A 63,703-nucleotide genomic window follows, 5' to 3' on the forward strand; every position below is an offset into this window, starting at 1 on the left:
TTAAATATGCCAAAATAGAATAAGAATATTGACTGATATCTTGTCATGCCAGATGTAAGTAAATACAATAAAAATAAGACTTCTTCATTAACACTCATAGCACACTTAAAATATTGAGCTGAGAACTTTGATCTTTTTCTTGGTCATGCTCAAGGTGGATGCTTAACTGACTGAGCCACCCAGGTGCCCTATGGGCTTATTCTAAAGTACCTCCATTTGGTACTCACAAAAGGGATGTGTGTGTTCCAGATATGTCCTAGTGGAAAAGCAAACTAGGTTTCAGAATTATCAGGGAGAGGGAGGCCAATGATGGTCCCTGGGTGTCTGGCCTGGGGAACTGGGTGGGCAGTGGGGGGCCATTCACCAAGAGGGAGGACAGTTAGAGGAACTTAATTATGGGACTAGGGATGGCTCAGTTTAGGCATTTAAGTAATTTTGAGTGGTAACTCAATTAAGTAATTTTGCAATTACTTTTGAGTGCAATTAATTTTGAGTGGTAACATAATGTCAAATTTTCCTTTCTGATTCTAGATTTTCTGTGTGCTGGAAACACTGCTAGGTGTACCTTCACATTTAAGTGTTCAGGATAACTCCATGGTGTACTACTATGAGCTACAAACTGAAGCTTCGTGGGGCTCGGCTATCCTCATCTAACTAGTGACAAGAGTCTCGAGCTGGATCTAAAGCTACCATTTTAAACGTGGAAGATAAGGTACAAGAAATCTTAGCTGACAGCCTGTTTCCTGCTTGAGAGATCAGGCAGACTATTTTTAAACTTTAAATATATCATTGCACAAGATGTGTTAGAAATATGGAAGGAAAAGAGGATTTTTAGAGCTATATGGAAGGGAAAGTGGCATTATAAATCTGGTTGTAGACATTACACCTGAGATGTCTGGGGGATTTCTAGGTGGAGTAATACAGCAAGCTGCTGCATCATTTAAAAAATATATATTTATTTATTTACTTTAGAGAGAGAGAGAATGAGTGAGAGAGAGAGAGAGAGAGAGAGAGAATGAGAGGAGGAAGGTCAGAGGGAGAAGCAGACTCCCTGCTCAGCAGGGAGCCCGATGCTGGACTAGATCCAGGGACTCCAGGACCATGACCTGAACTGAAGGCAGGCACTTAATGACTGAGCCACCCAAGTACCCACTACCTTTTTTTTTTTAAAGGAGTGAAAATCTTTTCTCAAATTGTGATATATTTTAGAGATTCATACTGAAATATTTATGGGTGAAATGATGTAGCTGTGTTTTATTTCAAAACTGACATGAGGGTAGGGAGTGGGTAGGAATACAGATAAAGCAAGACTGGCCATTAGCTGATGATTACTGAAGCTGGTGATGGGGGGGCACGAAGGGTATATAATAAGATTCTGTGTGAACAGAAAGTTTCAAAACTATGTATACATTTTGATCGAGCACTTCCACTTTTAGGAATTTATTTTAAAGAGATATCACACATATACAAAATAATTTATGTGCAAGGATATTTATTATAGGATTGTTTGAAAGCAAAGAATAATGAAAAAAACCCTAAATTGACAGGATAAATGATGGATACATACACTATGCAGCTGGTAAGGAAGAATAAGGCAACTATATATGTATCTATATGGTCCAATTTCAGGTGTATGGATAAGCAAAAATAGCAAGTATGGAAAGTTGCTACCATTTATGTAAAAATCTTATAAAAAGAGTGTTATGTGCATGTCTACACGGAGGCAAACATAAAAATCAGGAAGTATATACAAGAACTTGATATAGTGATAGGTTACGTAGAGAGAGTGGGAAGGGGCATCAGTGGTGTGGAGTCTGACTTATGTCTGTGTACCAAATCGTAACTTTAAAATATTTATCTTGTGCATGTTTTAACTCTGAAATCACTTACAAATGACACATAGAATACTACTTTCTAACCCTGTGTAGGCAGTGACGCATGTAGAAAATACAGGTGCCTTGTGAACACTCAGGATGACTGAGAAGATGGATGGCTTCAGGACACAACAGGCCCGCTGCCCCAGACACAGCCTGGGCCGAGGGCATGCTTCTGTAGATCCCCAGATTTGTTCACAAACTCTGATCCAGATATCACTGGGATTGGATCATGGCTATTTCCCCCATTATAGTCATCTGGAGTGATATAAAAATTGATGACATAATTAACCCAGAACAGGTGAAATTCTAGATATTCCATTTAGAATGGGCTGCTAACTTTGAAAAGACTGGATTCAATTCGCAGGGATTTTATTTGTATTTATTCTCACCAATGATAATCATCTACAGTTTGTTTCTTGGGAGCCATCCGTGTTGAATTTTCTTAAATCATAATTTTATTTAGCCTTGAAAATAAACTGGCAAGTTTCTCTCAGCTTTTCTTTGAAGGGGCACTTTTTATGTCCTTCTACAATCATTGATTTATTCAGGTAGTCTATATCTTCGTGAACTTGAATTTTAAAAAAAAAATCTACTCTCTTTAAATTATAGTAGCTATTTAAAAGGAATATTTATATTCCTTCCCTATTCATAATGATAATTTTTTTTCTAGATCAGGGTTATTAATTGTTGGTCTTCTATTGTTAGATAAATAACCTTCATATTAAGTCTACTGTTGTTTTCTATTTTATCATTTTTTGTTTTTAGTGATCATTCTTACTGTGATTTGGGTTTATGTGGTTATTTCCCTCTAATTTTTAGAGTTGACCATTGATTCAATGTGCTTAATATGTAACTGGCAACGAGTAGGTGCTAGAGATCCACGTTTGGAGAACAAAGCCCCTACCTTCAATCCTTGGGTTGACAGGAACACAGCTTTGGCTACACTGAACTGGTTTTGATTTGTAGAATTTTCTGATTGCTTTTGAAGTTATACTTGAAGGTGGCTTGAGATACCTAAGTGGGCAGATTTCTTTTGGCTACTCTTCTGTTAATTTCTAATCTTGTGACTTTCTAGCTTTAAATACCATGAAGACCTCATGATAATTATACTTGATTACAGTTTTCTAGAATGAATTATCATAACAAGCAGTTATGAAGGCTTTTTGATATTTGACACATTCATAAGGCCCTCCTCTCACAGGAACTCCTTAATGCTAATACCATTATTAATTAATAATGTAACTAATATTTATTGAACACAGGCTTTATATAAAATATCTGACAGTCCTCAGGAAATCTCTATGAGGGTTATAATAATCACTGCTTAAAAATAAGTAAAGTGAGGAACAGGAAGACTGCATTATTTGTCCAATGCTCTACAGTTGGTAACTGGTGGAGCTGAGATAATGTTAAGTAAGATGTATGTCATGGTAAAAGGCACATTCACAAAATATCTTAATAAGGTCATTTTCTATTAGGAATTCTCAGAAGTTTAACACATTTTGAGTGGTAATAGAAAGGTTTTCTATATTCATATTAATATTTTTTTCAGCAAAGTTTTCTGATACTTGGTAAGCAGTGAGTGTGAGGCAAAAAGAATTCCCACATTTATTGAATTTTCTTCTGCTATGAGTTATCCGATGTTCCGTAGTGGAAGTGACAAGTGAAGGTTTTCACATTAATTATATTACATACACATCATCTAATACTGAGTCAGGTGTGAACTCCACGTAAAGGCTCCTACACCCCTAACATTCAAGGCTTTCTAACCAGTGTGGATTCTGTAGTGTTCAATGAGCTGTGAGCCAAGAATAAAGGCCTGCCCACATTCTCTACATTCATAGGGTTTGATCCCAGGATGAATTCTCTGATGTTCCGTAAGTTGTGAACTACGAATAAAGGCCATTCCACACTCCCTACATTGGTAGGGTTTCTCACAAGTATGAATTCGCTGATGATGAGTCAGTTGTGAAACACGAATAAAGGCTTTCCCACATTCCTTACATTCATAGGGTTTGTCACCTGTATGAATTCTCTGATGCTGAATAAGGTATGAACTACGACTAAATGCCTTCCCACAGTCCTTACATTCATAAGGTCTGTCACCAGTATGAACTCTCTGATGTCGTGTAAGCTGTGCGTGTTGTCTAAAGGCCTTCCCACATTCCTTACATTCGTAGGGTTTCTCCCCAGAATGAATTCTTTGATGTCGAGTAACTTCTGAGCTATGAATAAAGCCCTTCCCACATTCCTTACACTCGTAGGGTTTCTCACCAGTGTGAATCCTCTGGTGGACAGTAAGCTGTGAATGCTGTCTAAATGCTTTCCCGCATTCTTTACACTGATAGGGTCTAGCACCTGTATGAATTCTCCGATGAACAGTAAGTTGTGAGCCACGAATAAAAGCCTTCCCACAGTCTTTACATACATAGGGCTTCTCACCTGTGTGAGTTCTTTGATGCAGAATAAGTTGTGAATGCTGTCTGAAGGTCTTTGCGCACTCTTTACATTCATAGGGTTTGACACCAGTATGAAGTCTTTGATGTAGAATGAGTTCTGAAGTACGGCCAAAGGCCTTCCCACAGTCCTTGCAGTTGTAAGGTTTCTCACCGGTATGAATTCTCTGATGTTGAACAAGGTGTGAGGCACGACTAAAGGCCTTCCCACATTCCTTGCATTCAAAGGGTTTTTCACCAGTATGCGTTTTCTGATGCTGAATAAGGTGTGAACCACGGCTAAATGCTTTCCCACATTCACTACATTCAATCAGTTTCTCACCAGTCTCACTGTTCTGATGTAAAAAAGTGAGGGAAGCACGATGCTCAAAAGTGGGCATGTTTTCATATGTGACTTTTACTTGCTTGAAACAGCATTCCTGAGTTACTTGGTGTCTTTCAAACCGGCCTTTGTATTTCCAGTCATCTCTCAAACTGGAGCCATCAAAATCATAGCATTTAAGGCTTTCCATTATCTCCCAATTGAATGACTCTACTTCGGAAACATCTTTTCGTGGAAATTTCTCACACCTGGACTCCAGCTCTGAAGAAGAAGAAAAAGAATACAAACAGTTTTATTCTTTTAAGAAAAAAAAATTCTATAGCAGATCAGAGAGACAAAATGAAAATCACCTTAAAAACTGAATGACTGGGGCACCTGGGTGGCTCAGTGGGTTAAGCCTCTGCCTTCAGCTCAGGTCATGATCTCAGGGTCCTGGGATCAAGCCCTACACCAGGCTCTCTGCTCGGCAGGGAGCCTGCTTCCCCCCTCTCTCTCTGCCTGCCTCTCTGCCCGCTTGTGATCTCTGTCAAATAAATAAATAAAATCTTAAAAAAAAAAACCCAACAACTGAATGACTTATGTAAGTCTCAAATATTGCTGTGCAATTTCTGAAGGGCACATGAAAGCACAAATCTGATGAGAGCTCCTATCGTGCCAGAAGGGATTAAGAAAAGGAATTAAGCTGGGGTTTCTTCATTTTTATAAAGATTAGAATCATCCAGTAAGGGGCCCCTGGGTGGCTCAGTCCCTAAGTGTCTGCCTTCAGCTCAGGTCATGATATCAGGGTCCTGGGATTGAAGCCTGCATCAGGATCCCTGCTTTGCAGGAAGCCTGCTTCTCCCTCTCCCACTCCCTCTGCTTCTGTTCCCTATCTCGTAGTCTCTTGCTCTGTCAAATAAGTAAATAAAATCTTTAAATAAAAAAAAAATCATCCAGTAAGCCTGTTAATATATAAATGTCTGAGACCACCCCAGACTGAATCAAAATTTACACGAATAGAGAAAAGGTATGTGTGTGCATATGCTTGCCTGTATGTACAAATCTATACATAAAAAGCACATGTAAATATTTAAAAGATATGGTATGAGGCTTCTTTCTTTCTTCCTTTTTTTTTTTTTTTAAGATTTTAATTCATGTATTTGTCACAGAGAGAGAAAGAAAACACAAGCAGGGGGAGTAGCAGGCAGAGGGAGAAGCAAGTTCCCGGCTGAGCCAGGAGCCCCATAAGGGATTCAATCCTGGGATCATGATCTGAGCTATAAGGCAGCCGCTTAACCAACTGAGCCACCCAGGCGTTTTTTTTTTTAAGATTTTTTTTATTTACTTGATAGAGAGATCACAAGTAGGCAGGCAGAGAGAGAGAGAGAGGGAAGCAGGCTTCCTGCTGAGCAGAGAGCCTGATGCGGGGCTCGATCCCAGGACCCTGAGATCATGACCTGAACCGAAGGCAGAGGCTTAACCCACTGAGCCACCCAGGCGCCCCCCCCATATATATTTAAATTGAGGTAAGATTCACAAAACATAAATCCCCCCCATTTTATTCATTTTTATTTATTATTATTTATTTCTTTTTTTTAAAGATTTATTTACTTATTTATTTGACAGCGAGAGAGAGATCACAAGTAGGCAGAGAGGCAGGCAAAGAGAGAGAGAGAGAGGGAAGCAGGCTCCCCGCTGAGCAGAGAGCCCGATGCGGGACTCGATCCCAGGACCCTGAGATCACTACCTGAGCCGAAGGCAGCGGCTTAACCCACTGAGCCACCCAGGGGCCTTTTATTATTTTTTTAAAGATTTTATTTATTTATTTGACAGACAGAGATCACAAGTAGGCAGAGAGGCAGGCAGAGAGAGAGGAGGAAGCAGGCTCCCCACTGAGCGAAGAGGACTCCTGCGGGGCTTGATCCCAGGACCCTGAGATCACGACATGAGCCAAAGGCAGAGGCTTTAACCCACTGAGCCACCCAGGCACCCCAATCCCCCCATTTTAGAGTATAATTCAATAGTTTGCCATACAATCCCAACATCATGCAACTATTGCCACTATCTTAGTTTCAGAACATTCTCATTAACCCAGACAGAAACCTTGTGCCCCTTAAGGAGTCATTCCCCATTTTCCATTCCCTCCAGCCCCTAGTAATCACTAATGGCACAGAACCATTAATTCTGTCTCTATGAATTTTCTAGTTTCTGGGCACTTCATATAAAAATAAAGCATCTGTGTAGTTTTTGTTTTGTTTTCTTGTTTTTGTTTTTTCAAGATTTATGTTAGAAAGAAAGAGAGAGAAAGTGGGGGAAGGGGCAGAGGGAAAGAATCTCAAAGTAGACTCCCCAATGAGTGAAGAGCCGGATGCGGGGCTGGATCTCATGACCCTGAGATCATGACCTGAGCCAAAACCAAGAGTTGGATTGAGCCACCCTTGCGCCCCAGCATCTATGTTTTTACCACATTCCACAACATGATGCTCATGCCATCAAAAGGAAAATCCCCGCTTAAATTTTTCTATAGCCTTCTCAGTGCATTTCCAAAGTCACTGGAAAAATTCCAATAAATTCCAAAATCATTACCATGGTTCACAGGCTCTTGGCAAAGCGAGTCCCTGCCCATCTTTGTTGTCATTCTCAAGGATAATACATCTTAATATTGAATACTGCATGCTTTCCCCTCTAGGTACCAAACCACAAGCTTTCTTAAATAAACGTAGGTCTTTTCCATCTTAGACCTCTCATCAGGTTCTTCCATCTATCAGGAATCCCGTCCTGGGCTCTTTGTATGACTGCTTTTCTCATCCTTCAAGTCTCAGATTAAAACTCACATTTTCTTTCTTTCTTTCTTTTTTTTTTTTAAGATTTTATTTATTTATTTGACAGACAGAGATCACAAGTAGGCAGAGAGGCAGGCAGAGAGAGGGGAGGAAGCAGGCTCCCTGCTGAGCAGAGAGCCCAATGCGGGGCTCGATCCCAGGACCCTGAGATCATGACCCAAGCTGAAGGCAGAGGCTTAACCCACTGAGCCACCCAGGCTCCCTCTTTTCTTTTTTTTAAGTAGGCTCCAGCACAGAGCCCAATGCAGAGCTCAAACTCACAATCATGAGATCAAGAGTTGGACACTCAACCAACTGAGCCATACCAGAATAAACTCTGAATGTTTTAATGTTAAAAGAAAACAGAAACCATACAAACGCTAGGAGGAAACATGGTGGATTACTTTATAAGATGGGGAAACCTAACAATGAAACGATGACTCAAAATCCAAAAGCAATCAAAGCAGACTGGTAAATTCCACTATGTAAAGGTGAAAAGCAAAAGAAAACAAAAAGCTTGCACATGAACAAAAAATAACAAAAGTAAAATCAAAAGACAAATGAGAGAGGAAAATACTTGAAATTTATATCACAGTTAATAATCCTCATGCTTTATGAAAAGCTCTTAAAAGGCTGAGAAATGCCCTCAAAAAATTAAATATACAATTACCATCTGATCCAGCAATATTGCTCCTATACCTAGGAGTAATACACTCCTAGGTATATACCCCAAAGAAGGGAAGACAGGCACTCAAATACTTGTACACCCTCAGTCACAGCAGCATTAATCACAATAGCCAAAAGGTGGAAAGAACCCAAGTGTCCAACAACAGGTGAATGTATAAATAGAATATGGTATATACATACAATGGAATATCACTCATTTTTTTTAATGCTGGTAAGTGCTATAACATGGATGAACTTTGACAACATTATGCTAAATGAATTAAACCAGATACAAAAGACCATATAGTATATGACTCCACTTTTTTTTTTTAAAGATTTTATTTATTTATTTGACAGACAGAGATCACAAGTAGGCAGAGAGGCAGGCAGAGAGAGAGATGGGGAAGCAGGCTCCCCGCCGAGCAGAGAGCCCGATGTGGGGCTTGATCCCAGGACCCTGAGATCATGACCTGAGCTGAAGGCAGAGGCTTAACCCACTGAGCCACCCAAGCGCCCAGTATATGACTCCACTTATACGAGGTACTTAGAATAGTCAAATTTATAGAGATAGGAAGTAGGATAGAGGTAATCGCAGACTGGGAGAAAGGGAAAATGGAGAGTTATCGTTAAATGAATAGAGTTTCTATTTGGGATGATGAGTAAATTCTGGAAATGGGTAGTGGTGATGGTTGCACGACATTGTGAATGCAATTAATACCACTGCATTATATACTTTTAAAATGGCCAAATAGTAAGTTGTATGTGATATTTATTAGAAAACAAATAATAACCTCATTAAAGGCTCCCCCCGCCCAAGAACTAAAAGCACTTAGAAAATATACCAACTTAGAAAAGAAAAAGAAAAAAAGAAAACACACCAACTAAATATCCTGTACGGAATAAACAGTAATGGGCTTCCTAGCAATAGAATATAGAATTCCAGTGGAGTTATACTATATACATTTTTGATTTATACATATTTAATGATCTGTTCAAAAAACATATATATCCATGGTATGCCTGGATGGTTCAGTTAAATGTCTAACTCTTGATCTGGGCTCAGGTCATGATCTCAGGGTCGTGAGATCAAGCCCTGCACTGGGCTCTGTGATGGGCATGGAGTCTGCTTCAGATTTCTCTCTCTCTCTTGCCCCAGCCAGCAACCCCCATTCATGCTTGTACTCTCCTTCTTTCTCAAAACAAACAAACAAAAAACCCATATACATACACAGTGAAGGAAACAATTAACAGAACAGGCAACTTATGGAATGGGAGAGGATATTTGCAAAGGACATATCCAATAAAGGGTTAGTATTCAAAATCTATAAAGAACTGATACAACTCAATACCAAATAATCCAGTTAAAAATGGGCAGAAGACATGAAAACATTTCTCCAAAGAAGACATACTGATGGTAACAGACACATGAAAAGATCCTCAACATAACTTATCACTAGGGAAATGCAAATCAAAACTACAATAAGATATCATTTCATACCTGTCAGAATGGCTAAAATAAATAACATAAGAAACAACAAATATTAGCAAGGATGTGAAGGAAAAGGAACCCTTGTGCACTGTTGGTGGGAATACAAATTGGTGCAACCCTTGTGGGAAGCAGTATGGAGGTTTCTCAAAAAATTAAAAATGGAACTACCCTATGATCCAGGAATTGCACTACTGTGTATTTACCCCCAAAATACAAAAACACTAATTCAAAGGGATACATGTACCCCTACAATTTATTGCAGCATTATTTACAATAGCCAAACTATGGAAGAGCCAAGTGTCCATTGATAGGTGAATGGAGGTGCTGCCTGGGTGGCTCCGTGGGTTAGGCCTCTGCCTTCGGCTCAGGTCACGATCTCAGGGTCCTGGGATCGAGCCCTGCATCGGGCTCTCTGCTCAGCAGGGGCCTGCTCCCTCCCCATTTCTGCCTGCCTCTCTGTTATTTGTGATCTCTCTGTCAAATAAATAAACAAAATCTTAAAAAAAAAAAAGATAGGTGAATGGATAAATAAGATACGGTATATATACACAATGGGATATTATCCACCCATAAAAAGAGAACAAAATCTTGTCATCTGCAACAACATGGATGGAGCTGGAGAGTATAATGCTAAGTGAACTCTAATAGAATCTTGATTACATGGACACACCAAGAGTGGCAGTAGCTTTTTAAAAAAAAGGATAAGCAAAGATATGTCATAATTTTTAAGGCAACAAAAAGAGGGCATTTAATAGAATATCCGAAAAAACGGAATTTAAGGTTAAAAGCACTAAATGATGTAATAAAGGATGGAATGTACTGATAAAAATTTGCAATGAGGATCTATTTCATCTTTCACTGCAAACACATTTCAAGTTTGCAATGAGGATCTATCTATATTTCATCTTTACAAAAGTGTAAAATGTAGTAATACTACTTATAATAAAAGAAACAGCTCAGCTCTCAGAATTTCATAGCACCAGTGCAAAGAAAGTTAAAAGGACACGCAGATTCTGAATAATATAATCAACAGGGTTAGAGGTAAACAGAGAGGCAAGTGTCCTACCCAAGGAATACTAGTTTTAAATGTATGTGGAGAACATTTTGCAAAATTGGAACAACTTGACTTAGTGATGACACTGGAAGAGAAAAGACAGTGGTGTGATTTGTTCTTTGGGCTGAGGAAATACCTGCTAACACAGAATTCCTTTCTCATTTAAAATATCCAACAAGAGGGGCGGCTGGGTGGCTCAGCGGGTTAAAGCCTCTGCCTTCGGCTCAGGTCATGATTTCAGGGTCCTGGAATCGAGCCCCGCATCAGGCTCTCTGCTCAGCAGGGAGCCTGCTTCCTCCTCTCTCTGCCTGCCTGCCTCTCTGTCTACTTGTGATCTCTGTCAAATAAATAAATAAAATCTTAAAAAAAAAAATCCTACAAGAGGGGCACCTGGGTGGCTCAGTTGATTAAGCTGGTCATGATCCCAGGGTGTTGAGATGGAGCCCCACACTGAGCTCCTCACTCAGCGGGGAGTCTGCTTCTCCCTTTCCCTCTGGCCCTCCCCCTACTCAAATGAATAATAAAATCTTTTCTTTCTTTTTTAAGATTTTATTTATTTATTTGACAGAGAGAAATCACAAGCAGGCAGAAAGGCAGGCAGAGAGAGAAGGAAGCAGGCTCCCTGCCAAGCAGAGAGCCCGATGCGGAACTCGATCCCAGGACCCCAAGACCATGACCTGAGCCGAAGGCCGAGACTTAACCCACTGAGCCACCCAGGCGCCCTAAAATCTTTTCTTTAAAAGATTTTATTATTCATTTGAGAGAGAGACACACACAGCGAGACACAGCAGGGGGAGTGGAAGAGGGAGAAGTAGGCTTCCCACCAAGTAGGGAGCCCGATGCAGGGCTTGATCCTAGGACCCTGGGATCATGACCCGAGCCGAAGGCAGATGCTTAACCACTGAACCACCTAGGCACCCCTGAATAAATAAAATCTTTAAAAAAAAAATCCTACAAGAAAGAACGTAGAATAAAGACATTTTCATGTGGTCAAAACCAGAATTTGTTGAATAGACCTTTACACAAAAGAGAATTTTAAAAAAAGATTTATTTATTTATTTGACTGAGACAGAGAGAGATCACCAGTAGGCAGAGAGGCAGGCAGAGTGAGAGGGGGAAGCAGGCTCCCTGCTGAGCAGAGAACCTGATACAGCGCTTGATCCCAAGACCCTGAGATCATGACCTGAGCCGAAGGCAGAGGCTTAATCCACTGAGCCACCCAGGCGCCCCTCACAAAAGAGAATTTTAAGGGTGTTCTTTAGCTAAGGAAAAAGAGATCCCAGATTAAAGTAAATAATAATAATAATAATAATAATAACAACAACAGAGAAGTTGGGGAGTATTCAAAGTAGTCAAAGAATAAGTATATAGTATTATAATTATAATATGCAATATATGACATATACATATATATGTATATGTATATGGACATATACACATATGTATATGTGTATATGTGTATATATGTACATACACATATAATATTATAATATGCAATATATGTCATATATTGCATATTATAATATAATATACATATTATATTATACGTATATGTTATATTATTATATAATATATTATATTATATATGTATATATGTGCATATACATGTATTATAATATGCAATATATGTCATATATTGCATATTATAATATTATATTATAATATTATATGTCATCTATTGCATATATTGCATATTACAATATTATATGTATAATATAATATTATTCAGTATTATAATACTGAATAAAGATTCCAATACTGACTACTGCCTGCCACTGTTCTGGGCTGTTTCACATTATTAATTCTTGTAACACTCATAATAATAAGCACATGAAGAAGGCTCTGTTTTTAACTCATTTGCAGAGGAGAAAACTGCAGCACAGAGAATCTAAGCAATGTACCTACACACAGATCTAGTAATTGGCAGAGCCAAGATTTGAACTCAGTCTGAATCCCAAGTCAGTGCCCTTAGCCACTATGTGACCTTGTCTCTCATTAAGAGAATAAATGAATTGCTGAATTGGGTAAAGTGAACTGTTTTAAGAAAGTAAGTATTTTTTTAAGGGATGAAGTTACTCGCAAGAAAAAGGATCCAAAGAACAGGTAAAAAGGCAGCCACTAGGGGAGAAGGGAGCATGTCCCTTTTTGAAATGGGAGGAAACTAAGCAGGAAGAAAGAAGAGAGGGATTCATGGGGTCAAGGACAAGGTTCCCTTGGGATTGGATGCTGACAAGATCTTCGCTCTTCATGTCTTTATGTCTCAGGCCATTGTGCCACAATTTTCGGTATGGCTTGGAAGGAAGCTTCTCAACAATAACTCAAGCTACTGCTATCAGTCTGCTCACCCACTGGCTATTATTCCCAATGACCTCCCTCACTGGATCACCCCTCGCTCACCTGGACACCATGGTCCTGTCATATCACTTGTAATCATCCAGGGTTCTCTCCCTTGCTCCAATAAGGAAATGACATCGGGCTTAGAAATGGAAAGTCCTGTTTATAGGAAAAGAAATGGAGCTTGATTGTCCTTTTCCAAAATTCAAACCCAGTCTCTTGGTCACCAACCAAGAGAGACAATTATGAAAGAAGGAATGAGGGAAGGAATAAAGTTGCCCAAAGGATATGAAGACAGAGGTGCTCATGGAGCTACCCATTTCCACTTTCATAGAGCACAAGCAATTCCCCTGGGAACAGAGAGCAGAAATTCAGCCAGAAACTTGTAGGTCTCCCTAGAAATTCACCATGAAGATAACAGAAATTCCAGAAGGCTAGACTGGAATTATTTAGAGTAGTTAACTGTAGTGGTCATTCTTCATTTGCCCTCTCCTCCCTTCTCAATCCATTCCTCCCTCTTCTTCGTCCTGCTCTGTGCCCCAGGCAGCTTACCTGTAAGGACTGTATTATCCTGACCCCATGGTTTCTCATTGGGTTTGGCATATGGAAAGTATCAGCAGGAGGCCAGTGGGTAGGATGAGAGAGTTCCGGGTGTTTATCCCTCTCCCTCCCTCCTCTGGCAGGGGAGTTCTGGAAGTGGCTATAAATGCCACCAGCTGGGCCCTTCTCCATGACTCCAGCTCTCAACACTGTCCAGTGGCAGTTTTCTCCCTTTACCAGAGGTGGTAACAACCACTGTTGCAGTCCCTGGGCGCCTTGTTTCCTCTCTGGCCCTGAATTACACAACATCCTTACCCAGCGAGGCCAAGTTACTGAAGTTCTCCAGAGTCACATCCCTGTACAAGTCTCTCTGGGCAGGTTCCAGGCACTTCCATTCTTCCTGAGAGAACTCTATGGCCACATCCCTGAATGTCACCAATCCCTGAAATAGTAAGCCCACACATTACTAGTAAATGAAAGGACTTTTATTTTTTCATTTATTACGAAAATTTTCAAAATATTTCACAAAAGTATACAGAGTAGGATAATGACCCCCCTGAATCCATGGCTCTGCTTTAACAATTAACATGACTTTACAAGGGTATTATGCTTAGCGAAATAAGTCAATCGGAGAAAGACAACTATCATATGATCTCTTTGATATGAGGAAGTGGAGATGCAATGTGGGGGGGTGGGGGGAAGTAGGAAAAGAAAAAATGAAAGAAGATGGGATCGGGAGAGAGACAAACCATAAAAGACTCAATCTCAAGAAACAGACTGAGGGTTGCTGGGGGGAGGGGGGACAGGAGAGGGTGGTGGGGATATGGACATTGGGGAGGGTATGGGCTATGATGAGTGCTGTGAAAGGTGTAAACCTGGTGATTCACAGACCTGTACCCCTGGGGATAAAAATACATTATACGTTTATTAAAATAAATAAATTAATTAAAAAAACAAAAACAAAAAAAAACATGACTTTGCAAGTTTTGTTTTTTTATTTCTTCCCTTCTCTGTGCTTTGTTTTTGTTTTTGTTTTACCCCTGCTGTATTTTGAGGGAGAGCCTGCATAGCAAATACCAAACTTCATAGTATTTTAGTAGCTAACAGATTAGCCTTTTTAAAAAAAGCATACCAACCAGAATATCATTATCATACTTAAAATATTTTTTTACAGTTGGTTTGTTCAAATCAAGATTCAAATTAGATCTACACATTGCATTTAGTGGCAAGGTTTCCTTAAGTCTCTAGAACCTATTAGAGCCCCCAGAAACCCTTCAAAAATTTTTTATTGCTATGTATTTTAAAGATTTTTATTTGACAGAAACACGGTGAGAGAGGGAACACAAGCAGGGGGAGTGGGAGAGGAAGAAGCAGGCTCCCCACTGAGCAGGGAGCCCAATGAAAGGCTCAATCCCAGGACCCTGGAATCATGACCCAGGCTGAAGGCAGACACTTAATGACTGAGCCACCCAGTTGCCCCTTGGTATTTACTTATTAAAGAAATATCTGAATTAGTAGAATCTCCCACATTGTTACCTTATTGCATCTGCATGGAATGGTTTAAGATGTTCCTTTACTTCTATACTTTCTGTGAAAAGGTAGTTGGATCTGGAGGCCTGGTTCACCTTTTTTTTTTTTTTTTTGGAGGGGCAGGAGGGCCTCCTATCGCATCCCTCAGGAGGCACATAATGACTGATCATACCATTTTAAATGAGGTTAAAATTGATGAGTAGGTTTAGGTTTTGACAACCTGACTCATCCAGAAAACTGTCTGAAAGATGGAAAGAGAGGAGATGGAGAAGGGTATTGTAGGAAGGAGGTGATCAAGTAAGCAAGCAAGCAAGCTAGGTGGGATGCCTATGCCATGAAGGTAGTATAAAAAGCACATTTATTTGACTAGAGGCTTACATGCTTTTGAATATTCCTTTTTAAAAAAAATTTTTATTTATTTATTTGTCAGAGAGAGAGAGAGAGCACTAGCAGGGAAAGCAGCAGGCAAAGGGAGAAGCAGACTTCCTGTTGAGCAGGGAGGCTGACGTGGTACTCGAGGGATTGGGGGCTGCTGACTTTTAGTGCCCTGCATCAGGAATGTTAAGTGTCCTGGTTTATCTGAGCCATGTACCCAGGACAGTCCCATACAATAACGAACCGTACTGCTGAGAATGCTGAGAGCGTCTCCACTGAGAAGCAGTTTATTAGACATCATATGCATATTTTTGTGATGGCAAATTTTATAGTAAACACGGGAATTTTTATTTGCTGTATAACAAGCACCTTATGTCCTGTAAGATGTAATCATCCCATCATTTGGGAGTATCTAACTTAAACAAGATCTACAAAATCTTTCATGTCTATCATTCTTCACTATCCACTTTTCCTTGTTCCTGAAATAAGAAAGCTGATGGAGGGTGTACCTCAGTCACATAAATGTGGCCCGCAACAAAAACATATTGTTCACCCTCAAAATGGACCATTTTATGGTTATTTGTCTCTCATAAATTCCCTTGCAAGACCAAAGAACTTTGTGTAACTGAAGTTTCCAATCACAGTCCCTATCCTGAAGGCCTCATAAAATAGGAGATGTCACCACACACTAAGACCAAGACCAACCACTCCAGCTCCGACCATGTTTACATGGCAAGGGTGGGGAGGCTTCTACTGCAAACACCTAGGCTTTGGAAAAATTATAACACCCATTTAATGCTTCTCGAAGCTCTCGAGAAGGTAAGGAAAATTAAATCCCAGGGGTGACAACAATGAGAAAACAATACACACAACACACACATGCAATTCAACACAGAGAGATAAGCCAATATTTTAGCAGGGGCCACCCTGAAGTCAAACAGTTTGGGGATTAACCTTAGTATGGGGCCTAGGACACATATCAAATGGAGTGAGTGGCTATGACCCTCAGTTTAAAGTTGGGATCCTAGAAGAGCTACTTTCTCTGTGAAATGCTGGGCTCCAAAGAAAACCTGGTTGGAGAAAAGTAACAAGGAACCTTCTGCACTCCAGGTGGGAAAAAAGGATTATCATTAATGATACCATTATTACTACTAACAATCATTTCATTTCCCTTGCCAATCTATAACCTCTGTTTGGTTCCCTAATGACTACCACATGTTAAATTAAGTCAACTAAGATAATTCAATAGGGAAAGATCAGTCTTTTTAACAAATAGTGCTGGGACAGGTGGATATTCATATGCAAAGAATTAAGTTGGACCCCTACCTCATACCATATATAAAAATTAACTCAAAATAGGTTGTAGAACTAAATATAAGGTTCCAGAGCTAATACTACAACTTAAAAAAATACAAAAAACATGGTAGTATAACTTTATGACCTTGGTCAGACAGTGGTTTCTTAGACATGGCATCAAACACAGTAACAAAGGGACAAATAGTTAAAATAAACTTAATCAACACTCAAAATGTTTGTGCTACAAGTGATTCCATCAAGAAAGTAAAAATCCCAGGATGCCTGGGTGGCTCAGTTGGTTGAGTATCTGACTCTTGATTTTGTCTCGGGTCATGATCTCAGGGTTGTGAGATCAAGCCCCACTTTAGGCTCCATGCTGTGTGGAGGAGCCTGCTTAAGATACTCTCCCTCTCCCTCTGCCCCGCCACACCCTCCCTCTATTGAAGGAAGGAAGGCAGGCAGGCAGGCAGGTGGGTAGGTAGGTTGGTCCGTGAGAGAGGGAGGGAGGGAGGGAAGAAGGGAGAAAGGAAAAATTCAAATCACAAAACTGGGAAAAAATACTTGCAAATCTTTTATCTGATAAGGGACCTGTGTCCAGAATATATAAAGAACTCTTATAATACAACAACTTACAATTCAAAAAAGACAAAACAATTAAAAACTAAGCAAAGAATTTGAGTAATGATTTCTCTCTCCTTTTTTAAAGATTCTATTTATTTATTCATGAGAGACACAGAGAGAGGCAAAGGTAGAGGGAGAAGCAGGCTCCCTACAGAGTAGGGAGCCCAATGTGGGACTTGACTCCAGCCGAAGGCTGATGTTCAACCAACTGAGCCACCGAGGTGCCCTTGAGTAGTGATTTCTTCAAAGAAGATCTACAAATGGCCAATAAGCCATTTGAAAAGATGTTCAATACCACTAATCATTAGGAAAAAGTAAATCAAACCCATAAGAAGAGGCCACTTCATATCCCTTAGGATGCCTATTACCAAAAAAACAAAATAACACATGTTGGTGAGGAAGTAGAAAAACCTCTGGAATGGAGGAACTGGGAACAAGAACGGGGCTCAGCGAGACAGGGAAGTTTCAGCATAAAGAACACAAATGTTCATATAATTTGAAAGGAAGAAAGATTATTTCAAGGATAGAGGTAATTTCAACTTACCTGTGCCATGGCTTCTTGAACTACCTGAGCTGCTCTGATTTCTTTAGATTCTTCTCTTAGATAACTGCAGAGTCCTGAAAAAGCAGACAGGGGGGAAAAAGGGAAATCTCTCATTAACTGAGCTTGCCTGAGCACTCCTAGATAGAGGACCTTAAAACAACTGTACTTTCAATGTCCCTGCTCTGATTCTCTTGCCCTCCCCCTTGTCCTACCTCCCAACACTAATATCAAGAACTACAGAGTTAACAAAACCCAGCCACTCCCAAAACTCTAGGGAAACTGAGATGGAGTCAACGAAGATGTGCCCCAGCACTCACATAGAATCCAACTGCCTTGGCAGGACGGATTCCAGCCTGAACAGCTCCTTGTCTTTTTTTTTTAAATACTTTTTATTTTATTTATTTTTATTTTTTAAAATATTTTGTTTATTTATTTGAGAGCATGAGAGAGGAGAGGATCAGAGGGAGAAGCAGACATCCTGCCGAGCAGGGAGCCTAATGCGGGACTCGATCCTCGGACTCCAGGATCATGACCCAAGTCGAAGGCTGTTGCCTTACCAACTGAGCCACCCGGGTGCCCTGAACAGTTCCTTGTCTTGCCAATGCTAATCTATACTCTATATGGGGCCTAGATGGCTCCCACCTGATCCAAGGTGATCTTCCTCTGCAGCTGCTACAAGGAGGATCAAAACTCAGACTCACTTACTTTACCCACTAAGGCTGAAGGCCGTACCCACAGGCCAGGAGCATAGCAGCGCAGGTATAAGTTCATTCTCAAGGAGGCCAAACTTTGAGAAAAAGATATCCCTAAACAAAGTCTTCCAGCCTTTCTGGGCTCAACAGGCAAAACCTCCTGGGTACTTCCCTGAATCTACTTCCCTTTTTTTTTTTTTTTTTTTGAGATTTTATTTATTTGACACAGAGAGAGAGTGAGTGAGTACACAAGCAGGGAGAGCAGCAGAAGGAGAAGCAGACTCCCTGCTGAGCAGGGAGCCCAACACAGGGATGGATCCCAGGACTCTGGGATCATGACCTGAACTGAAGGTAGACGTTCAACTGACTGAGCCACCCAGGCACCCCTACTTCCTCCTTCTAAGTCCAGAAAGGAACACCATCTACACCAGAGGCTTCATCGAAGACTCCAACCTTGGCTGGGCTCACCAGACAGGAATAAGAAAATCACAGTAAACAGGTATCTTACAAGAACACCTGAATACCCAGAGTATTGACCTGAATGGAACTCAAATTCTAGAAGCCTCTTGGGCCAGTACTCCTAACTTTCCATCTAAGCCTCCCCTCCTGCTTTCCCGCAGAACATCACTTCCTCACTGGCTGGTATTTGCTAAGACTGGAGTTCTGTGAAAAATCACCCGTACCTCAAAGTAACGAGAACTCTGGGGTTTTAAGGAGGGTAGTAAGGCTGGTTCTAATCAGAGGTGCAAGAAGCTTCCTATGGTTTGTGGATGGGTGGGTCAGAAGGAAGACTAACTTACTCAATGGCAGTGGTGTCATGGAAAATGTCCTATAAGTTGAAGAATATGAATTGGAACTTAAAAGTCAGAGAATTTTATTAGGCGGAAAAGGTACAGAAGAATATTCTGATTGGTGAAGGGCAATGACAAAAACAGTGGACCAAAGTATTTGGTGTATTATTTGGAGTGAGTTCTATAGTTTGGGGAAAGGTCTAGACCAGTGCTGTCCAACAGAGCTTTCTGCAATGATGGAAATCTTTGTATCTGTACTGTCAATAACGTAGCCATCAGCAATTAAAAAGTGCCTAGCACAACTGAGGGATTGAATTTTTTTCCTGAATTTTAATTTAAATTGAATTAGTTCTAGAATCTAGAGGAAGATAATGCTGGAGATGACATCAGGGGTTGAGAAATGAAGACAAATAAATGAAATAAGATAATAATGAGGGCAAAGACCAGGTCTCATCATCACTGTGACTGGCACTCGCCCTAGTGTCTGGAGGAGAAGGGTCCAATGAATACTAACTTAAATATAAATGTTTGCTTTTCACCCAGTAAGGAATGGAAGGCCACTGAAGAATTTACAGAGGGAAGTGATAAGGCCAATATAGCCAGATTCTTTTATTGGAGAGAAGCAAAATTGGAGTCAGAGAGACCAACGAAAGGTGCTTATACTTTTGTAAGCAAAGAACCTGACCCAGGATAATGAGAGTGGAAATAAGGAGAAAGGTATAATTTCAAGACGTAGAGAAGTAAAATCAACAGGCTCTGGCATCTGATCAGATATGGAGGCAGAGAAAGAGAGAGGAGTCAAAAATTCTTTCAGACTGACTGAGCTCCTACCTCAATTGGCATGGTTCTAGGTGTGAGGAAGATAATAAATGCAGTCCCTGTCCCAGTGCATCTCACATTCTAATGGAAAGAGACAATAACAAATTGATACACTGACACTGATATTCCTATTTATATATCAGGTGGCCAAAGTCCTGTGGAGAAAAATTAAGAAGAGTAAGAGGAGGGGCGCCTGGGTGGCTCAGTGGGTTAAAGCCTCTGCCTTCGGCTCAGGTCATGATCCCAGGGTCCTGGGATCGAGTCCCGTATCGGGCTCTCTGCTCATTGGGGGGCCTGCTTCCTCCTCTCTCTCTGCCTGCCTCTCTGCCTACTTGTAATCTCTGTCTGTCAAATAAATAAATAATCTAAAAAAAAAATATTCTCTGAAGGTAGAGCTGGTAGGATTTGCTACTTTTAGTTACGAAAGCAAAGAAAATTAAAAAAAGAAGAAGAAGAAGAAGCCATGATGACACTAAGCTGTTTGGCTTGAGTAAATGGAAGTATGAGGTTGTCATTTTATAACACAAAGAAGCGTGAGAGGAGCAAGTTTGAATAAACCAATTATGAGTTGTGTTTTACACTTTAGTACTTGAGATTGCTATTAACCATCACACACACAGTGGGTTTTGGTTTGTAAATGTCCAACAAGGCAATATTAGCAGAAATTAAACTAGGTATGTCCTCTGATGAAGCAATTCCATAGCTGAGACTACCTGAAAGACGTATGGGGGCTACATGATGGAGACACTGCTGACATCGGAAACAACTTGCAGAGAACTTAAAAGGAGGACTGATTAAATAAATAAATTACAGTATATTCACACAATAGAAACAGAGTTGCCATAAAATGAACAATGCGTGTATTTGCTGATGTTAAGACGTCAAACAACTTTGGGTGAATAAGGTAGCTAATGAAACGGTATGTACAGTGTAATCCTATTTTTATTTATTTGACAGACAGAGATCATAGGAGGCAGAGAAGCAGGCAGAGAGAGAGGAGGAAGCAGACTCCCTGCTGAGCAGAGAGCCCGATGCGGGGCTCGATCCCAGGACCCTGGGATCATGACCTGAGCCGAAGGCAGAGGCTTTAACCCACTGAGCCACCCAGGCGCCCCTGTAATCCTATTTTTATAGAAAGAATATACCTATGTTCTATATATACACGTGTGTGTGTCTATAAGATAGACTGAAAGGGTTTTCAATTACATTTTTCAACATTTGTCTCTAGGTGTGTATCTATAAAAAGAATCTTTTTTTTTCTATATTCTCAAGTTTTCCCTTAAGCATATGTTTTATAATCACAAATAATAGAATATATACCTTCCTCTTCATTAGGGGGGTGAATTATAAAAGGAAATATGCATGGAATGATTTATGAGTGAGAGTGAGGTGCCTTTGGGAACTTACACGCTGAAGGAGCTTGATTTCCTCCATTAGTTCTAGAGCCTTTGAGAGGCTCGTTCTCAAACAATAACTTAAAGCTCCTGACATCCCACAGGGAAAGTGAGCTTTCACATGAAAACCTTCCATTTCCCTTAGTCTCCTCACTCACCTGTGCACAGAGCTCTTGTCAACCCTCAATCCAGGATATCCTCCTTGCTCTGAAAAGAAATCACGCTTAATTTACAGAAGCAACTTCCTACATATAGAGAAAGAAATGGGTCTTAGCCAGTGTTGTAGACATTAATTGAATTACTACTGTTTCACCATTATCCAGTTTTCCTCTCCTTTTGGGCACAGAGATGACATTTTCCAGACTCTTGCAGTGAGGCAAGGCCATAAACTGGTTTTGGTCAATGGAATCTGAGCTAAGGTGATGTGTGTCCCTTCATTCTGAGGCACTGGCAAGACTGCACAATTCTCCAGTCTCTTATTCCCTGATGTGGTAGCCTAGGGGACTGTGTGTCAGATGGTACAGCTATAGATTGGTGGAGTCTGCTTTGATCTGGGACCCTGCCTATACACATTAGACACGCAGCATGATCAAGTTAATAAAAAGTTACTCTGTAAGTCCCTGAGATTTGGTGGTTGTTTGCTACTACAGCATAACAGCCTGTCCTAACTAATATACTAATTCAGCTATTATGACCATAAAAAATTCAGACTCTGGCCTATGGTCGATGTGAGAAAGAAGAATTTTTTTTAAAAGTCAGAAGAAGCTTCAGAAATAACAGTGCAGGGAGGCCTGGGTGGCTCAGTGGGTTAAAGCCTCTGCCTTTGGCTCAGGTCATGATCTCAGCATCCTGGGATCGAGCCCCACATTGGGCTCTCTGCTCAGCAGGGAGCCTACTCCCCCCCCCCACCGCCTGCCTCTCTGCTTACTTGTGATCTCTGTCAAATAAATAAATAAAAATCTTCAGAAATAACAGAGTAGTACTGGTTCATTTCCAACTCTATACACTTCAAAGGGATGTTTCACACTGTGTGAAATCTTTCATGTTGTATTGCATTTTATGGATGTAAACATACTTTTTTCTAGTATAAACATCAACCAAAAATCATTACAGTAAGAGATTTATATATTCTCAGGCAATATTCAGTATTCTAAGTAAGACAAGAGCAGATAGGTTAAATAAATGAAAGATTTCTATAAAATAGTAATTCTTAGTACTTACAAATTTTATAATGTAATACTTAACATAAAAATGTTTAGGATATGATTAAATGAAAAAAAAAGCAGGTTACAAAAAAGCTGGGCATAATGGGATCCTATTTGTCAAATATAAAGATATATCAATACAAACAATATAGATAGACAAATTAGATGAAAAATATCTAGGGAGTTTTATCCTTAAAGATTACTTTGGTTACCTCTGGGCTATGATTTTCAATGTTCTTAGTTTTACTTAAGTGTATGTTTTTTTGATAACTATGTTATTAATTTTTAAATTTTTTTGTTGTTTTTTATAAGTTTTATCTATTTAAGTGATTTCTACACCCAAAATGAGGCTCGAACTCACAGCCCTGAGATCAAGAGTTGCATGTTCTCCCAACTGAGCCACGCAGGCACCCCAATTTTTAAATGATTTGTTAGGTTCTGGTAAATGTAAGCTATTCCCAAATAGCAATGAAAAAGAAAACACTTACTTTTCTTTTTGTTAAACAATCTTCCCTTGAACATGAAATACTAGCTTAGGATATTCTAAAATCAGTTATATTTTCACAGAATGGCTTTTGTTTTTGCTTTGTCAGCTCCCGATAGTTGCAAACTTCTTGATTTGGTAGCTATATTCATGTGTGCTGTAGTTGAGCCTGGAAAGAATGAAGAGTTATTAGGGCCATGTCCTACTTATGAGCAGTGCTTCCTTTCAGCTCTTCTTGTCAGGTGAGTCTGCTATGTTTCTGCACTTGCCCAACTATTCTCCAAACAACTACAAACTCATTTTGCCCCATTGGTCACACTTTGGATCTCTGATGACTGAAAACTGCAAGTCCTGTACAGGACTCAAGAAAACTAATTTCCCTTCACAGAGCTTTTGTGGGATCAATTTGACTTAGACATGACATGACATGACAATGACTGCTCTGGTCATATACGTTATTTCCCTCTTATAAATTCTCACAGCATACTATCAGGGTAAATAGTGCCCTTTAACATCCTTTACTTTGAACAACTGTATACTAGTTTTATCTCACCTATTTCAACATTTTCACTTTAAAAGTAAATACAGGTGTGCCTGGGTGGCTCAGTCAGTTAAGCTCCAACTCTTGATTTCAGCTCAGGTCATGATTGAAGGCTTGTGAGCCTGCTTAAGGTTCTCCCCCTCTCTCTCTGCCTCTTTCTCTCTCTCAAAAAAAAAAAAAAAAAAAGAAGGTAAATAGAGACTATAACTTTTATTTAAAAAAAATTTTTCCCCCTTATGTAATCTCCACTCCCAACGTAGGGCTCGAACTTACAACCCTGAGATCAAGAATCACATGCTTGGGGTGCCTGCGTGGCTCACTGGGTTAAGCCTCTGCCCTCGGCTCAGGTCATGATCTCAGGTCCTGGGATCAAGCCCCGCATCGGGCTCTCTGCTCAGTAGAGAGCCTGCTTCCCCCTCTCTCTCTCTCTGCCTGCCTCTTTGCCTACTTGTGATCTTTGTCAAATAAATAAATAAAATCTTAAAAAAAAAAAAAAGAATCATGCTTACTGACCGGGCTAGCCAGGTGCCCCAAGACTATAAATTTTATTTTATTTATTTATTTTTAATTTTTAAAAAAATTTATTTATTTATTTGACAGATCACAAACAGGCAGAGAGGCAGGCAGAGAGAGAGGAGGAAGCAGACTCCCTGCCGAGCAGAGAGCCCGATGCGGGGCTCAATCCCAGGACCCTGAGATCATGACCTGAGCTGAAGGCAGAGGCTTAACCCACTGAGCCCCCCAGGCGCTCCTATTTTTAATTTTTTAAAAAGATTTTATTTATTTAACAGAGAGAGATCACAAGTAAGCAGAGAGACAGGCAGAGAGAGAGGGGGGGAAGCAGGCTCCCTGCTGAGCAGAGAGCCCAATGCAGGGCTTGATCCCAGGACCCAAGGACCATGACCAGAGCCGAAGGCAGAGGCTTTAAACCACTGAGCCACCCAGGCGCCCCTTATTTTTAATTTTTAAAAAAGGTTTTATTTATTCATTTGAGAGAGAGACAGAGAGAGCATGGAGGTGGGCAGAAGGAGAGGGAGAGGGACAAGCAGACTCTCAGCTGGGCACAGAGCCTAATACAGGGCTTGATCTCAGGACCCCAAGATCATGACCTGATCAAAGTCAGTTGCTCAACTGACTGAGCCACCCAGGCGCCCCTCAAGACTATAAATAGCATTTTGTCTCCTTGAGTTCTAGATTAGGATTTTGCATCTTTGCAAATTCTTTTTTTTTCCATCTTTGCAAATTCTTAATAAATGTCTAATGTCCCAAAGGAATTCATTATAAAAATACATGAAATGGTATACACAAAAATAGTTTTGGGAATAGCTCCTAATTGAATTACAGAAATATAAACACTCTTTATTAGACAATAAAATGAATAAATTAAGGTAAATCTTGATAATGAAATACTAAACAGTGATTTTAAAATACAATAGTACTGGGGAGCCTAGGTGGCTCAGTCAGTTAGATGTCTGACTTCAGCTCAGGTCATGATCTCAGGGTCCAGGATCACATCCAGTGACTGGCTCAGTGCTCAGCAGGGAGTTTGCTGTCTCTCCCTCTCTGTCTGTCCCTCCCCACTGCTTGTGCTCTCTTCCCGCCCCCCTCAAATGAATAAATAAAATCTTTTAAAAAAATACAACAGTACTACTATGGTCAATACATTATTAAATAAGGCAGGCAGGTTATAGGATTTATATATAAGTGATACCCCTCTATAAAGTCACACAGAAAAATATATTTGAAATATATCCATCAAAATATTAAGAGCATAATGAGGCACCTGGGTGGCTCAGTGGGTTAAAGTCTCTGCCTTCAGCTCAGGTCATGATCTTGGGGTCCTGGGATCGAGCCCTGCATCAGGCGCTCTGCTCAGCGGGGAGCCTGCTTCCCTCTCTCTCTCTCTCTCTCTGCCTACTTGTGATCTCTGTCAGCAAGTTTCTATTTTTGCATTGTTTATATTTTTCATAATAAAAATCATAACAATATTGTTTCCATTTAAAAATAAATTATCATAACGGTAGTTGGTATTTATTATCCCAGCAGTAGGAAAATTATGAGCAATTGAGAAAATGTCTTTGACACGAATAGGAACAGAAAAGGAAATTAGTGTGATTGAAACCAATAATAACTAAAAGTTCTTTAACAGTCATTTAAATGTTGACTCCTACCCCCTGGTACATTGATATAGCCTCATTATCAAGATCATTCTGTGAATGACCAATTTTCAGGAGAGTTCAAATTAATAAGACAGTGTATGCAAAGCAGAAAGCATTGTGTCAGATATACAGTGAATTTCTCCTCTGTTCAATCACTAATCAGAAGATTTTTGGGTGGGGTCTTTGCAAAATTTGAGCACTTTTTAATTTATCATTTTGTTTACGATATCCTTTTCCTTGTTCTGATTAATACTTTGTAAGCATATATATATATATATATATTTTTAGGTTTTTAAAAAAAATTTTATTTATTTGACAGACAGAGATCACAAATAGGCAGAGAGGCAGGCAGGGGGTGGGGGGAAGCAGGCTCGCCACTGAGCAGAGAGCCGATGTGGGGCTCGATCCCAGGACCCCGGGATCATGACCTGAGCCGAAGGCAGAGGCTTCAGCCCACTGAGCCACCCAGGTGCCCCCGTAAGCATATTTTTTATTAGCTGGATAATACTCCATCATGGGGATGTAATAGATGGAGGAACATTCCTCTTCTGTTTCCCTATTGTAGGGTGCAAATTTTGGACATTTCAGAGGCTATTACTAGGTATCTAAGTCTTATATTTTAGACCTGTGGTTCTAAATTTTCAGGGGTCTTAAATCTCTTTGAGGGGGCACCTGGGTGGCTCAGTGGGTTATGCCTCTGCCTTTGGCTCAGATCATGATCCCAGGGTCCTGGGATAGAGCCCCGAATCAGGCTCTCTGCTCAGCAGGGAGCCTGCTTCCTCCTCTCTCTCTGCCTGCTTCTCTGCCTACTTGTGATCTTTGTCTATCAAATAAATAAATAAAATCTTTTAAAAAACTCTTTGAAAATCTTATGGAATCTTAATACTTCTTCCAAGAAAAAAATCAAATAAATAAATATCTGCAAAAATTATGCATAAAATTTCATGGAGTCTGCAGAGCCCTGATGTCTAAGGGTGGGGACCAATACCCTATTTAAAACCCTGCTGTAACAACTAACTCACAAACATTAAGTATACTAACTATATTTTTTTTATTTCTCACAATTTATCAAAAGCACAATAAGGATTTGGCTTGAAGCAAATTTAAGACAACCCAAAACCCAAAATGCCCCAAAATCAAATTAGATCTGGTCACTGCAACAAACTTTTTTTTTTTTTTAAGAGAGAGAGAGTGAGCAGGAGTGCAGGGGTGGGGCAGAGGGAGGAGAGAGAAACTCTTAAGCAGGCTGCACTTCCAGCACAGAGCCCAATATGGGGTTCCCATCTCACAACACTGAGATCACGACCTGAGCCAAAATCAAGAGTCCAATGCTTAACTGACTGAGCCACCCAAGCATCCCGACTGCAACAAATGTCTATCCTGTCCAGACTTCCGGGATGTGGCTGTACCAGACATGAAAATATACTGCAAGGTCTCTTTAATTAAAACAGCGTGGTAGCAGTGCATAAATAGATGAACAGACCAGTGGAGCAGAACAGAAGGCCTAGAAATAGTACCAAGTATATTTGGAAATTTAGTATATGATGAAAATGAATAAGATCACAAGTTCTTAATAAATGGTGTCGGGGAAACTGGGTAACCATTTGGAAAATATAAACTTAAATCCATTCCTCCAAACTTAAATCCATTAAGCTCCAAATGTATCATAAATGGAAAAGATGAAACCATACAGATATTAGAAAAGGACACAGGTAAATTCCTCTTTAATCCTGGGGCTGAGAATGTCTTTCAAAGTCCAGAAGTAATTTAAAAAAAATTGGTACATTTGATTACATAACATTAAAAAAAACTGAATGGCAAAAAAACACCATAAACAGAGTTAAAATACCACTGACAAACTAAAAGAAAATACATGTACCATACATCACAGATGAAGGACTAATATCCTTCATATGTGATGAATTCTTAAAACATTGAGACAAAACACCAAAAAACTGAAAGAAAAATAAGAAAAAGATATGAACACATAGTTTGCAGAAAAGAGGTAAAAATGCCCCTTATGCATATGAAAAGATGTTCATCAACATAGTATTGGAAGTCTTAGCCAGAGCAATTTTAGGCAAAAAAAAAGAGGTAAAATGCATCCAAATTGGAAAGGCAGAAGTAAAATTACTTCTATTCTTAGATGACATGATCATGCATGTAGAAAACCCTAGAGATTCACACATACACACAAATCTGTTAGAATAAACAAATTCAGGGGTGCCTGGGTGGCTCAGTGGGTTAAAGCCTCTGCCTTCAGCTTGGGTCGTGGTCTCGGGGTCCTGGGATCGAGCCCTCCGTCGGGCTCTCTGCTCAGCGGGGAGCCTGCTTCCTTCCTCTTTCTTTGCCTGCCTCTCTGCCTACTTGTGATCTCTGTCTGTCAAATAACTAAATAAAATCTTAAAAAAAAATAAACAAATTCAGCAAAATTGCAGGCTACAAAGTCAACTCACAAGAATCAGTTGCATTTCTACACAGTAATAATGAAGTATCTGAAAAGGAAATTAAGAAAACAATTCCACTTATGACAGTATCAAAAAGAACAATATACTTCGGACTAAACTTAACCAAGGAAGCAAATGACTTACACACTGAAAACTACTAAGCACTGCTGAAAGAAATGGAAGAAGACATAAATGATAAGATATCCTGTTGCCCAAGGACTGCAAGACAAATTCCTATGTTGAAGTCAGAACACCTACTGTCACTGTATTTGAAGACAGGACCATTGTGGAAGTAATTAAGATTAAATGAGGTTATAAGGGTGGGGTCCTGATACAATACTATTAGTATTCCTATGAAAAGAGACATTAGAGGGGCGCCTGGGTGGCTCAGTGGGTTAAAACCTCTGCCTTCGGCTCAGGTCATGATCCCGGGGTCCTGGAATCGAGCCCCACATCGGGCTCTCTGCTCAATAGGGAGCCTGCTTCCTCCTCTCTCTCTGCCTATCTGCCTACTTGTGATCTCTGTCAAATAAATAAATAAAATCTTTAAAAAAAGAAAAGAAAAAAGAGGCACTAGAGAGAGCTTGCTTTCTCTCTCTCTCTCTCTTCCTGTGAAGACACAGCAAGAATGTGGGCATGTGCAAGCCAGGAAGAGAGCCCTAACTAGAAACCAACTATGCTGGCACCCTGGTCTCAGACTTCCAGCCTCCCTAACTCTGAGCAGCCTCAGCTGACCAAGACAGATACCAATACTACCTAAAGTGATATACAGATTTAATGCAATCCTTATCAAAACTCAATGATTTTTTTTGTAGAAACAGAAAAATTCATCCTAAAATACACACAGCATCTGATGGAACAGACTTTTTTTTGTTTTTTTTAAGGAACAGTCTTGAAAAAGAACAAAGTTGGAACACAGAACGCTGTTCATCAGAACAGAGAACACTGATTTCAAAACATTACAGGGGTGTCTGGGTGGCTCAGAGGGTTAAAGCCTCTGCATTTGGCTCAGGTCATGATCTGAGGGTCCTGGGATGGAGCCCTGCATTGGGCTCTCTGCTCAGCGGGAAGCCTGCTTCCCCCTCTCTCCCTCTGCCTGCCTCTATGCCTACTTGGGATCTCTGTCTGCCAAATAAATAAATAAAATCTTAAAAAAAAAACTTATTACAAAGCTACAGTAATCAAAACAGTGTGGTACTGCCATGTCAGATATCTAGACCAACAGCATACAATGGAAACCCTCACATACGTGGTCAAATACTTTTCAACAAATAGCACCAGTTAAACTGGGTATCTATACGTAAAAGAATGAAGATGGACCTGTTGGATTTAATTAATTAACCTAATGATTTCTTGGATATTTCAAAGAAAGCAAAAGCAACAAAAGAAAAAATAGGTTGTGGACTTTATCAAAATTAAAAAACTTGTGCATTAAAGGAAACTATTAACAGAGTAAAAAAACAATCCATGGACAGGGAACAAGTATTTGTAAATCATGTGTCTAATAAGGGATCAATACATAGGATACAAAAAAAATTCCTACAACTCAGCAACAAAAAACAACCCAATTAAAAAATAGGCAAAGGACATTTCTCAAAGATATTCAAATGGCTGCGAAGTACATGAAAAGATCCCCAACATCACTAATCATTAGGCAAATGCACAGCAAAACCACAATATGGGGCACCTGCCTGGCTCAGTTGGCAGTGTGTAACTCATCTCAGGGTTGTGAGTTTGAGCCTCACATGGGGTAACAGAGCAGAGATTCCTTAAAAAAAGTAATAAACTTAAAAGAAATTCACAATGAGATACCACTTTATGCTTATTAGGATAGCTATCATAAAAATACTTTAAAATATAAATATAGGGGCACCTGCGTGGCTCAGTGTGTTGGGGCCTCTGCCTTCGGCTTAGATCATGGTCCTGGGGTCCTGGGATCGAGCCCCATATAGGGCTCTCTGCTCGGCAGGGAGCCTGCTTCCTCCTCTCTCTCTGCCTGCCTCTCTGCCTACTTGTGATCTCTATCTGTCAAATAAATAAATAAAATCTTAAAAAAATACATAAATATATAAGTATAACAAGTGTTGGCAAGGATGTGGAGAAATTGGAATCTTTGTCCTTTGCTGGATGGAAGGTAAAATGGTTTAGCAACTGTGGAAAATGGTGTATGGTGATTCCTCAAGAAATTAAACATAGAATAACTGTGACCCAGCAATTCCACTTCTGGATACGTACCCCCAAGAAAAGAAAGCGGGAATTCGAACAGGTATTTGTTAACAAATGTTCATAGCACTATTATTCACAGTAGCCAAAAGGTGGAAGCTAGAGGGAGGGGCTACTGGGGAGTTATTGTTTAATGGGAGCAGAGTTTTAGTTTTGGAAGATGAAGAAAGTTTTGGAGATGGATGATTGTGATGGCTGCACAACAACATAAACATACTTAATGTCACTGAATTGTACATTTAAAAATAGGACAGTTTTATGTATGTTTAAATTTTCTGATATTTTAATGTATATTCAAACATAAAAACCCCCAACAAACTAAAGAAATTGGCTACCTACAATGAGTGAGTGGGAACAGTGCGGAAAGAATGGGGTAACAGGATTGGGAGAGAAGGAGTGGTGGAAGAGTGATAGGGTAGATCTTTTGTCTAATTATGGCCTTTTAGGGGTGCCTGGGTGGCACAGCTGGTTAAGCATCTGACTCTTGATTTCAGCTCAGGTCATGATCTCAGGATTATGAGATCAAGCCCTGAGTTGGGCTCTAGCTCAGCATGGAGTCTGCTTAGGTTTCTCTTTCTCTCTGCCCCTCCCATCCCACTGCATGTCTGTGCTCTCTCTCTCTCTTTCTCAAATAAATAAATAAATCTTTAAAAAAATAATTAAGGCTTTAAGAACCATAGTAATGTTTCCTATAGTCAAAAAATAATTAAGATCAATCAGGATGTATGTGCGTGTAAATCCAAAATAAAATTCAAATAGTAACAAATGAACCTATGTATATCACAAATCAGTAACATTATCATACAGGAGGGTATAGGGAAAGCTGTATTTCCACTATATACTGTAAGGCTAAAAATTAAAGTAACTGTATGTGGTATGGGAGTGTAGGTTGGCAATTTTTTTAAAATTTAAAATCAATTAATTAACATATAGTGTATTGTTAGTTTCAGAGGTAGAGTTTAGTGATTCATCAGTGCATTTAACACCCAGTACTCATTATGTCAAGTGCTCTCCTTAATGCCCATCACCCCATGACCCCATCCTCCCACCCACCTAACCCTGTTTGTTTCCTATAGTTAGGAGGCTCTTATGGTTTGTCTCCCTCTCTGATTTCATCTTATTTTAGGTCAGCATTCTTAAACTACTTTCTACTTAGGACTGAGCAAGTAGATAAATATATTGTGGTTAATAAGAGTCAACTTTCTTTTTTTTTTTTTAGATTTCATTTATTTATTTGAGAGAGAAACAGCGGGGAAGGGCAGAGAAAGAGGGAGAAGCAGACTCCCTGCTGAGCAGGGAGGCCCACATAGGCCAATCCCAGGCCTCTGGGATCATGACCTGAAGGCACCCCAAGAGTTGACTTTTTCATTGTCAGAGAAAGGTGTTACCAAAAAAAGTAAATGGAGAAGGCTGGAATAAACCCTCAGTGTTAAACTGGAATTAGAGAAATCATATGAAACGATGGATTATCTGTATAGATATTCATACAGGTAGATACAGGTGTGTGTGTGTGTGTGTGTGTGTGTGTGTGTGTGTTTGTATAGATACATAACTTCATAGCTGAGGGTACCTAGAAGCAATGAGTATATCTAATCTTGGTTTCTAAATACCATTTTCTACTAAAAGGAGCCAGTGTTCCCTGGAAAATGTACATGTTCCAGAACTGGGGCTGGAAAAGTGTAAACACAAAGTTAGGGGTCCTTGGGCGGGGGAAAACCAGACACACAGCTTTCTTGATATAAAAAAGTCATTTTAGGGGGCGCCTGGACAGCTTAGTGGGTTAACCCTCTGCCTTTGGCTCAGGTCATGGTCTCAGGGTTATGATCTCAGGGTCGTGGGATCAAGCCGCGCATCAGGCTCGATCAGGTGGGGAGCCTGCTTCCCCCTCTCTCTCTGCCTGCCTCTCTGCCTACTTGTGGTCTCTCTCTCTCTCTAATAAATAAATAAAATCTTAAAAAGAAAAAGAAAAGTCATTTTAGGCCTCTGGCCATCTTGTGAAAGAATTTAAGAACAAATGGCCACTATCAGGCCAGGAGATAACCTAATCATACCAGGAATGACAAATAAGCCCTAAAACTCAACGGGCTGATTCAAAAGTGAAGACTGACCTGATGTATATTCTTGAATTTTATTTGTAGGATCTAAACCCCTTTGAGCACTCAGATACCAGACCAGTTGGAGCCAGACAACTGATGATGCTATCCTTTGCCAGCCCTCATGACTTTGACGCACAGTCATTTTAAGATGACTTTTGCCTGTGTTCCATGCTGTATTCCCCATTGTACAAGCCCCTTTGTTAATATATAGACACCCTTAGCTTAAAACTTCCCCAATTCTTTTGTTTTTTTTTTTTTTTTTAAAGATTTTTATTTATTTGAAAGAGATCACAAGTAGGCAGAGAGGCAGGCAGAGAGAGAGGAAGGGAAGCAGGCTCCCTGCTGAGCAGAGAGCCCAACGCGGGGCTCGATCCCAGGACCCTGAGATCATGACCTGAGCCGAAGGCAGAGGCCTTAACCCACTGAGCCACCCAGGCGCCCCCCCAATTCTTTTGTTTAGGGAGACACTGCTTTAGGGAAAATCCCTGGTGTTCTCCTTTACTTAGTGTAAGGAAAACTCTTCCTTTTCCTATTCTTTGACTGGTTTTGTCTTTTGGCTTGACACCCACCAAGAGACAAACCCAGTTTTGGATAACAGAAGTACAGTATCAGCTTGGAACATCTTGTGGTGCCAGAAAATAATAGCAGTACTAAAAAAAATAATAGGGCACCTGGGTGGCTCAGTGGATTAAGCCTCTGCCTTCCACTCAGGTCATGATCTCAGGGGCCTGAGATCAAGCCCCGCATTGGGCTCTCTGCTCAGTAGGGAGCCTGCTTCACCCCCCCTCTCTGCTTGCCTCTCTGCCTACTTGTGATTTCTCTCTCTGTCAAATAAATAAATAAAATCTTAAAAAATAATAAAGGGGACACATTGAAAGCATACAGGATTCAACTTAAAGGAGCTCCCAATGGCCAGATCTGGGGTAATTTGAGCAAAGACATAGTGACAGTAATGAATTGTAACCTACAGAGCTAAAAAAAGAAAGAAAATCCAATTTATACATACATAAATGATTTAGTAAATAAGTTGGGGAGAAGGAAAACCAGTTCTAACAGTATGATCCTATTTAATAAATCTGGAAGGAAGGATGGAAATTTTAAAAATCACCATTTGGCAAATAGCCTGTAATAATATTTTCAGGCAAAAATTATCAATGAATGTTAAGATTCGCAGGTAGAAGTAAGATGAGAAGCTTAAGGTACTTCTCTACAAGACACACGTTAATTACGATGGGAAAAATAGTGACTTTGCAGTGTTAAAATTGGACAGACACCACTTAATCAAGTTATTAAAGTTACCACTAGTAATGAGGCAAATTGACCTCTTGGATCTCCTGATATGATGCACTGATAAGAACATACCACTTGCGGCACCTGGGTGGCTCAGTGGGTTAAGCCTCTGCCTTCCGCTCAGGTCATGATCTCAGGGTCCTAGGATCTAACCCCCCATCAGGCTCTCTGCTGAGCAGGGAGCCCGCTTCCCCCACTCTCTCTGCCTGCCTCTGTCTACTTGTGATCTATGTCTGTCAAATAAATAAATAAAATCTTAAAAAGAAAAAAAGAACACATCACTTTTGGGGTATTCTCGTCCCAAAAGCATACTCTGAATTTAATCATAAGGAAGCATCAGACAGCCTCAAATTGGGGAACATTCTACATTGCAGAATTTACAAGATAAATGGTCAGTACTCTTTAGAAGTGTCAAGGTCAAGTAAGACAAATAATGACTGAAGAATGGTGCCAGGTCAAAGAAGACTATGCAGACTTACTAACTGCAACATATGATCCTGGATTGGATCCTTGTGCAGAAAAACAATACTGAGGGACATTGATGAAATCTGAGTAAAGTTTGTAGATTAGTTAGTAGTAGTGTGTCAATATTAATCTCTTGCTTTTGATCATGTACTGTGATTATGTAAAATGGTAACATAACCATAAAATGGAAAAATGGGGAAGCAGATTGAGAATATTTGGGAATTCTGGGGTGTTTGGCTGGTTCAGTCAGTGGAATGTGCAACTCCTGATTCTGGGTTTGTGAGCTCGAGCCCCATGCTGGGCGTAGAGAATACTTAAAAATAAAATCTTAAAAAAAGTGTATAAGGGAATTCTATATTTGCAAGAGTTTTAAGTCTAAAACTAATTCAAAATGAAAAGTTAAAAAAATTGTAATGAACATTGGGTGTGCAGGAAGCAGGGGATATATGGACCTTCAGTTCACCTCGAGGGCTCTCAATAATTTACTCCAATGGCAAAATACTGGAGACCAGGTCACTTTGGGGGAAGAGATGCTAGGCTAGAAGTTTCAGGGAAAAAAAAAAAGAAAGAAAAAGAAAAGCACATCATGAAAAAGATGATGTCTCAGGGAAAGAAGAAAAACTCATGCATCTTGAAATTAGCTTTTGGATGTTCAATAGCAATTCCTTCCTTTTCCTCTCAACATCTTCTTGGAGAAAACTTTTAAAAAAAGTAATCATGAGTAAGCAGAACACTTTGGTCTCCACACAGGAGACAGAAGTCAGAGAAGATTGGACCTCATGTCCAATCCCAGTGTCACAAAGGTTGAGCCTATCACTGACCAGGGCCACAGCCTTCACAGGTTCTGCAAGGGTCAGTATACTGGAGTCACATGCACCTCACATCGGCACACTTGGAGGGACACAAATGGTCGGTGTCACACAAACATAACCACAACCACACATCCACTCTTGAAATGTACAAGGATACAACCATATAATCACAGACACCTCCAGGCTCTTATACACAGTCACAATCTCAAATCCACTAAAAAGACAGTCACTCAATTCTACTCACCACCATGACACACAAAGTCACTTCCATATAGTCACAGCCTTCCGGAATCAATACCCACAAATGTCTCACACAATCACAATCACATACGGCCTTGGGGGACACACATAATCACTAGCACTCCAGCCCACCCAACACCAACCAGTCATAACTGAACACTCACTCTGAGACACAGAAACACTCACACGGGCAAAGAAAGACATGTTACACTTACAAACACAGCACCACACGCAGTCACCGTTTCACAGACACACTCCAAGGGGCACAAGAGGGATACACACGCATTGTCACCATACAGTCACAGCCACACAGCTGCACACAATACCACACGTGGCTACAATATTGTGCAACCAAAACCATACGCTCACCCTGGAGACATGGAATCATAACCGCAGAGACACCCGCACCAGTCTCAGTCTCAACCACACTCACACCCCCCAAAACAAGGCGTACAGTCACACATACACAACAGAGACACAAGCAGTTATCACTCCACAGTAGCAAGGACCCCACACCCCAACACACAGTATCACACATGGTTACACAAACACAACCAGACTTACACTCTGGAGACAGGTGGCCACAACCGCGCACTCAGTCACCCACACCTGATCATGCAGGCACAAAGACTCATTCACAATCCGGGATCCTCAGCCCGCTGCCGCCAGCGCTCACAGACCAGAGGCTCTGGACACGCCCCGTCCCCGCCCCGGACTCCCAGACCCCTCACCTTCTGCCTCCCCTTGGTCGCGTCCGGGTCCCTGTGGAGCTAACGATCTCGCCACGACGTCAAGAAAGACGTAACGTCGGGCCACTGTGGCCTCTGGGAAACGTAGTCCAGAGCCAGACCAGACGCAGATAAGATGGCGTCCCCATACGGCGGAGCCTGAGTTTGGCCGTTTGACGCTGCGCCCGGGGGAGCTTCAAAGACGGAGTCCCTGCTCCAGACCTCCCACCAGGCTTCAGCTGATTTTCTTCTAAAGCAGGACGACTCACCCTTAGAGCCCCATAATTACTGGAAGAGGCAGCCAAGTTCGTGTGGGACAGAGTGCTGACCAGCAAAGCCTAAAGGGAAATGTAGTTCAAGCCGGAAAAGCGGCGTTGCTGTAGACAGAAGGTAATCAAATACCAGGCTAGGCCTGGCCACGGTGACCGTGAGGGCCGCGTCGCGGAGACTTCTGGGAGTGTTCGCTCGCCCTCGGAGTGCGCAGGCGCAGCGCGCCGAGTGGACATTTTGGTCTTTGTCCGCGGGTCAGTCCGGCCCCTGGGTCCACGTGGCGCGAAAGTAGGAGGTGGGATGTGGGCGTCTTGGGCCGGTCGGGTCGGGGAGGTTGAAGGGGAGGATTCTAGATCTGTTGGGGCGCGGCGCGGGGATGAGGAGTGGGTTTAAGAGCTTCTGGCCTGCATGCGGGGTGGGGGTGGGGGTTTCTGAGGAGGGTTCGAGCGTATGTGACCCTGAGTTTGCCCGCAAGTTTGGATGTTGGGATTATTGAGTGAGAAACTGTGAGTGCAGGATTGTGTATGGCTGCATTTGAGAGGGAGATGTAGGAGACTAGTATTGAGGTAATAATATGCGAGCCGCACTTCCCTTGTCGAAAGTGCTGATAATAACGGTGCCATCTTCGTGGAGTGTTATTTGATTATTTGAAGGGGGGAAAAGCTTAATGATAAATGGTTTAAAAGTGAATTTTTATATAAAACGCATTTACTTTTAATTGAAGTAGAATACAGATCACCGTTGTTTCTTCTTTTTTAAGCAAGCAAGACTATTTCGAAGGCACTTTTTGTTGGTGGAAGAGCTTCAGACGATCTCAAATCTTCTGATCTAAAGGGTATTTTAATAGGGCTGCTGTTAAATCCTAGATTAAATATCGACGTTGCACTTTGAACAACAGCGTCATATAGCACAGAAAGCCCGGGATTCGAGTCAAGGGTTTGGAGTTCTAGATTAGGGATGGTAATCTTCATTCTTTGAAGAAAATTTAGTTGTTGCAATGTTTATTTACTAGTCTGACCTAGATTCTAGGTATCTGACTTCTAAATGAATCGAGGTATTCCCAAGTTGAATGGATTTTGTGAAGTAACAAAGACCGTTAACTCCTGTCTGCAAAAATGGTTTTTCTAAGGAATCCCTACAGTCATCCCTAACAGAATTTTAAAAAATAAGAGTTAAATTAATTGGGTACCAGTTTAATATTTACAAATCAACAGTCTTCAAATAGAGAACAGCCAGTTAGAAGACATAGTAGAAAACTATTTACAGTAGCAATAAAAATGAGAAATAAGCAGTATGCAAAACTATTAGAAAAGAACTCTAAAAAGTGTTGAGAGGCATAACAGGAGATATTATCAAATAGACACCATGTTTTTCAATAGGGAGACGTCAAAAAGAAGCGTGTGCAGATTTAAGTAAATTTATTAATTCAATGTGATCCTAATAAAAGCATCTACAGTTTTTTGGGGGGGCGGATTAGATAAGCTGATTATGGACTTCATATGGAAAAATAAGCTAGAATAGCCCGTAAAACTCTGAAAAAGAAAAGCAGTTGGATGTGGGGAGGTGGGAGCCCGGCGCTAATGTTTTTTTGTTTTCCGTTTTTTTGAATTTCAATTCCAGTATAGTTAACGTACACTGTTATGTGTTTCAAGTATACAGTATAGTGATTTAACAGTTCTATATATTATTCAGTGCTCATCAAGACAAGTGTACTCTTAATCCCTTTCAGTTGTTTCACCCTTCCCCCTACCCACCCACTTCCCCTCTGGTAACCATCTGTTTGTTCCCTATAGTTAAGAGTCTGTTTTTTTGGTTTGTCTTTTTTTTTTTTTTCTTTGTTCGTTTCTTAGATTCCACACGAGTGAAATCATATGCTATTTGTCTTTCTCTGACTGACTTATTTCACTTAGCATTATACTCTCTAGATCGATCCATCTAGTGGTAACGTATTTTAAAATATAAATCTCTAGAAATTAAAATTGTATTGGTGTTAGCACGAAGCAGGCCAATGAAGGGAAATTTGGCAGCATCTCTAATTAAAATGTATTTTCTTTTTGATATGGCTATTTCACATCTGGAAATAATCCTACAAATGTACCTGCATATGTATGAAATGATACAGGTGTGAGGTTGCTCATTGCAGCAGTGTTTAGCATAGGTAAAGATTAGCTATCACTAGGAGATTTGTTGGATAAAATTAGGTCCATTTATACAACAGAGTAATATACAAGTGTACAAAAGAACAAGGAGGAAGCTTTCTGTATATTGACACTGACATAACTCTAAAATGTATTGTTCAGTGGAAAAAACAAGATGCCAAATGTATGGTATGCTTCATTTGAAATAAGAAGGGGCAGAAATAATAAATGTTTGTATTTGTTTCCATTAGAAAACTCAAAAGATAGGCAAGAAACTAATGGAAGTGGCTATCTCTGTTTGGGGTTGTTGTACTGAGATAGGTAGGGCAAAGACAAATAGCTTCCTTTTTTTTTTCTTTCTTTCTTTTTTTTTTTCTTAAAGATTATTTATTCGAGAGAGAGAGAGAGTGAGTGAGTGAGTACAAGTGGGGGTTGGGGGCAGAGAGAGAGGCAGAAGCAACAGGGAGCTTGACCGAGGACCCTGGAATCATGACCTGAGGCACCCAGTGCCCTGACAAATAACTTTTTATGCTGGTTTTCTAAGTATATGAATTTAGTATTTAAAAGTTAAGTTTTTTTTTTCTTTTTTTGTTTTTTGTGGGGTTTTGTTTTGGTTTTTGGTTTTTTGGTTTGGGTTTTTTTTTTAAGACTTTTTTATTTGACAGAGAAAGATCACAAGTAGGCAGAAAAGCAGGCGGGGGGGGGGGGAAGCAGGATATCCGCTGAGCAGAAAGCCCGATGCGGGGCTCGATCCCAGGACCCTGAGATCATGACCTGAGCCGAAGGCAGAGGCTTAACCCACTGAGCCACCCAGGTGCCCCTGTTTTTTTTTTTTTTTTAAGATTTTTATTTATTTATTTGACAGAGATCACAAGCAGGCAGAGAGAGAAGGAGGGGAAGCAGGCTCCCTGCTGAGCAGAGAGTCTGATGCGGGGCTCTATCCCAGGACCCTGGAATCATGACCTGAGCCGAAGGCAGAGGCTTTAACCCACTGAGCCACCCAGGCGGCCCTTTGTTTTTTTTTTTTTTTTAAGGGGACATGGGCCATGGAGCCAGACTGCTGTTAATTCCTTCCTCTGCCACTTTGTACCTTGATGTACTTAAGCCTATGCCTGTTTCTTATTTACTGATAGAAAATAATAGTATCTAATTCACAGGGTGGTTGGTTGTGTAGATTAATGATTTTTAAGTTCTAAAGAATAGTGCCTGGTATGTAGTAAGTACTCGATAAATAGCAGTATTATTACCTGCAAAATAATAGTTCCTTAAGAAATAATAGTACAGCCATTTGTACTATTTCTGGTAGAAATTTCTGAAAGATTCAGATATATAGATATAGATGTTCTTTTTTATTTCCATTTTAAACTTTTTTTTGACATTTCCTTTTATAACTGGAATGAGGAAGTTAGATTTCTGTGTTTAAGTTAGATTCATCTTTAGAAACACGTCATTATCTTTTTCATGAGAATGTTCTTTGATTTATGTGATGGTTGCTTTCTCAGGGTTGTAATTTGGAACCTCATGATGTTTTTTAAAAATCCCAATTATGACTTTTGGCTAGAGTACATCAGAGCTGATCTTCAAATGGCATAACTCAGGAGAAACTTATGGTTTGACTGGTCCATCATTAGTGATTATATTTTTCCCTTCTCGACCAGTTGGCTACACAGTTCTTCCAGCTCTACTTATTAAATGGAATATGTATGATTTACTTTGGTACCATATGAATGTTCATTCCCCATTGATTTAATGGATGGTTTTAACACTTATAAATAATCCTTGGCTATATCAGTTTCTTTAAGGTTTGGAAAGTAATGATTTCCTAGTTTTTAAAATTACTCAGGGCGCCTGGGTGGCTCAGTCTTTAAGCATCTGCTTTGGCTCAGGTCATCATCCCAGGGTTCTGGGATGGAGTCCTGTGTCAGGCTCCCTGCTTAGCAGAAAGCCTGCTTCTCCCTGTTCCATTCCCCTTGCTCAGTGTGTCTCTGTCTCTCAAATAAATATATACAATCTTAAAAAAATTTCCTTTACATTTATTTGATTGCGAACCTCAAATTTTTCTGACTTGTAAGCATCATTATTTGTTTTTTAAGTTTACTATTTTGAAATTCCATTTTGATCAGATAATAAATTCTCACATGTATTTGGTCTGTTTTTGGAGTTTTAGTCTCATCCATCTTCCGGTCTGTATTCATATACCAGTATTTATCTTTTTATTGTTGAAGCTTTACAGTCTTGGTGTTGCTAGTCTGTTATTGGTTGTTCTTTACAGAGTTTCCTAGCTATTTTTTTTTAAGATTTTTTTTTTTTTAAGATTTTATTTATTTGTGAGAGAGTGCGTGCACACCTGCGTGCTTGGCGGCGGGGCGGGGTGTGTGGAATCTCAAGCAGACTCCCCGCTGAATGTGGAGCCCAGTCTCAGGACCCTGAGATCATGACCTGAGCCAAAATCAAGAGTCAGACACAACTGACTGAGCCACCCAGGCGCCCCCTTGCTTATTTATTTTTCTGTGTAAACTTTAGAGTTAATTTGTCTAGTTCTAGGGGGAAAAAAGCTTATTTTTATTGGTATTGCACTAAATTTATATAATAACTTAGAAAGGGACATTAGATCTTTATGATGTTAAATATTGTCCATGCATGATATATATTTTATATGTTCCCGTTTCCTTTTGGGTCTTCTGGAGTGTTTAAATTTTTTTTTCATTCAGGTTTTGGACCTTCTTACTAAGTTTATTTCGAGGTACTTTATCTTTTCTATTGCTGTTGTAAATGGAGTCATTGTTGTGGTGTATGAGAAAGTCATTATTTCTATAAATTAGTTTTATTTCCAGCTTAATTTACTGGATTATTTTTTACATTTATATAATACTTAAGACAGTGGGCATCCTTATTTTTATTAGAATGTGATAGAAGCTCCTCCAGTGTTTTTGCATTGGATAAGATGTTGGCTTCTGTGGTCAGATATATGATTACCTATATATATGTTACCCATGCTGCCTGCAACTCTGGGGATGTGAGTAGAAACAAAAGGTGTAAGGCTGAGGCTGCTGCTGTGCTTCAGATGAAAAAGCCAACCAGGAAAGATCACATCAATCAAGGAAACCAAAAATCCCCCCAAACTCTAATACCGTAGTCTTAAAAAAAAAAAAAATCAGAACAAAATAAGATGTCTAGTAAGATATCCATTTTTTTTTTTAAGATTTTATTTCTAAGTAATCTCTACACCCAGCATGGGGCCTGAACTCACAACCTTGAAATCAAGAGTCACATGCTCTATCACATGCTCTACCGACTGAGCTAGCCAGGCCCCCCAAAATGTCCATTCTTACTTTGTTTTCTTTTCTTTTCTTTTTATTTTTAAGATTTTATTTATTTATTTGGCAGGCAGAGATCACAAGTAGGCAGAGAGGCAGGCAGAGAGAGAGAGAGGAGGAACCAGGCTCGCCGCTGAGCAGAGAGCCTGATGCGGGGCTCGATCCCAGGACCCTGGGATCATGACCTGAGCCGAAGGCAGAGGCTTTAACCCACTGAGCCACCCAGGCACCCCACTTTGTTTTCTTTTCATTCCCTCTTTTTGAGTGACCTTTACTTCACTCAGTTTCTTTATCATTGTATTCTTTTTTTAATTAACTTTTTTGTAATTTCAAGTTTTTGTTTAAATTCCAGTTATAGTTAACATAAAATGTAATATTAGTTTCAGAAGTAGAATTTAGTGATTCATCACTTACCTGTAACACCCAGTGCTCATCACAGCAAATGTGGCAGCACTTTTCATGTGAGTTTACTCAGCTGTTTGAAAATTGTGCTGTTTGCTTTCACTGTTTTTCTTGTAGTATCTTTGTATGGACACAGACAAATTATTTTGTTTACTCATGTTTGTATGAGAGAGTTTTTTGAGACCATTATCAGGAAAAAGGAAACAGTAGCATTCTGTGCTTCAGAGCTCCTACACCTCTTATTAGTGTTTAAAGCAAAGGAGTTCAGCTCCTTTGGCTCATTGACCCTGACCTGGTTGACTTCTATCTGTATCTCCCTGTTTCCCATAATTCTTCACAGTACTTGCCTTCCAGAATGATACATTCACTTTTAGAAGTTGCTAAATCTGGGGACGTTGCTAAATCTGGGGACACCGTAACTCCCAAGTACTTTTTAAGCATACTTCTGGTTTCTCTGCAGTCCTTTTCTGTTTAATCTAGGTCTTGCTTTTATTAGTTCCCTTTAGGGTGAGGCCTACTCATTCAGTAAAGAAATATTAGCTGCAGAAATCTGAGCTTTTTAAGTTTTTGGAATCCCTCAAAGCATTCCCAGTTCTTCTAGGCTTCTTTGCAACTTCCTGTTTAGGCCTCTTGTTTGGGTCTGCCTTTGGTACATGGAGTTTGGGAGGGCTTTTTTGGTCCCTAGTTTTGTTGTTCGTTATTAGACTCAGTTGCAGCAGATCACACTCAACTGTCATTCTGAGAATGAATATTTGCTAATTATTTCTGAGATCTGTTATTTCAAAGACTGCTCGCAGTTATGTAATCTTTCTTGCTGTGCATACCATACTGTTGTGGTTCCTGCACTGGATCTGCTATTTTGGGTGTTTGGGGCTACACTTTATATAATTTAGAGTGAACATATTCTTTCTACTAGTTTTATGAAAAATAATAGTGTGTACTGGCCGCCCACCACCCCCATTATTCTTGATATTTTGTATAGTTTTCAGAAGAAGTACTTGAAAGATTCAAAACTACACAGCCACCATGCTCCTTTGAAACCTTTCCTTGTCTCTTTAACTGTTGGGTGTTCCTAGGATTCTGTCCTTGAGTATCATCTTCATATCTCTAAGCAGTCATAGTCACATTCCACCTATGTCTTCAGCAGCACTGATATTCTCACAGCTGATAAATTCCTATTTCCTTCCTGGGCTTTCTAGGCCTGTTCTGAGCACATTATGTCTGTGTGCAGTTGCCTAATGAATATACCTGCCTGCATGTTCAGAAATCTGACACTCTGGATATCAAACTTGAATAGAATATCAAACTTGATCTCCTTTCCCCTGTAGATTGTTTTCAGGAAACTAACCCTCTCCTATTTTTCTCTAGGTACATTACTATTTGTTTGTTTGTTTATTAAAAGATTTTATTTTATTTATTTATTTGATAGAAATACAGCGAGAGAGGGAACAGAAGAAGGGGGAGTGGGAAAGGGAGAAGCAGGCTTCCCACAGAGCAGGGAGCCTGATGCTGGGCTCCTGGGATCATGACCTGAGCCGAAGGCAGACACTTAATGACTGAGGCATCCAGGCGCCCGCCCCTACATTACTGTTAAAATTATGTTCTAAGCCCTCCATCTCTGCCACACCCCAGCACAAAAATTGGCAACCAAGCTTCTTCAACATACATAGTATGTTAGTATGATAGTGTATGATATGTATGATAATGTGTATGTGTATAGTAGTAACTCAGTTTTTAGGATTTTGCTTTTTTTATATGATTTTGACTTTATAGAAAAATTGGATTAGTTTAGAAAGTCCCATATATCCTTTACCCAAATTTACCATTTGTTTTGTTTTTTTGCTTTGTTTTTCCTACTTACTTTGTCCAGATATTTGTGTGTATAATTTTTTTGAGCCAATTGAGACTAAGTTGCATACGTGCTTCCTTTATAAGTACTTGAGCGCGGATTTTCTAAGAACAAGGACTTTGTTTTTCATAACCATGGTATGGTAAACAAAATCAGAAAAATTTTAACATCGGGGCACCTTGGTGGCTTAGTGGGTTAAACCTCTGCCTTTGGCTCAGGTCATGGTCTCAGGGTCCTGGGATCGAACCATGTGTTGGGCTCTCTGCTCAGCAAGGAGCCTGCTTCCCCCCTCTTTCACTGCCTGCCTCTCTGCCTACTTGTGATCTCTCTTTGTCAAATAAATAAATAATATCTTTAAAAAAAATTTTAACATCAACACATTGTTATTATTTAACATAAAATCCATATTCAAATTTTGTCAGTTGTCCCAATAATGTCCTTAAAAATGTTTTTTGAATGAATGAATGTATTTTTACAGGACATTTCTGATACATAGTTTTAACCAGATAATAATACAAAGTAAATGTTAGGACTCTGGGGAAACCTTTTGCAGCTTTATTCCTGAATACTGTAAGAACAATTTCCTATGCATTGTATTCTGGTGACTTAGTTCTGATAGGCATCTACTGCTGTTGTCATGATGTGAGTATTAAAATCACCCAGGAATAATACCCATGGTTAAAATCCAGTCAGGAACCTATGTATAAATGTGGTGGTACAGAACAGTAGCAACCAGTTGTATAAGGTATGAACAGCTTTCCTGTGTAAGTAAAATTCTGAGAAATAATTCTCTCTCTCTCCTTTTTTTTTTTTTTTTACCCCATTTCTGGAAATGTAAATGGTTTAATGAGTATGGCTTTGAAATTCAAGTTTCAGGTAGTCCTTGTTCCTTTGCTTATTATAATTGTGTGTGCTTTAATCTCCAAGGCAAAAGGTCATTACTTCCTTCTTTTTCACAGGGCCACTTCCTTGTGCTCCTGGAAACTGCACCTTCTTCATCATTGAGAAGGCCTGGAGGCCCCTGGGCTCAGCCTGAGTTCTAGGATGGTACTTTGGCCCCCAGCATTAACATTCTAGTGCTGTGTCATTTCCCCAAAAGCAGGTTATAAACTGGCCAAACTGTATGTGATCCTGTGTTGGAATAAGAAGACACTGGATGGTGGAGAACAAAGTGGAAAGGAAATTTGTTCAGGTGAGTGAATGGCAAGCAGGTCACCGTTGGTCAGGCAGCATTGACACCTTTGAAATACTCAGGGATATTTTCTTACAGACCCTAGACTGGGGAGTATTTACTTGTTATGAATTCTTTAGATAGTAGGCTTACATTTACAGTCATCATTTTTGCTGCTTCAATACTGCATTATTTAATCAGATTTTTTAGATGCCCCTCTTAACTCTGTTCTGGATGTCAGGACTTCGCACTTTATTTCTATTACTGCTGTGTGATTTTTCTCTCATCATACCTCCCAGTTTGTATAGACTTTTTTCCTCATGCGTTGTCTTTTATAAGTCTTAAGTGTTGAGATGCCTGGGTGGCTCTGTCTTTAGGCGTCTGCCTTCATCTCAGGTCAAGATCCCAAGGTCCTGGGATCAAGCCCAGCCCAGCCGGATCAAGTTCCGGCTCCTTGCTCTGCCAGAAGCCTGCTTCTCCCTCTCCCCCTGCTTGTGTTCCCTCTCTCGCTGTATCTCTGTCAAATAAATAAAATCTTTTTTTAAAAAAAGTCTTGGGCGCCTGGGTGGCTCAGTGGATTAAGCCTTTGCCTTCCGCTCAGGTCATGATCTCAGGGTCTTGGGATAGAGCCCCGCATCAGGCTCTCTGCTCAGCAGGGAACCTGCTTCCGCCTCTCTCTGCCTGCCTCTCTGCCTACTTGTGATCTCTCTCTGTCAAATAAATAAATAAAATCTTTATAAATAAATAAAAATTTTTTAAAAAATTTAAAAAACGTCTTTTTTGGGGTGCCTGTGTGACTCAGTGGGTTAAAGCCTCTGCCTTCAGCTCAGGTCATGATCATGATCAGCAGGCTCTCTGCCCCGGGGGGAAGCCTGCTTCCTCATCTCTCTCTGCCTGCCTCTCTGCCTACTTGTGATCTCTATCAAATAAATAAACAAAATCTTTTTTAAAAAAAAGTCTTTTTATATATAGTCTGACATTTAGGTTCTTTTTTATTACTTGCCTCCTTCTTTCATTCTTTCAGTGGTTAAATGCCTCTGAATTGTGTTTTACATCTGTAATCATGCTTCCTGTCTGCTTATCTCACCTTCTCCCCCATTATACATCAACAAACTCTTGCCTTTCTTTCTTTTCCACCCATGTATATATCTCTTTCAGAAGTTGTTGCCTTAGAAATCAGTTGCCCTTTTCTGCTGTATGTGCATATAAACGTTAAGAGTCTGTTTTTTGGTTTTTATTTTTTACTTTTTTATTTTCTTAAAAGCTTTTTATTTATTTATTTGCCAGAGAGAGAGCACAAGCAGGTAGAGTGGCAGGCAGAGGCAGAGGGAGAAGCAGGCTCCCCGCTGAGCAAGGAGCTGGATATGGGACTCCATCCCAGGACACTAGACCATGATCTGAGCTGAAGGCAGCGCTTAACCGACTGAGCCACCCAGGCGTCCCTGTATTTGTTTTTTAGTATACTAACATGAGCTTACAACATTTTTGAACATCAAGGTGTACACTGAGAAAGTCTCTTATCACTTACCTTCAGTCCTGTAGATTTTTTTCAAAGATGCAGTCATTTTTAAGAGTTTCACCTGTAGCCTTCTTGAGGTAGCCTATAAATAAAGCAGCATATCTGTGCTGTAAATATGACCATATATGTATGTAAGCCCTCACTTTTCCTTTTCATATAAATGATAGTATGTATTCTGTTGTGTCTGTAGTTTCTTTTTGTTGTTGTTTTTTGGAAGAGACTCCTACCAACACATTTTATTTAACCTGTCTCCTATTTATGGACATTTAGGTTGTTTGCAGATGTATGCTTTTGAATACACAAGTGCATATATACTTGTTTATATTGCTTTGCAGAGATAAAATAGATAAACAGCTATATCGTAATTCATCCTAAGTGGAAATGCTGAGTCAAAGTTACATTTATTTATAGATTTGACAGAAATAAGTATAAGTAAACCAACTTTCATTTCTATCAATGTAGTATATTCATATAGTTGATAAGTATTTTTTGAATGATATTAGGTACCATTTCAGATACTAATTAGATGTCATTGATCAAAATTTGAGGAAGACACCTTGATGTCTTCCTCCCTCCTGAGGAAGACATGCTGTGAGTAAATAAGTAAAAATATATATTCTATCAGATGGTGGTAGTGCTCTGGAGAAAAAGCAAGGAAAAGCAACATAGAGAAGGCCAGTTGGTGGTTATAATCTTAAATCAGTTCATCAGGGAAAGGTCTCACTAAAAGGATGACTTTTTTAAAAAAAAGGAGCTTTAGCATGTGCAAGTGAGGCATGTTATATTTGTTGGAAGAACATTCAGCCAGAAGGAACAAAAAGTGTTGAAAGCCCCGAGGCTGGAACTTGCTGTTTTAGAAATATTGACCAGGGCAGAGTAGGCTCACGCACAATGAGCAAAAAGGAAAAAAAATAGGTTTGGTTAGGTAACAGGCCAGGTCTTTATTCTGAGTGATTTGGGAGACCATCAAAGGGTTTGGCATAGAGGAGTGATAAGGTTAGAATTATATTTTGGCTGGTGTATAGAAAATAAGGTATATGGGGACAAGGCTAGGAGATTAATCAGCCTATTGCAGTAATCTACGTAAGAAAATGATAGTATTGCTAGTGGTGAGTCAGATTTTTAAGATACATATATATATTTTTTAAAGATTTTATTTATTTGAGAGAGAAAGCAAGAGAGAGAGAGATCACGAACGGGGAGAAGCAGGGAGCCTGATGCAGGGCTCCATCTCAGGACCCTGGGATCATGACCTGAGTTGGAGGCAGACCCTGAGTCACCCAGGTGCCCCAGATTCTTCACATATTTTTAAGAAACAGCTGGCAGGATTGGCTGATACATGTTTATTTTTATTTATGGATTTTTTTTTTAGGTTTTTTTTTTTAATAAGAGGAAGAGGAATCACACTCAGTTCCAGGGTTTTAACTGGAAGAGAATGAGTTTAATATTTCCTGAGATAGGAAGACTTCAAGAAATTTGAGAGAGATCAAGAGGTATATTTTGGAGTTATTGATTGTGACGTTTGCTAATCATTTTAGTGCATAATCATATAGGTAGTTAGATACACAAGTCAGGAATTTAGGGAGAAGGTTGTGATCTTCTGTTCTTTTGTACTTATAAGCGGCTTTATTCACTGATGGTGTCTCTGTATTTCCTTGCTCAGTCCTACTTTTCCTACCATTTAGGGATGCTGGTGGGTCCACCAAAGTCTTGTGTGTCCAACCTACATTCCAGTGATTCTGCTGTTAAAAACGAGGTGATGATTTGTCCCTTGAGGCTATGCCTTATGTTTTTGGAGAGCATTGTGCTTGAGAACCCTTCCTAAAAACAGCAACAATGGCTGATGCCTGCTAACAATCCTCATAAGACATTAGAATTATAGCTACTTCCTACTCTTCTCAATAATGCAGTTTCACCCCCCACCTTTTCCCTGTTTTTCTTTATCCTTCACAGATGTGAAAAGTGGGCAGAGATGTTCTTACTTTAACATTTTAGAAGAAAGGATCTATTTATGTCTTGTGAGTCACCCCTGTAGGAATTCTCTCTTCTGCTTGATTGGTGCCTTGATGACCTGAGATGTTGCTTTATCTTGCTAAGTGTTTTCTTGTCTTTTGCTTTTATTTTTTTCCCCCTTTTTCCTCTTACTGGAGGTGGCTTCTAGAACACTGCATTGTGCCTTTCCTCCTTTTCTTTAGAAATTAAATCCCAGAGAGGACTCATTTTTTAAAAAGATTTTATTTATTTGAGAAAGTATGCCTGTGCACAGGTGTGCAAGTGGAGAGGAGCAGAGGTAGAGAAAGAATGAATCTGAAGCAGACTCCATGCTCAGTGCGGAGTCCGTTGTGGGGCTGGATCTTATACCCGGTGAGATCATTCCAGAGCCGAAAGAAACCAAGAGCTGGATACTTAACTGACTGAGTCACCCAGGTGCCCCGATGCTCATTTATTCTGAAGTTAGAAGTAACTCTTCAGTATCAATTTTTATTTTTCCAGTCTGTCTTGCCCACCTTAATTTTACCTATTTATAGGATAAACAACTGTCTGACTTGTTTCTTTTTCTTTTTCTTTTTTTTTTTTTTTAATCACTGAAGTCATTAATACAATAACTGAAATTGAAGGGATGCCTGTGGCTCAGTTGGTTGGGGTCTGCCTTCAGCTCAGGTCATGATCGTACTGCATCGGGCTCCCTGCTCGTTGGGGAGTCTGCTTCTACCTCTCCCTCTGCCCAATGCTTTCCCCTGCTTTTGCTCTTGGTCTCTCTTTTTCTTTCTGGCAAATAAATCTTTTTTTTTTTTTTTTTAAAGATTTTATTTATTTATTTGACAGACAGAAATCACAAGTGGGCAGAGAGGCAGGCAGAGAGAGAGGAAGGGAAGCAGGCTCCCTGCTGAGCAGAGAGCCCAACCTGGGGCTCGATCCCAAGACCCTGGGATCATGACCTGAGCCGAAGGCAGAGGCTTTAACCCACTGAGCCACCCAGGCGCCCAAATCTTTTTTTTAAAATAAAAAAAATTAACTTTGAGACATCTTTTTGAGATAACTATTACCCTTTCTTTTTTTTTTTTTAAGATTTTATTTATTTATTTGGCAGGCAGAGATCACAAGTAGGCAGAGAGGCAAGCAGAGAGAGAGAGGAGGAAGCAGGCTCCCTGCTGAGAGAGAGCCCGATGCGGGGCTCAATCCCAGGACCCTGGGATCATGACCTGAGCCGAAGGCAGAGGCTTTAACCCACTCACCCACCCAGGTGCCCCAACTATTACCCTTTCATTTACAGTAGACGTATATGTGTAGATGTACAGAATTTTATTTATTACTATGCTATTTTTTTCTTTCATGGAATTTATATTTGTCATACTTTTGTTTTGGTTTTCTGTATTTAGCATAAACTCCCTTGGATACCTTAGAATAGTTAAAAGCCCTCTAAATACTAGTTTCCACATGGTCAAATGCATTGGGAAATTTTTTCCATTTTTTTCCCATGAAGATTTACCTGTAGAATTTTAGTTCTTCTGTTCCAGTCAGAACTGGCTGTACTCTAACCTGATAGTTAGCTCTGATCTTGTAGTTTTTCATCAACATTATCAAAGACTTTTTTTCATTTTTTCCTCTATGTTATATTCCATCTTTCTTGCATTCTGTATCATCTTCTCTGTCTGCTAATTTATTGGAGCTCATGTAGTAGCATCCTGAGAGGAAAAGTGTATTGAGAAAAAATTTTTTAACATTTACATATCTGAAGAATGCCGTTGTCTCATTAGATTGGTAGGCTAAGCTTAGAATTTTCCCTCAGAATTTTGTCTTTTAGCTTCCTGTGTTACTGTTGAGAAATTTGGTGCCATTCTGATTCTTATTCCTTTGGGTGATACATAACCTGTGTGTAGTTGGGTGATGTATATGTGTGTGTATATACATACATAGTAGGGTTTTTTTTCTTTAATGGCCTCTTCATTTTTTTCTTTTGAAATGTCATGGTGACACATGTAGGTGTGCATCTTTTATTCATCGTGCAAGGTACTACGTGTGCCCTTTAAGTCTAGAGATTCATGACTTACAGGAGAGCAAACTTTGTTTTGTTTTGTTTTTCTTTGAGTATTTCCTCTAATCAGTGTTTTCCTTTTGTTTTCTGGAAATTACTTCACTCAGCTAATATGTTACCTTGCTTTATGCTCTGAATTTGTCTTTTAAAAAAATTGAGGTCTAATTCACCTACATTATTATATAAGTTTCAGATGTACAATATTATAATTTTTTCCTAAGATTTTATTTAAATTCAAGCTAGTTAACGTATGGTATGTTATTAATTTCAGGGGTAGAATTTAATGATTCATCAGTTGCAAATATCACCCAGTGTTGATTACATCAGGTGCCCTCCTTGATGCCCATTGCCTAGTTACCCCATCCCCCCCACACACTCCACATAATTCATGTTTGTGTATATTATGAAATGATCACCATAACTCTAGTTAGCGTCTGTCAACACACATGGTTAAAGAACTTTTTTTTTCTTCCAATGAGAACATTTAAGGAACTACTCTCTTAGCAACTTCCAAGTATACAATACAGTATTACTAACTGTAGTTCCATGCTGTACATTATATCCCCATGACTTATTTTAAACCTGGAAGTTGTACCTTTGATCCCTTGCACCCATTTTGCCCACACCCCAAACCCACCTCTCTCAACCATCAGTGTGTTCTCTATGAGCTTGGTTTGTTGTTTAAGATTCCACATATAAGGGAACCTGGGTGGCTCAGTGGGTTAAAGCCTCTGCTTTCGGCTCAGGTCATGATCCCAGAGTCCTGGGATGGAGTCCCGCGTCGGGCTCTCTGCTCAGCAGGGAGCCTGCTTCCTCCTCTCTCTCTGCCTGCCTCTCTGCCTACTTGTGATCTCTGTCTGTCAAATAAATAAAATCTTAAAAAAAAAAAAAGATTCCACATATAAGTGAGATCATACATTATTTGTCTTTCTCTGACTTCTTTCACTTTCTGTAATACCCTCAAGTTCCATCCATGTTGTCGCAAATGGTAGTATTTCGTTTTTTTTTATGGCTGAGTGATACTACGTTGTGTGTATGCACCATATTTTCTCTATTCATCTGTTGGTGGACATTTAGATTGTTTCCATATCTCAGCTGTTGTAGATAGTGCTGCATTGAACATGAGGGCACATATATCTCCCTGCTGAGCAGGGAACCTGATGTGGGGCTCCATCCCAGGACCCTGGGATCATGACCTGAGCCAAAGGCAGACACTTAACTGACTGAGCCACGTAGGTGCCCCTTTAAGTAATCTCTACACCCAACATAGGGCTCAAACTCGCAACCCCGAGATCAGGAGTCTCATACTTCACCAGCTGTACCAGCTAGGTGCCCCTGAATTTGGCTTCTTAAAGCTCCTTCTAGGGAATAACTTGTCACTTGCACTTACATTTCATTGGCCAAACAGCTGGCCATGCCTGAGTTTGCTAGGGTGAAGTACTATAATCCTTCTACAGTAAGATGACCCTTTTATTAGTGAATGAGAATACAGTCTAACTTCCATCTTAAATTAATTTCAGAGGAACTTTTTGTTTCTTCCTTACAGAACCATATTTTTGTTTCACTCATAAAATATCATCTGTCTGATTGGTTTCAGGTTTTGTTGCTGTTTACTGTTCCTTACCTATATTCTAAAGTTTCTTATTTTCTCTTTCTTTCTTTTTTTTTTTTAAGATTTTATTTATGTATTTGACAGATCACAAGTAGGCAGAGAGGCAGGCAGTGAGAGAGGGGAAGCAGGCTCCCCACTGAGCAGAGCCCGATGTGGGGCTCGATCCCAGGACCCTGAGATCATGACCTCAGCCGAAGGCAGAGGCTTTAACCCACTGAGCCACCCAGGTGCCCCTTGTTTTTTCTTTTGATGTTGATCTGTCTTTCTAATTAGTAGGGATTCTTCAAATGTGTGTGAAATATTGGCTGCAATCATGTTTAAAACTGATTCACTGAAAGGTGATCATAAGCTCTTTCATGCCTGGTTGCTTCTAGTCATCTAGTAGGTTTTCGTGAGTCAGAAGTAAAATGCCATGGGATAGGGTGCCTGGGTGGCACAGTTGATTACACGTCTGATTCTTGGTTTTGGCTCAGGTCATAATCAGGTCATAATCTCAGGGTCGTGACATCGAGCCCCGTGTCAGACTCTGTGCTCTGTTCTCCCTCTTCCTGGGCCCCTCCTATTCGTTCTCTCTCTGTCTCTCTCTCAAATAAATCTTTTAAATTTTTTTTTTTTTTAAGATTTTATTTATTAGAGAGAGAGAGAGAGCACAGGCAGACAGAGTGGCAGGCAGAGGCAGAGGGCGAAGCAGGCTCCCCACCGAGCGAGGGGCCCGATGTGGGACTCGATCCCAGGACACTGGGATCATGACCTGAGCCGAAGGCAGCCGCTCAACCAACTGAGCCACCCAGGCGTCCCTCAAATAAATCTTTTTAAAAAATGCTATAGGGTGCCTGACTGTCTCAGTTGGTGGGCGTGTGACTTTTGATCTTGGGGTTGTGAGTTCAAGCCCTACATTGGGTGTAGAAATTACTTAAAATCTTTAAAGAAAAAAAAAAAGCAAAAATGCCTTAGGGTCCAGGGTCTCCACAGAAGGATTATACCACTTTACTCACACAAACCCTGGTGTGTCCGGGTCCTTTGTTTTGGCCAAAAAAAATGAGTAAAGGTGACAGATGCCATCTTGGAGGGGTATCCTACTGAGGTTTTTCATGGGCTTTTCAGGTTCTTCAGAGGAGGAGCCTTTTATACCCTGCTCACAGGTATATATACCTGATGGCCAGCCCTTTTTCGGCATGAGCTACAGACTATCCTGGAGGTCTCACCATGTTATGTACAGATTTAATCCCATTGATTTCAGTGTAGCACATTCCCTTGTCATCTCTTACTGGATATCCCTGAGCCTGTAGATTCTCTGATTAAATTTCTGCCAAGAATGATTTCTATTTCATCAAAGGCGTGGTCCTCCTACTGGGAGGGTAGTGCTCCAGCCGCACCTATAATCTCTTTCTCAGCTACCATCCTTTATTTCTTCTTTTGAGGTACTTGATTCCCTCAGTTTCCTTAGTCTTTCTGATACTTTGTGGCATAAATTGGTTTGACATTGGCTGCTGCTTCTGCAGGATCTTTACATACTTAAACTTCCTCAGCTATGCTATGTTGAAAATCTTTTGTGTGCTCTTTTGTTATCAGGAAATTTGTTAATGTCTGTGTGTATTGATATCTCCAGTCATACCCATTTTTTCTTGTGAGCTTGTGACTTGTACCATCTTCCCTTTTCTTGTCTTTTTAATTGGGGTTTTGGAAGGAAGCAATTGTTGGTTAATTCCTTACCTTTTTTTAGACATCCTTTTCTTAGACTTTCTCAATTATGCGTCATCTTTTTATCCTACTTATCAATTCCTCATTGTCTGTTACATTCAATTTGCTGAACTAAGAGATGGGAATCCTTAAGTTCTGTGTGCCTATGAATGTTAATTATCATAACCCTCCACAAAAGTTTCCTTCTCAAAAGTTATTTGTTGACATTGGTCATGAGGATTTTTTCATACTGTGAGGTGGACTTCCATAGTTCATCCCAACAGCACAATCCAAAATTTTATTACCAGTAATGGGGGAAATTCATAAATAATGATAACATAAAGCTAGCATTATCAAGGCTTACCATTTGTCAGCCACAGTGCTAAGCATTTTTATACATTACCTCCTTTAAATGATGATTCTTTGTACTCCATTTTAGAAGAAGCCTGAGAAGATGCTGAGCAGATAGAGAGGCAACAAGACGTGGGAAGCAAGTTGCGTCCATCTCCAGGAAAGATTGAAGGAAAAAAAGCAGTGAATATAAGAAAAGTGGAAAAATACTTCCTCTGATCTCAGACATTATATCTTTTAAGGGCAACATCTTTTTCATTTTAACTAGAAAGAGTTTGAAATACTGTTCAGCTTACAATCACGAGGGGAGTTGTGTAGGAAAGAATCATCAGTCTAATTTAGTTCGGAAATCCTGCCACAACTTATTCTTTAGGTAATAACCCCCTTTAAGTGTAAATCAGTGTGGAAATGCCTTCGGTTAAAACAGTTTGAACCCCATCTGAAAACAGCATTTATACTGGAGAGAAACCCTATGAATTTACTGAATGTGGGAAACCTTTCACTCACATGCCACACCTCATTAAATGTAAAAGTCAGGCTGGAGAGAAACTCTTGTTTCTGAGGAGCCTTTAACTAGATGACAGATTCATTGAGCAGAAGAAAATTTTTACTGGAGAAAAACCAGTGAATATAACAAAACCTCATTGAGCACTAGAAAATTTATACTTGGAGAGAAAGCTTGTAATATACTGTGTATGATAGAGATTTCTCTTGAATTTTATTCCTTACTTTACATTTGAAAGGTCATACACACAGGCCCTTCAAATGTAAGAAATGTGGAAATACCTTGAACCAAAAGTAAATCCTCATTCATCAAAAAACTCATACTGGAGAGAAACCTTGTGAATGTGGGAAAGCTTCCATTCAGATGTCACACCTCAGTCAGCAGAGAATTTGTAGTGGGGGAAACCCCTTTGCCTGTAAAGTATGTGGGAAAGTCTTCAGCCACAAATCAAATCTCACCGAACATGAACATTTTCATAATAGAGAGAAACCTTTTGAATGTAATGAATGTGGAAAAGCCTTTAGCCAAAAGCAGTATGTCATTAAACATCAGAATACCCATACTGGAGAAAAGCTTTTTGAATGTAATGAATGTGGAAAATCCTTCAGCCAGAAGGAAAACCTCCTTACCCATCAGAAAATTCACACTGGAGAGAAACCTTTTGAGTGTAAGGATTGTGGGAAAGCTTTCATTCAGAAGTCAAACCTCATCAGACACCAGAGAACTCACACAGGAGAGAAGCCTTTTGTATGTAAGGAGTGTGGAAAAACCTTCAGTGGGAAGTCTAACCTTACTGAGCATGAGAAAATTCATATTGGAGAGAAACCCTTTAAATGTAGTGAATGTGGAACAGCTTTTGGCCAGAAGAAGTACCTCATAAAACATCAAAACATTCACACTGGAGAGAAACCCTATGAATGTAATGAATGTGGAAAAGCCTTCTCTCAACGAACGTCACTTATTGTACATGTGAGGATTCATTCAGGTGATAAACCTTATGAATGCAATGTATGTGGAAAAGCCTTCTCTCAAAGTTCATCTCTTACTGTGCATGTAAGAAGCCATACAGGTGAGAAACCCTATGGTTGTAATGAATGTGGGAAAGCTTTCTCTCAGTTCTCAACCCTTGCTCTGCATTTGAGAATACACACAGGTAAGAAGCCTTATCAATGTAGTGAATGTGGGAAAGCTTTTAGCCAGAAGTCACACCACATTAGACATCAGAAAATTCATACTCATTAAAAACCCTGTAAATATCTTAAAAATTGGAAAACGTTCATCAGGAATTTAAGCCTCTATAGCACATCAGAAGTAATCATGCTGAAGGAAAGCATCACAAAGGAGGAAAACAAAAGTGAAAAGCTTACTGGACACCAGGGAATTCATGCTGAAGAGAAAGACATTTGTATCATAAAAATCCTGCACCCACCAAAAAGCTGATGGTGCAGGTAATGCTGAAACTTTAGATGCATTTCCACTAAAATTGGGAATGGTAAACATGCTTCTTATTGCTGTCTGCGTAGATCTGGAGATTTTCACCAATGTAATAAAAAAAAGTTGTAAGTATTGGAAAGGAAGAGACTTCTGTGTTGTTTTAGCAGAATGGAAGAGATTCTGAAAACACCTATGCATTTATTAGAATTTAGAATATGATAGAAATGGCAGTAGGAGGTGAGAAGATACTGAGACTATGTAAACAATGATTTGGAGGTCATCTGTTCTTCAAGGAAAAAACAAACCATGAACTATACACAGAGGTAAGATCCAAGGGGTTAAAAACAGGAATGTGAAAAAGCTATATACTGAAATGGTTATGACCTTGGGAGTAGAGAAACATTCCTTATAACAAGTTCAAGAATACTTAGCAATTCTGAGTTTGTATGCTTCAAAATATATACCAGTCTATTTACTGTGGCATGATTTATAGTAGCCATAAGTTGGAAACAACTTAAATACCCATCAGGAACAAAATGGGAAATGCTTATGATGAAATATTGTATATCTGTAAAATTTAACAAGTGAGATCTACATGTATTACAGAGATCTCAAAAAATTATGTTGAAGGGGAAAATGAAGTTGCAGAATAACACGTATATTACAATGACATTTTTGTAAATTTTAATTAAAACTTTTCTCACAAAATTCAGTACTATGTATTGGTAATGGATACATATATGTATGTATGTTTTTAAAATGTTTTTGAAATGGATTGGAAGATACAGACCAAACTCTTGATAGTGGTTGCTTGTGAAGAGTGGAGAAGGAAAAGGGGATGAGTGTGGGAGGGATGGGATGGGGACTGTTTAAAGGGGACTTCAATTTTATATATAAACATCCATTTCTCTTTAAAACTAAACAGACTGCAAGTAAATATATCAAAATACTGGATAATTCTGGATTGTGGTATATGGATATCTTGTCTTATTTTTTGTACTTTTCTGTATTTTTAAATTTTCTCAAAATTAATAAGAATGGGGGTGAGGATGGGAACACTGTACCTATAGAAATCATGTTCTAATGGATTCATTCCCAATCAAGTACTAAACTTTTTATAGAAAATATTTCTAAAATTTTATCAATGATGAGTGGATGGACTTGCTCTCTATGTAATATGAAATTATCTATTTTATTAAAATTAAAAATGACAGCATAATCCACATTTGTTTTATTTTTACATGTTATGGTGTCCACTATATGGTCTGTCTGTACACTTTTTTTGTTTTAAGATATTTATTTATTTGACAGGGAGAGACAGGGAGAGCAGGAACACAAGCAAGTGGAGTGGGAGAGGGAAAGCAGACTCCTCCCTACCCCCTGCCATGGCAGGGAGCCTGATGTGGGGCTCGATTCCAGGACCCTGGGATCATGACCTGGGCTGAAGGCAGATGCTTAACCATCTGAGCCACCCAGCCGCCCCTGTCTTTACACTTTTTTTTTTTTTTAAGATTTTATTTATTCATTTGACAGAGATCACAAGTAGGCAGAGAGGCAGGCAGAGAGAGAGAGGGGAGGAGGAAGCAGGCTCCCCGCAGAGCAGAGAGCCTGACTCGGGGCTCTATCCCAGGACCCTGAGACCATGACCTGAGCCGAAGGCAGAGGCTTTAACCCACTGAGCCACCCAGGCGCCCCTGTCTTTACACTTTTAACATTACTTTGCAACATACCATTTGAGCTTAGAAATTTTTAAGAATTTTTAGTTAAATAAGAGTGCATACACATACTTCATATAATTTGTCTTTTTCAGATAGACTTATTTTGGAATATCAGGCTTCCTGTCCTGTACATTTTCATGACAACAGCTTAAGTATTGGGGGCACCTGGGTAGTTCAGTTGGTTAAGCTTCCAACTTCTCAGCTCAGGCCCCCCCTCTTAAAATTTATTTATTTATTTTAAGGAGAGTGGGGGAGGGGCAAGGGGAAAGAATCTTCAAGCAGACTCTCGGCTGAGTGTAGAGCCCATTCAGGGCTTGATCCCAGAACTCTGAGATGACCTGAGCTGAAATGATCTAGATGCTTAACTGACTGAGCCACCCAGGTACCCCAGATCTTAGTCCTTTTTAATATGAAGTCCCCCCTCCCCTTTTAAAAAGGGTGTTGTATATTAATCTACTCAGGAATTACACCACATGTTTGTACACCATTTTAAAATTGCCTCCATTTTATCACCTGCAATTAAGAAAATTATATAAAGATTTTAGTCATAGAACATTTTCCTAAAGTATTTTTTCCACCTTGATCTGTCTTGCTTCACTTAGCTCTTCTCTTAGCTCTGCTATGTTTGTGCAGCTTTGGAGTCAAGGGAGTAATTCAAGCCTGACCCTAAGACAAAACGGGAATGCCTTATGTGTTCACTGGCCATGGCATAGGACTCCTCCCCTACAGCAAGACTGGTTGTATTAACCCATAGAGGAAAATTGAATCTGAAGTTCAGAATTGTCATATCACTCAGCATGTCAGGAGGTGGGTGATCTGAACCCCCTAAATGCGTCTGTCTGTCTTCATTCTAGTTGATAAGTGACTTGACTGTTGGATACCTGAATCATTAGTCAGGATTCGTAAGATAAATCTTGGTTAATACCAGATTGCCTGGATACACAGTGCTACCTTCTATAATACCCAGACCATGTAAGAGCCACAAAACTTCCTTTATTTACCCCAAGCACAACAAAACCTCTAAAACAGCCTAATTTTCAGTCAACCTTAAATCTACCGTTTAAGGTGTTTCTTAGTTGTGTCTGTTATGTAAACAACACTTTCTCTGCTTTCCTTGATTGCATATGTATTTAAAATTAAGGTGTATTGTGTCCAAAATACAATATACCAACATAAGCTATTTTGTGAAAATATTTGGCTTTATAATGTTACTGTTTACCACCAATGAATAACAACGTTAAATGTGATTTTATCATACAAAATAGTGATAACAAACTCGCATTTCTTTAGCCTTAACTTTTTTCCCCCTTAGTGTTTTCATGAAAGTCAATGATGCTTAAACTTCAGTGTACATTAGAGTCACCAGAAGTGTTTGTTGCTTGAGCTTTACCTCCAGAACCACTGATTCGGTAAATCTAAAGTGGGAGCTGAGAATTTGTATTTCTTTTTTTTTTTTAAGATTTTATTTATTTATTTGACAGACAGAGATCACAAGTAGGCAGAGAGGCAGGCAGAGAGAGAGAGAAGGAAGCAGGCACCCTGCCGAGCAGAGAGCCCGATGCGGGGCTCGATCCCAGGACCCCGGGATCACAACCCAAGCCGAAGGCAGAGGCTTTAACCCACTGAGCCACCCAGGTGCCCAGGGTGACCATTTTAGACTCGAATAATCACTGACACAAGGTGATTAGAGATTAGGACTGTGATGCTGCATTGAGGATAGAAATGAGTAATTCTGGGATTTTTTTGGAGGTGAGCTGATAGGATTTACTGAGGTGCATGATAACAGGAAGACATCAAGTACAATGCCAACTTTCTAAACTTATAACTGGCTAATTAAGGAACGTTGGGCCTATGAAGAAGCATTTTGGAAGAGAAAAGAACTATGGGTACTAGGGGCACCTGGGTGGCTCAGTGGGTTAAAGCCTCTGCCTTCGGCTCAGGTCATGATCCCAGAGTCCTGGGATCGAGCCCCTCATCGGGCTCTTTGCTCAGCAGGGAGTCTGCTTCCTCCTCTCTCTCTCTGCCTACTTGTGATCTGTCAAATAAATAAATAAATAAAGTCTTTTTTAAAAGAAGAATTATGGGTACTTTAGATTTGGAAAGCTTATTTGATACTATGTGGAAATGAGACCACTCACTAACTTCAGAATCAGAAGCTTTTAAATAGTGTTAGGTGATGGGCTAAGATCCCTCAGGGAAGGTATGTTTGAGAAAACAAGAAAGCTTAGTTTGAAGCCTTGGCACGCTGACATTTAGAAGCCATGTAGAAGAAGTAAAAGTGGCCAATGTGTGTTAAGGAGAAAGGATATCTAGGGTTTGGTGTCTCGGAAGCTAAGAGAGCTAAGTGTGTGAAGATAAGCATTCTGTTGATTGCTTCTACAAAATTGAGTAAGATGAGCACATGATGTTCTTTGGGTTTGGCAATATGTAGGCCATTGTAGACCTTTTGAAAAGCCTGTTGGTGGACTACTGGGGTCCTAAACCAGACTGGAGTAGCATAGGATGAATTGATGAGTATGGATCTGCTGTCAGCCTGCCTGATTTTGGTGAAATCTGGGCCTGCCACTATTTTTAAGGCTTTCTGCAAGTTTTGTAACATTTGTGCCTCAGTTGCTTTATCTCTAGAGCATCATCATTTCATTCAGTTGTGATTAAGTCACATTAAAGAAAATTGTAGTACTTGGTACATAATAAATGCTCAATAAATGTTTATCAGTATTAGACTGAGTTAAATCGTGAACAAAGATAGGAAGAGGTGACAACAAGTACAGACTTCTTGAAATATCTTGCTGGAAGCCCAGAGTGAGTCAGCTTGAGGCGGATGTGAGATAAAGGAAGGTTTTGGTTCTTTATTTTTGGTTTGTTTTTAAAGATAGAATATGTAGAGTATATTTGCAAACTGATGGCAATGGCCCAGTAAGGTAACTTCAGGACAAAATACTTGGGAGGCGAAGAGAAGATGAGCTGTTGTGTAGATGACCCAGTTGGTGGTTGATAGGAACTGGCTTATTATTTTATCTGAACAGGAAGGAAGAGAGAATATAAGCATCAGTGCAAGCACATCTGAAACTGGGGAGAATTAAAGTTCTTATCTGATTAATTCTATTTTCTCAATGAACTGTCAGAGATAGAATGAAGCTGGGATTTGTAAAATAAAAGGAGGTATGTTATACTTAAGAGTTGAAGCATGCTCATGGGTCCCCAATAAAATGAAGGCTCTAAAATTTTGCATTAAAAATCCCCTTTTCCTCATCAAACTATCCTCATTTCATACATCCCTAAGATGTATCCAGTTTGAACTGCATGAAACCTACCAAGAACATACTAATGATGACTTTTTCTCCTATGATTTTGGATGTTAACACATTTGAGAAACTTACTCAGATAACCTGCTACGTGAAAGGGGATTATGAGAGTTTGTCATTGAATGAAAGTTCTATATAATGAGAGTATTCTGCAGAACTAAGAGATAAAATGCAGATGGTTGGACGAGTGAACTTTAGGGCAAATCTTCCTTAGCTGTTTAGAGTTATTTAACGTGGAGCCAAGGTAGTTTTTGGCACTGCTACATCAGGAATCTTTTTTTTTTTTTTTTTAAGATTTTATTTATTTATTTGACAGAGATCACAAGTAGGCAGAGAGAGAAGAGGAAGCAGGCTCCCTGCTTAGCTGAGAGCCTGATGAGGGACTGGATCCCAGGACCCTGGGATCATGACCTGAGCCGAAGGCAGAGGCTTTAACCTACTGAGCCACCCAGGCGCCCCCTACATCAGGAATCTTGTAGAAAATTGATATGTGAAAACAGAAGAAAATACTGGAGACTAGACAAAATAAGCCAAGGGTTAAATATTTGTACAAAAAATTTTCAACATAAATGTTTTAAGGAATAGTCACTATGCAACAATGGTAATGTCCACTTTGTGGAGTTAACAAAAGAACTAAAATTTTGAGAAGCAAGGGCACCTGGCTGACTCATTCAGTAGAACATGTGCCTTTTTTTTTTTTTTTTTTTTTAAGATTGATTTGAGAGAGAGCAGGGGGAGGGCCAGAGGGAGGGAGAGAGAGAATTCTCAGGCAGATTCCCCTCTGAGTGCAGAGCGTGAAGCTGGGCTCAGCTTCAGGACCCTGAGATTATGACCTGAGCTGAAATCAAAGAGTCGATCCCTAAACCTACTTTGTCACCCAGGTATCCTGATCATGTGACTCTTGATCTCAGGGTTGTGAGTGGGTGGATGTTGGGTGTAGAGTTTACTTAAGAATAAAATTAGGGGTGCCTGGGTGGCTAAGTCGGTTGAGAACCTGACTTCAGCTTGGGTCATGATCCCAGAGTCCTGGGTTCAAGTCCTGTGTTGGGCTCCCTGTGCTTCTCCTTTTCTCTCTGCCCAACGCTTCCCTCGTCCTGCTCCTGCTCTCTCTACCTTTCTTTCTCAAATAAATAAAATCTTAAGGAAAAAAAAAAAATCAAAGAGAGCATCTGGGTGGTTAGTCAGTTAGGTGTCCGACTGGTTTTGGCTCAGGTCATGGTCTCAGTGTTGTTAGATCCAGCCCTGTGTCAAGCTCTGTGCTCAGTGTGGATCCTATTTGAGATTTTCTCCTGCCCCCCCACTTCTTGTGCCATCTCTTTCTAAAATAAATAAAATCTTAAAAGGGCACCCTGGGTGTCTTAGTCATGTAAGCATCTGACTCTTGATTCTTAATCTCAAAATCATGAATTCAAGCTCTTGTGTTCGGCTCCATGCTGGGCATGCCTACTTAAAATTTTTTTAAATTTAATTTAAAAATAAAGTTTTGAGGGGCGCCTGGGTGGCTCAGTGGGTTAAAGCCTCTGCCTTCAGCTCAGGTCATGATCCCAGGGTCCTGGGATGGAGCCCCGCATCTGGCTCTCTGCTCAGCAGGGAGCCTGCTTCCCTTCCTCTCTCTCTCTGCCTACTTGTGATCTCTGTCAAATAAATAAATAAAATCTTTAAAAAAAAAAAAAAAAAAAAAAAAAAAAAAAATAAAGTTTTGAGAAGCAAATTTCATGAACAGGTTATTAGGTTAAAGCATTCTAAAATCCTTTTATTTCAAGAGAATGGCATACATACTGTTTTAAGTGTGCATGTTAAAGTAACCAGGGTAGCCACTAAGAGAGGGAAAGGAAGCAGGGAAAGAGAACTTCTAAACTAGAAGAAAATGGAGTGGGAATGGAACCAACCCAAAGAAAGGCAGGAATGTGGGGGGCGGGAGGGGAAGGTGAGTAGAAACCACAATGAATACTTGAAATAAATCTAAATGCATCATTAATCCCAATAAGTGTAAATGGGCTGAACTTTTCAGTTAGGATCAAAGATTGTGAGAGGGTGGGGTTTTTGTTTGGTTTGGTTTTGGTTTTGTTTTTTTGTTTAAAGCAGCTACTTACCAGAGTCCCATC

The 63,703-nt window shown here is 39.9% G+C and overlaps 2 protein-coding genes across 5 annotated transcripts; one reads left to right on the plus strand and one right to left on the minus strand.

Moving 5' to 3' along the window:
* Nucleotides 1-2,640: 2,640 nt before the first annotated feature.
* Nucleotides 2,641-36,413, minus strand: ZNF565 (zinc finger protein 565). The gene is made up of 7 exons (XM_080829292.1): nucleotides 36,295-36,413; nucleotides 23,295-23,459; nucleotides 21,760-21,808; nucleotides 17,906-17,979; nucleotides 13,855-13,981; nucleotides 13,063-13,158; nucleotides 2,641-4,916 (listed from the first exon to the last, which is right to left on the minus strand). Exons 4-7 carry the CDS (start codon nucleotides 17,912-17,914, stop codon nucleotides 3,643-3,645), a joined length of 1,506 nt encoding a protein of 501 aa, XP_080685418.1. The 5' UTR covers nucleotides 17,915-17,979; nucleotides 21,760-21,808; nucleotides 23,295-23,459; nucleotides 36,295-36,413; the 3' UTR covers nucleotides 2,641-3,642.
* Nucleotides 36,328-57,794, plus strand: ZNF146 (zinc finger protein 146). Of its 4 annotated transcripts, none has more exons than XM_080829293.1 (3): nucleotides 36,328-36,681; nucleotides 45,227-45,459; nucleotides 54,725-57,794. In XM_080829293.1, the coding sequence occupies exon 3, from the start codon at nucleotides 55,505-55,507 to the stop codon at nucleotides 56,381-56,383; it is 879 nt and encodes a 292-aa protein (XP_080685419.1). In that variant the 5' UTR covers nucleotides 36,328-36,681; nucleotides 45,227-45,459; nucleotides 54,725-55,504; the 3' UTR covers nucleotides 56,384-57,794. The 4 variants fall into 4 exon arrangements, with proteins under 4 accessions (XP_080685419.1, XP_080685420.1, XP_080685421.1 ...); XM_080829294.1 differs by having other exon boundaries at nucleotides 36,673-36,856; XM_080829295.1 differs by lacking the exon at nucleotides 36,328-36,681 and adding an exon at nucleotides 36,762-36,815.
* Nucleotides 57,795-63,703: the final 5,909 nt, after the last annotated feature.

This window comes from Martes martes (genome assembly GCF_963455335.1).
Source record: "Martes martes genome assembly, chromosome: 17".
Lineage (NCBI taxonomy): Eukaryota > Metazoa > Chordata > Mammalia > Carnivora > Mustelidae > Martes > Martes martes.

Excerpts from the sequence above, each read along its gene's own strand:
- ZNF565 (XM_080829292.1), bottom strand. Across the intron at positions 13,159-13,854 it reads CAGTAACTTGGCCTCGCTGG|GACTTTCCATTTCTAAGCCC; the intron begins GTAAGGATGTTG and ends TCCTATAAACAG. Across the intron at positions 4,917-13,062 it reads GACAGGACCATGGTGTCCAG|AGCTGGAGTCCAGGTGTGAG; the intron begins GTGAGCGAGGGG and ends CTTCTTCTTCAG.
- ZNF146 (XM_080829293.1), top strand. The coding sequence starts at position 55,505 with ATGTCACACCTCAGTCAGCAGAGAATTTGTAGTGGGGGAAACCCCTTT.